At 52.5% G+C, this 70,371-nt stretch overlaps 1 protein-coding gene across 1 annotated transcript; it reads right to left on the bottom strand.

The window, feature by feature from the left end:
• Positions 1-17,418: 17,418 nt before the first annotated feature.
• LOC111152624 (Rh family C glycoprotein) lies at positions 17,419-38,847 on the bottom strand. The gene is made up of 11 exons (XM_022511159.1): positions 38,572-38,847; positions 30,107-30,293; positions 27,347-27,497; positions 24,181-24,328; positions 23,179-23,345; positions 21,653-21,790; positions 21,398-21,534; positions 20,971-21,095; positions 20,677-20,750; positions 18,695-18,787; positions 17,419-17,865 (listed from the first exon to the last, which is right to left on the bottom strand). The coding sequence occupies exons 1-10, from the start codon at positions 38,753-38,755 to the stop codon at positions 18,719-18,721; spliced, it is 1,380 nt and encodes a 459-aa protein (XP_022366867.1). The 5' UTR covers positions 38,756-38,847; the 3' UTR covers positions 17,419-17,865; positions 18,695-18,718.
• Positions 38,848-70,371: the final 31,524 nt, after the last annotated feature.

Raw genomic sequence — 70,371 nt, forward strand, 5'->3', positions numbered from 1 at the left:
GTGAGCACAGCCCCCTCCCCCATCAACCCACAGTGCTCACAGTGTTCATGGGAATAAAAATAATTGCACCACCATTTATTGAGCACCTACTAGAGGTTAGGTGCTGCGCTAAGTACTTTATATGGATTCCATGAGAGCAACCTGTTAGAGGCACTATTTCCTTTTATTTTGCACCAAGGAACTGAAACACTGAAAAGCCCAATGACTTGTCTACTGTCACATAGCTAGGACATGGAAGACTATAGATTCAACCCAACTCAGACCACACATGAGATCGCTTAGGATCATTGGCTCTAACTTCCTCCTGCCCAGGACTCACTGATCATTGATTCCCCCAGAGGTTGCTTAAGGCCCCATAGGGGACCCTCCCACATTACACCAGCCTGTCTTCTGCCAGCCAGTCCGGGAGCCCCGCCACAGAACTCGCTCTGCCCAGGACGCCACCATCCGTTCATCTCAGGGTCTCTGTCTTGCTCACTACAGCCCTGCAGATGAGGGCAGAGGAGCATTCTGGGAAAACGGGGGGTAGGGGACCTGCAGCGTCTCCCCCCACCCCATCTGTCCGCCCATCCAGGAGCCCTCCCTCTGAGATGTCACATGAACTCATCATTAACAAAAGCTCAGGGCAGAGGTGGGAGTGCAGCCACAGCTGTGGGAATGGAGCCGGGAAGGAGGGAGGCAGCCAGCCAAAGATGTCCCCAACTTCCGGCTGCCCCTTGGAGCAGAAGGAGGCCTGTCAGATGTGGGAGGACACAGGGCAACCCCCAGCTGAGGAAAGACGCTAAGCTTGGGCCTCTTGCCAGGCCTAAAGAGGGTCTGACCCTGGCTCAGCCAGTCCGGGACAGAGCAGCTGACTTGGTCAGCAATCGGGTCCTTGCCCATCCCAGCATTTGCGGGTCACAGCCCCCCTAGGTGTGGGCCATTAAGGGATCAAGAAAGCAGAGAGCCTCGGGGTGCCTGGGTGGCTCAGTGGGTTAAAGCCTCTGCTTTCGGCTCGGAGGGTCCTGGGATCGAGCCCCACATCGGGCTCTCTGCTCAGCAGGGAGACTGCTTCCCCCCTCTCTGCCTGCCTCTCTGCCTACTTGTGATCTCTGTCAAATAAATAAGTAAAATCTTTAAAAAAAGAAAGAAAGAAAGAAAGAAAGAAAGAAAGAAAGAAAGAAAGAAAGAAAGAGAGAAAGAAAGAGAGAAAGAAAGCAGAGAGCCTCTGTTGCTGGCCTGCTGAGCACCCAGACTAAATGGGTGTAAACACCAGGGACTGAAGAGGAGGAAGGAAATGGATCCATTTCACAGAGGAGGAAACTGAGGCCCAGGTGGGAGAAGGGGTTTTGTGAATTCATGCAGCAGAATGTAGGCAGTCAGGGCTTTTGGCTCTTGGAGGAGAGGATTGGGGGGGGCAAAAGGGGAGCCTCTCCTTGTCCCCCTCCTCCCCAGGTCACCAGGCCAAGAGGGATCAGAGTCTAGAGGACTATTGTAGGGAGGCTGGGGGACACTCTTTCCTGGGTCAGGGGCTCAGGTCCAGAGGGAGTGCTCATGGGAGTTCCCTGTAGCACCAGAGCTAGCCCACAGGGCACCTCACTTCCGTTTGAAATAAAAAAGAGGATGCCTGTCCTTGACCCCTACTTCTCCATGCTGGTCGCTGCCACACCCCGGGGCTGGGTGCTCCTGCTAACCTGGCCCCCTCTCGCCCGTCTCTTCCCTTGTGACCGTCCCCCTCTCTCCGTGGCACTTCTTCTCTCTCCTACCCTCCCGTTCTCCACTGTCCCCAAGCCTGCTGCCATACGTGAGCGCGCCCGCCTCCTACGTGAGTGCGCCCGCCTTGCACCTGCTCTTTCTTCTGGGGGAGTCAGAAGTCCCCCCTCTCCGTGGGGACTGCTCCTGAGCACGCACGAGGTCTTCAAAGACATTTCTTTGGGAGCCTCCGTGGCCCCGTTGGCTGGGTCAGCTGCCCCTCCGTGGCCTTCCCCTTGCATGGGCCTTGGCTCCCTGTACGTCACACAGTGGCTGTCTCTCCCTCAGTGGACACAAAGCTTCTCGAGGGGAGGAGCCTGTGTGTCTCCTCGCAGCTGTGTCCCGGGGTCCAGGCCCATAAGACAAATTGCTACAATGTAACAGTGAGCGAGTCTTGCCTGCGAACCAGCTTCTGTGCGAAAACATGTTACACGCAACTCCTTGGCGCATTTTCACAGAGACCCTTTGGATTCGATTAATACTACTAATAAATACTAATAATAATCAATGCTACTATTAATAATTAATAATAATTAATTATAAACGCCCATTCCACAGGCAAAGAAACTGAGGCCCAGGGTGGTTAGGTGCTTTCCTGCTAAGCCATGTGTCTTCAGTCTTCTGTCACACACGCTGCCTGGGGGGGAATGTGAGTGGAACAATTGGTACAGAAACGGCCAGGGTCTGCTGGGTGGGCAGGGACTCTCCAGCTCTCATCAGAGCCTGGCACCCGGTCCCAGCTCAAGAGGCCCCAGGACCCTCTGAAACGAGTGCTGGGCCCCAACTTCCGCTTCGCCAGGCAGGAGCTGGGTGAGCCCCATTCAGGGGGCATCTGTAACGAGGAGGCTGCCGTCCCGCCCAGGAGAACCCCTCATGCTAGAGTCAGGGGCTTGGGCAAGATCCTGCAAGATCCTGGTAAAACTTCACACAAACAGAAAACGATGTTTATTAAAATAAACGATGTTTATTAAAAAAGCTACCTGCCTCTCTGTGGCCCCCTCGTGAAGGGTCTGGAGCTCCCCGGACTGCTGGAGGTAGGGGCGTCTGGGCTGTTGGTGGTGGGGGGTGTCACCTGCTCTCTTTCCTAGCTGGGTCCCCATGTCCCCCGAGGCTCTGTGGGGGCAGGTTGGCAGTCTAGCAGGGTGTCTTCCTAGGAGATGTAAGACAATGGGTTTTAGACCCCTGGTAGCTCTGTGTCCTAGAACGGGGGCCTCAGTTTCCCCACATGTAAGATAACAACCCTCCTGTTTCTGGGCTTGTGAAGACCCAGAGGCCGGGGAAGGGGGAGGGGGATGAAAATCTGCACCCAATCCCCAAGCTAGGTGCCCTGCAAGGACCTCACTTATCCCCAGGAAGCACGCTTCTTTAATTTTCACACAGGCCCTTGTGGGGCCGCACCGGAATAGGGCGCAGGCCTCTGAGGCAGACAGAGAGCAGGGCCGAGCATCAGAAGCCCTCGAGGATTCCCTGAGGTCGGAGCACTTTTCCAGGCAAGGACCTTCAGCAGGTCTCTGAGGCAGGGAGGGCGGGGCCTGCGTCCCTGTGATCCCCAAGGGCCCCCTCACTCCTGGCACTTGACTGCATGGGTGGAGGTGCCCCTGGTGGGCTCCAGCCTAGAATCCACGGTCTGGCCTCTGTCTGAGCATCCCGGGCCGAGGCGGCTTCCGGTTGCTCTCCCCTCCAATTCCCTCTCTGGGGGAGAAAGAAACAGAAAATAAAGTTCTTCTTTCCATCACATGTGTCATCTCCGGGTCTAAGTAAAGAGTGTAGGGAGAGTGACAAGCTAAACACTGCTGACTACTGTGGCTTCCAGGCAGCACCACGGAAAAGAGGCCACGTCGGAAATAATGTGGTCCAGCCTGTTTGGGGGGCCTCACCCTGCAATTAATCAGCACTTGAAATGGGGGGGAGCAAGGAAAAGATGGGGGAGGGTCTGCACACTCAGCCTGGAGAGTGGGGAGGCTGCTGATTAAAGGGACAGACACCGTCCCTTCTCTTGGGGGGTGTGGTGGAGGGGGTCTAATGATGGAGGAGACAGCGTCCAGGGCAAAATCATGAATCGGTTTGCTTATTTTGAATTCAAATCCGTGTTGTGGCTCTCCTCCCGCCCTCCCTCAGAAATCCCTGGGATTATCATTCAATCCGATTTAGCCGCTGCCCTCTGGGGGCCTAAATGTTAGAACAGATGAGGCTGATGGGCACACACACACACACACACACACACACACACACACACACACACAGGCATTTAACCAGTCTGGCAGGAGGGACTGTTTATAGAAATGATTTCATTTATTTTACCTCCAGTATCAAGCGGGCTTGGCAGGGAATCAGCCTTTCCTCTGGGTAGGCTGGTAAACTTTGCAACTTGCTTGCAAGCTTGTTCTAAACACGCAGCCTCATAGGACTAAGGATGGTTTGGGGCCTGGTTCCAGCTCCCGCTTCCCGTTTTCGACTCACCTGAGTCATTAATTTTTTTTTAAAGATTTTATTTATTTATTTGACAGAGATCACAAGTAGGCAGAGAGGCAGGCAGAGAGAGAGGAGGAAGCAGGCTTCCCGCTGAGCAGAGAGCCCGATGTGGGGCTCGATCCCAGGACCCTGAGATCATGACCTGAGCTGAAGGCAGAGGCTTTAACCCACTGAGCCACCCAGGCACCCCGAGTCATTAATTTTGAAGGTGCTGGAGCGCCATGCCACAAGCGCCTGGGTTTCAGGATTGGTATTCCCGTGGCTGCTCCTGCCCATGGTGGGGGGGGGGGGGTGAGCCCCTCGTGGCTGGGACTGTCTTCTGGGATTGAGGAGCTGCCGGCCAGGGCTCCGGAGGAGACCCGGAGCCCAGATCCAGCCCCCAGGGGACAGGGCAGCTGTGCCTCCCTCAGAGGTGGGCGTGTGCCCAGGCTTCTAGGGGGCCGAGATGAGGAAGCGCGCTGAAGACTGTCCTCTGAGGCCCTGTGGCAGGGGTGGGGACTTGATCCGTTGGTCTTTCAGGCCCTGAGGATCAGTAATTAATCCACTAAAGAGGCTTGGTTGTTTTGATCTGACTCAGAGCACTGCCCCCCCCACCCCACCCAGTCCCCTTTGTATGCCCTGAGGGCTCAGAGACCAGACAAGACTAAAACCCACAGAGGGGTCAGAGGGGAGGGCCTGGCAATTAACCCCACATCCTGAGCAGGGTGGGGTCGGTGGGGGGGGTGTCGCTGGGGTGGGGGAGGGGCTGGCTGCCAGCTGCCACGCCAAGGGGGAGGCTTCCAGGGGTACCCACAGGTGGCATTCCAGCCCCCAGCCCCCCATCATTCCTGCCCCGCACCACCTCCCGGCGGCGGCACCGTGGCCCAGGCCTGAGAAGCATCATCGATCCCCCGCGGCAGACCGGCCAGTGGGATTCCTGACCAGGCCTCTTCCCGGGTGGGACCCTGCCCCCTGCCCCCAGCTTGGAGCGGCAGCTGATTCTACCCCCCTACCCCCCCACCCCCCCGCACCGCTCGTACCGCCCCCCCTCCCCCCACTCTACGTTAGGGGGAGAATAACCTGTGATAATTTCTTCTTCTTTTTTCTGGCAACTAATGGACTCCTTAAATAGCAAAAATTGCGGCCTGTAATTAAGATCTTGCTTTTTAAATGATTAATCATTGTAACCCCTTTGAGCAGTTTCCTACTTTCCTCCCTTCTCACATTGAAATGCAGATCGCTGGCGGGGGAGGGAAGTGCTCCGGAGCCACGGAGGAGCAATTCAACCTTCCCAGCTGTCTCTCTCGTCTCTCTTTCCAGGCCGCCTCCCGGTCTGTCCAGACACCGCCTGCCTCAGAGAGAGCAGCCCCACTCCGCGGCACGCCTGGGGCCTGGCTTGGGGGGCACCAGCGGGTCTGCCTCTGAGCCTGACCCTGGCATAGCAGCCCAGCCGCTGGCTCTTGGAAAATTCTAGAAAAGCAGATCACGTTTGGGGAGCACCTCTTACGTGTCCAGCCCATTAGTACTAAGATCTCATTCAATGTTCACAACAAGGAGATGTGAAGGAGCCCCGTTTCCACAGAGGGACAAATGGAGGTGCAAATTCACTGAAGCGGTGAGTGCTACCAGAATTTCAAACAAGGAAGGACAGGCTGATGCCGAAGGGAGGCTTGATTTACTCCTCCCTGGGATGGACAGGCAGGCACAGGACACCTTACTAAACACACAGGCGCGCGCGCGCGTGAGCACACACACACACACACACACACACACACACACAATTCCTCGACAGTGGGTGAAGTTCTCTCTGGGTTGATGGTCTTTAAGCCATCCTGGCAAACAAGCATTTATATATGGGCCCACAGAAGTGTTTTCCAAGGCTTTTCTCCCTTTGGGCCATACACAGACGGACAATGTGATCTGGGGATGGTACAGCGTGAGAGCTAGCAGGGGACTTGGAACCTCGTGTGTCTGTACCCCTCACCTTACTTAAGAGCACCCCAGGGCTCAGAGGTGAGGGAATTTGGCCGGGATCACAAACCGTATACACAGAGAGGGCTTAGCAGTAGGCCAGGCCCCTCGCAAGTGCGCATGGTGTTGAATGAGTCAACGGGCAGATTTCTTCCTTAAGGGCTTTGCTGATACATTTCTCAGAACCAATTTGTGTGTGCGCTGGTTACGGTTGGGGGCAGGGGGAGCAGGCTGAGAAGAGGCACGAGAGAGAGAGAGAGAGAAGAGACTCAAGGATGAACAGGTGTGCCATGTGTGTTTGGACAAGATCACTGCACAGGGCACTGGGCTGGGGAATCTGAAAGGCCCACAAACTCCTGGCAAAGCAGAGACGTGTGCATAGAAATTGCCAGCGACCCCTCCTTGTTAAGATTCTAGAAGCCATGTCTGGTGGGTAGGCGATGACACCAGCCCCACGGAAGGCGATCTGGCAAGGTATGAGGAAATGACAAGTTGCATATAAGCTTTCAACCCACAATCCCCTTCTGCGAATTTATCTCACGGACACACACACTCACACTTGTGAGAACGGACTCATGCTCTAGGTTACTCGTAGCGACATTTGCAAAAGTGAAAGGTTGAAACAGAGCAAATGGACCCTTGAGAGAGGACCTCTTACGTGATCCCATGAAGCTGAGTAAAATGCAGGAGAAAATAAGAATACAGATTTGTAGGGGCACCTGGGTGGCTCAGTGGGTTAAAGCCTCTGCCTTGGGTTCAGGTCATGATCCCAGGGTCCTGGGATCGAGCCCTGCATTGGGCTCTCTGCTCTGCGGGGAGCCTGCTTCCCTCTCTCTCTGCCTGCCTCTCTGCCTACTTGTGATCTCTGTCTGTCAAATAAACAAATAAAATCTTAAAAAAAAAAAAAAGAATACAGATTTGTATTGGCGTGTTTATGTGGCAAGAAACTCTGGGAGGATACATAAGAAATGAACAGTTCTTTTTAGGGAGCAGCGAGAATGGGGCGGACGTGGGACAAGGACCTGAAGGACACTTCTTACCTCAAAACTTTTGTATATTTGTCCTAGGTGAAAGTATTAGTTATTCAAAAATGACTAAACATGGATGTCCTTTAACACCCTCACTGGCAGGGCACGCGCTGGCTCACAGGCTCAGACACAGGTCAGCCGCCCCATCAGTGGGCCGCAGGTGTATCAGGACACATGCCCGCTGCAGCGGGTCCACAGGCTCTGAGGATGTGCCCCGCTTCAGGCATCAAGTGAAGACACCTGCTGGGGTGTCCAGGGGTGAAGGTAGGGCAGGTCCGGAGCTGCCTGTCCTTCCTGAGCGAGGCTCCAGCTTCCTTGGCCTTTTGCTCTCCTGGTCCCACGTTGGGACTCACTGCACAATCTAGGCATCACTGCATGCCCACCTTTGTCTTGCCTTTTTAGAGACTTGGCGTGGTTCAAGGCACTGCTCCAGCCACGTGCGTCCGTAGTAAATATGCATATGCAAACACGCGCATGCGCACATGTACATGGTCACACACACAGGCCTGGCCTGGGCCGATCTGCAAGTCATGGATGCTTCGGCCACTGCCAGGAATGAGAGACCGAGGAGTGCTGAGTGCGGACGTAGGGGAGAAGGAGCTGGAAGAACCAAGGGAACTGCGCCCTTCCATTCTCCGCCGGAACCTCCCAATGGCCAGCCCCTAAGCCGGGGAGGAAGGCCCGCGCCCCTTGGGCCCATGAGAAGTAGCAAGCACAAGTCAAAGTCAGACCGCCCTGGATTCAAATCCCAACCCCACCTCGGGGTCCTGGCCAGGTGCTGGACTGGAGTGTGTCATTAACACCGGCAGGTGTGTGAAGTCAGGCACGCAGGAGTCAGCTGGGCTTGCTAAGGTCTGACCGCTGGTAAGTGGCAAAGCCAGGGTCCCACGGAGCAGGCTGGTCTAGCCCCTGTGCTCTGCCCTCGCCTACACAGGGGGCCACCTCTCTCCCGTGAGCGGCTTCTGTAGGTGTAGTCTGGGTGCAGGTGCCCAACAGGTGCGAGTAAGCGGAAGGGTCGTTATCAGGGCTGTTTCTGCTCTTGACCCCTGTAAGAGGGGGCTCACTGGCTTTTGCTTGGGCAGGACACCTGGTGGCTAAAGGGTCAGTTGCCTGGTCCTGCTAGGGTCCCAGGGAACCTGGTGGTCGTCCTCGGGGAGTGCCTTTGCTGCCTGAGACCCCCTGGGAATGAGGTATCCTGCGGCAAGGGCAGCTCAGGGGCCACTGCCCTCTGGGAAGGGGCAGCCTGGCTCACTGTGCCCCAAGTCAAGGCTCTGTCCCATATCCTCTGTCCCCTACCATGGCCATGCTGTCTCCCCTTCCCCCGGCTCTGAGTAGCGCAAGCCCTTTGTCACTCTGAAAGCTCATGACCCGAGGAATATGAGCCCCGGGCTGTCCCACCAAGTCTGATCGGATTGTTTTTGGCTGCAAGGAAGCAACAGCCTGACAGACAGGACAGAGCTTCACCAGTGCAGGCTCATTCACCTCACACAGCGGGAGGGCTGCACATGGTACTTCCCGAGTCGTCCCAGGAGTTCAGCGATGTCAGGGAATGGGTTCAGCTTCTCTCGTGGCCCTGGGACTTGAAACCCAGACCCTCTTCATGCCGTCCCCTCAACAACATGTCATAGTAGCCTATCTGGAGGAAGGACCCGTGAACCCTCATCCTGGTCATCAGATGCCCGGGGCACTGGACCACCTTGGTACCCACAAAGTCTTGGGAGGGGGGCCTGGCGGATACGGGGGGAATTGTGTGGCTCCCAGACTTCCCCTATCCCCGGACACCTAGGCCTGGCCTGGAGGAGCAGGGAAGGGAGCTGAGCTGCTCCCTTCTTCCCCCACCCCAAGCCCACATTCCAGGACATCTCTCAGAGCTGGGTCAGGCCAGCCCAGCTTGTTCCCATCCTCCCTGGGCGTGATGAATGCCAGAGCCGCTCACAGAGTCACAATCGCCAAATTAGGTTGCCAAAGGCATCTTAGGCCCAGCCTGGAAACACCTCCCCAGCTGAAAGGAGGCGCGTCTGGACGGAGCAAACGTCTTTATTCAGCTCTAACTGACATTTCACAGACGTCTGTAACTCCGTCTAGAGGGACACAAAGCGCCCCCAGGCTCGGCCCAGGCAGCGTCTTTATGTCGCCCCCTTTCATCTGGCAAAGTGTACGCACTGCCTGGGCCGTCCTGAGGCCAGGACAAAGGCGGGTGCTGCACACACAGGCCGCTGGTGGGCCTTTCCCTCCCAGAGGGCGTTATGCTAATCAGGCCCTCGGGACCCCTCCTGCATATCGATGGGCTGGGGACCGGGAGAGTCCTGGCTCCCCCAGAGAAGGGGTGGCCTGGCCAGTCAGGTCTGAGAGGGTGGGTCAGCCTGGACTCAGCTGGCTGAGGCAGAGGGGGAAGGGACCCTGGCGCTCAGCAGAGGGGATCCATGGTCCCCAGGGGGAGGAGCACGTGACCCTCTCCAATCACAGGCAGATCTCTGAACAGGTCCTTTCCTCTAGGGAGAGGGTCTGTATCTTCTGCCAGATGCTCCTAAAGGCAAGTCTTACTGCTGGGCTCAGCCAACCTCCCATTTCACAGATGGAAAAGCTGAGGCCCAGAGAACAGACACTCCTTACCCAATGTCACAAGTTAAGTTAGTGGTAGCACTCAGGCCTCTGCCCCTGCCCAGAGCGTCTCTCCACTGTCAGAGGCCACGTCCTTGTGAGCTTACAGAGACAGGCAGGTGCGATAAGGAGGCATTGCAGGTTCAAGGAGGAGGGACCAGGAGGATGAGGGAGCGTGCCACAGCCCCCCAGGGCCACTGCTCCTCAGCCACAGCCCAGTGTTGCCAGGTCCTCGAGAGAAGACTCAGATAGATATTTTTTAACGTATCAAATTTGCCACTTAAAAAAAATCTAGGTTCATATTTTAAAGCCTCTGGAAGGGCGGGGAGAGGTGGCCTGCGTGGCCAGCAGGTTGCTGGGTTTGAGACCTTTGCTTTTGGCCTCACTGAGATCCCCAACCTCCATTCCCAGGGCTGCAGGCAAGGGAGGCTTGACCACGGCCACCAGCCCAGATTCTCCCTGTGCAGAAGTTCCCGCTTGTGCAGAAGTCAAGACTGGGCTGTGATCCCAGCCTGGTGTCCAGAAACCCACTCCAGCTGTCCTTGGTGCCCTGGAGCCCGCTGCAGCCCTCTGACTGGGTGGCTTCTGCTCTGGGCTGTCCGCTCAGGCGGAGATGCCGCATGTCCAGGGAGTGCCGGTCCCTTGCCTTTCCTGGGCCCTGCGGTTTTCCTGGCTGGAGGCAGAAATGACAGGTTAATGGCGGTCTGTACTGGTCCCCACAGGGTGCCCTGACCTTCCCTCTGGGCTTGGCATGATCCTACAGAGCATCCTTCAGAAGGGGTGAGTGGGGAGGGACACGAAGGAGGAGAGAGTCAGAGACAGAGAACACCAGAGGGAGAGAGATAAGAGAGAAAAATAGAGAAGATGGGAAGGAAAGAGGGGGAATCAGGCAGATATAGGAGGAGAGAAGAAGAGGGGAAATCAAAGGGAGAGGTGGAGGAGAGGCTGTGGATGGGGGTAGAGACAGAAGAAGGGAGATGGAGAGAGAGGAAGAGGAGAACAAGGCCCACACAAGCAGAGAGAGCCAGACAGACAGAAAGAGGGGAGGCTGAACCCACTGAGCCACGTGGGCAGGTGCCCCAGGAGAGGAGGCAAGAAGGGGAGGGTAGGCGGGAGGTGGGGTGTGCTCACTCCAGGCGCCCTCAGGCTCCGCAGACCCAGGCCCCCCCTCCCTCGGCAGGGCCATCTGGGCCCTTCTGGGAGGCTCTGAGCAGAGAGCATAGTGCCCTCTGTCCGAGCTGATCTGCTCTTCGCTCTGAAGCTCAGGTGGGGTCAGCGCCAGCTCTGTGCTGGGTCAGTGGCAGACTTCCAGAACTGACCCACTGGGGCTCCGGAGGGCAGGAAGATGCTTCTCACTGAGACCCCAGGGAGGCCTTCCAGATGGGGGCTTTATTCAACCCTTCAAAGGAGTTCCCATTCAGCTTGGGAAGAATGAGACCCAAATTTCCAAATTCTTTTTTTTTTCTAAGATTTTATTTATTTATTTGACAGAGAGAGAGCGAGCGTGCTCAAGCAGGCAGAGCAGCAGGCAGAGGGAGAGAAATGAGCAGACTCCCCGTGGAGCAGGGGCTCCATCCCAGGCAGGACCCCGGGATCATGACCTGAGCTGAAGGCAGATGCTTAACTGACTGAGCCACCGAGGCCCCCCATTTCCAAATTCTTAAAAATTTTCTTTTTGAAAGAGGTATTAATTTTTAAGATGATAAAGGAAAAATATGTTTGCTGTGTTGGCACAGGAGGGATCAAAAGTTAAGTTTTTCCCAGCAGCTTCCCTGAGTACACTCGGGGGGACAGGTTCTGAGTCCTCCAAGCAAAATCCACAAGGGGTTCCCTCCTCTCTCCCTCCCCTCTGCTGAAGGGACTGGCATCCGTGCCCGCTCTGCCTGCTGGACCCCACAGCGGCCTCTCTCAGGAACGTACGGGAGGGCCAGGACCTCCGTGAAGCAGCTTTTTACAAGCACCCACACGCGTGTGTAAGTGCATAAGCGTGCGTATCGTCCACTTTCCAGGGGTGGCTCCTGGTGTGTCCAAGGGTCAGCTAGGGGACCTCTCTTTCGGTCGGTGGTAGCAGCCAACCAGAGGCTAGAAGATGGCTCGGGCACTGGCGGCCACTCGCAGCTACGGCCTTTGAGACATCTGACCTGGCGGGCGGGGGGTCTTGGTGCTCAGTGTCACAAGGAGGGAAATTTCAGGGACAGGAGAGACAGCGTTAGCCCAGCGGGGGTGGTTTCAGGGGAAAGAAGAGCAGACGGGCCAGACTCATCCCTTTGTCTGCTCAGTGATCGATCCCTTCTATCAAGCATTTTCAGGGATGTTTCTCTCACGTGCATTTAATTCTGTGCATAAATGCTCCATGTTTTTAGTTTAAAAAAACCATAAAGATACATGTGAATATGTCCTCTTTCTCATAAGCAACATGGTAGTACATTCACTTCTACAGGTCTAGGACCAGTTAGAGGTGAGTACACCCAACCGCGCTTATGGGCTTGCTAGGCAGTTGCAAAAGGCTCACCAGGGGTAACTGATGTTTACCCAAAAAGCATTGACTGTAACCCCACAAAGGTCAGACTCTACCTAATCCCTCCTCTGTGCCAAGCCCTCCATTACGCCCTGGGGGAGCCAGAAACGAATGTTCTGTCCTTGTGGACGCTGTATCCTAGTGTGGTATACCGTCTAGGCACGTGCTGCGTATGCCCTCTGATGTGTGCTCGATGGGAGGTTTGCCCGTGGTGAAATGGCATTCAGGAAGGTTCTATAGAGCAGGGACACTGGAAAGAATTCTCAAAGGGGGAGTAGGAGTGGCGGCAGCAGTCACGGTTTCAGCCATGCTCCGGAGGCCTGGGGGTCAAGTGCTGACCCTGCCGTATGCTGAGTGAATGAACTCCTGTGGGCCAAGTCCCTAGAAGTGAGCTCGGCACACAGTAGGGCTTTGTGTGTTATTAGTCTTTGTGTGTTATTAGTCTTTCCTCCTATCCTGTCCTGACCAGCTACTGCGTCAGTGGTCTTGGACTTGCCTCCCTGTGGAGCCTGTGCTTATGGTGTTGGGGGCCTCCCTGCACCCCTGCCTCCCAGCATCTGGCCCGATGGAGGTCAAATGGTAACTGCACATCGAAGTATATTTGCTCTGGGAAGAATTTCTGATCATCGTCCCATATAGTGATAAACGTGGACCCTGGCCTTTTCTCCCTCTTGGGTGAGAGGTGCTCAGCTGTGGCTGCAGACCCTCCCCCAGATCTCTTTCCCTGCCACCAACTGCCAAAGCCACCCTACACCCCATCTCTCTGCCAGCTTCCCCCAGGGCAGATCCTAACAGCCCTGGATGGAAGAGTCGGGGTAGGGGTGGGGCGTGGTCAGGCAGCCGCCCTGCGAGCACAGATGGAAAGCAGGCTCCTTACATCCAGAGGGACACTGACGAGCCAGGTGGGCCCAGCAGGAAACAGCCAGCGTGGACAGGGCCCCATAATCAGAGAAACCGGTGTCGGAGTGCCATCCCCGGGGTAAATGGGAGAGTCTGGGGAAAGGAGGGGAGCCCAGAGGGAAGGGGAATGCCTCTGGGGCAGAACCCAAACAGGGTATGTTCCTAACATCCATGACGTCTCCTAAGCAACACATCCCCTGCCTGACCCTTCCACGTGCCCACAGCTCTCGGCTGAGAGTGACCGGAGCACACCCTACAGTGTGCCAGGGCTGAGGGTGCCCTCCCTGGGGCATCTTGGTCTCCTGCATCCTCCATGCCTCCTACACAACCAAGTGGACTGTTGTCTCCTTTTTGCTGCTTGAAGGAAGAACTGAACTCCCACAGTGGGGGAGAGACAGGAGGGGTAGAGGGATCAGACAGAGCTGGGTTCAAATCTCTGTTCCTCACCTATTAGCTGTGTGGCTTTGGGCAAGTCACTTAGCTCCTCTGAGCCTCAGTTTCTTGGTCTGTGAAATGGGAAGCCCAGTGCCTACCTCCCTGGTTCAATAAGCCACTGTTTGCCAAGGAGGTGCACAGTGGGCTGGTGCCTTCGTGGAGGCTCGGTGAACGGGGAGGAACTTTCTCTGAGTCTCCACACGTCTCCGTCTATGCATGCTGCGGCTCTCTCTTTCAGGACCCCATCTCTGCCCCTTCTTGGATCCCATGCAGCTCTCTAACGGCTCAAGACCCCACCTGGCCCACAACGGATCAGGCACAGGGACAGCAAGCTGCCCATCTTCATCCTAATGGAACCTGGAGGCCACCTCTTCTGTCCCCTCTGGGGTCCCTGCCTCCTTCCCCGTCCTTTGTTTTCTCAGACCCAAAAGGACATCCCAGAGCACAACTCAAGCTGGAAGCTTCTGGGGTTCATGAGAAAAGCCCCGCACTGGTGCGGAGGTGTCCCCAAGGCCTGGGTGCCTCACACCCCCAGGCCTGCCTGCTCATCGGAGAAGGGTCCGGGTACCTCCTATTTTCCCAGCCAGGAGGCCTTCGGGTTCCCACATTACCACATGAATGGGGCACAAGCCCCTGGTCCACTCGAGCAAACAATTTGGCTAGCAAATTGACATAATTATGAGAGACAGAGAGGGAAGAAAGCGGCCCCCACCCCGGAGGCCCCCCAGCGGGTGGCTCCCGCCGAGCTCCTCCCTGGCTTTGTGGGCCGGGTGCTCAGGGCTGATTAGAAACCGTGTGGCCTTTTCAAGAGCCCTAAGTGATTGGCCCCCTTAATCTGATTACAATTTGCAGAGCCCCTCCAGCCGCCTCTGAAGGGCCTTTCTCAAGCACCCCTGCTCTATGGTGCGCACACACGCACACACACGCACACACACACACTTAGCACCCACTTGGGCCTGCTGGAGGGGGCTCTGCTTCTCTTTGTCCGCGCCTCACGTCCTCAGTCGGGGACCCTCAGTGGGTCAGTGGCTGCCCTCGGGCCCCAGTCCCTCAAGGTACGCCCTCAACTTCAGACACATGTTGGGCATTGGCGACCTCCTAACACATGGGGTCCCCTATCTTGAGGGTCTCACACAGATACCCTGCCCGGGCAAGGGGCACGTGGGGACGCCCCGTCCTTCCCCATCACCATCCTTCGTCAGAGAGGCCACTCCGGGCATCCAGTTCTGGGCTGTGTGATCCCATCAAGGGCATCCCTCTCTCCACAGCAGCTATATTTCTGGGGCTCAGGCTGCAGCTCCCAGGGGATTAGGCCCAGCGGGCAGCCTGGACAGCTCCGGCACAGGCTGCCCAGTCTACCCCCCCTGGGAACTCAGCCCTCCACAGCCACTTTGTAGCTCTTAATCCCCGAGGCTAAGCCACAATGGCTCCTTTTCCCATACTTGTTCTCGCAGGCCCCAGCCTGGCTTCCCACCCCAAATGGAGGCCCCCCTCCCCCTGGGCAGCCGCTCAGGATGAGGGTGGGGTCGGGGGCAAATCTGGGGCCAAGGCGGAAGGCGACAGAAGATGGGGCTCTGGCCTTGTTAGTGAACCACACGTCCCCCGGGAGGAGCAAGTTGGGCGTGAGCCGGTAGGGAACATGCCTAGCGACCTGCTGGTTAACCACCCCCCCACCCCGAGGCTGCTGCACCCCCATACTTCAGGGCCCTCAGCCTGGAGGTCCTGAGAAGCGTCTTCTCCTCTTAGGAACCCCACTCTCTTCTCAGAGTCCCGAAGCCCTTCACGTGGCTGGGCCAGAGAGCAATCTGGAGCTCAGGTTGAGGTGTTGGAATCAGAGGGACCTGGGCCCCAGTCTCACTCTAGCACCATCTTTAATAACCCTGTGACCTCCGAAGGGTTACTTATCAGCCAGGCCTCAGTCTCCCCACCTGTGAGATGGGTGTGCTAACAAGTTTCCATCAGGGTGGCTGAGAGGTCAAAGACGGAGCCTCGTGCACTCAGCACGGCACCTCGCACACAACTGGCATCAGTCCATGGCTGCTGTCATCACATGGCAGTCAAGACCAGGAGGAAAGTGGGGGTGCAAACTCAGATGGGGGGAGCAGTCTCTGGGAATCCGTGTGGTCCTGCTGGAAACGCCAGGCTCTGCAGTGCTGGGTGTTTTTTTAGGACAAACCTCGCAGGCGCCAACAATTTTTAGATGCCGCCCCGGATCACGAGAGGAGAGGCAGAGCGAGTCTGGGCAACAGGGGTCTAGACCCAGGTGTCTCCCTCCATAGGGCCGGGAGCACGGAGGCGACAGATCGACCCCTGCCCTCGGTGACCTCCCCGCACAGCGCCCAGGATCCAGGTCGGGTAACGGGGAGCGAGGGGAAGAGGGGACCCGTCCCAGCCCCTCGGAGCCCCGTGCTGCTCCGGGTCTATCCCTGCGGGCGGACGACTGGCGGGCTCCCGGGGCAGGCTCTGGGAGGGTCACCCCCGGCGCGCCCCCGCCCCCGCGGACAGGCCCCTCCCCGGGCCTCGTGGGCGTGCCGCTGGGCGGGGCCGCCGGGCCGGGGGCGGGCGGCTGGGGCCCCAGCTCCGCGGAAATCAAAGCCGCCGCTCCCCTCCTCGCCACGCCGCACCCCTGCCGCGCCGCCGCGCACCTCCTCCTTTGTCACAATGTTTTTCAATCCGGTGAAGCAAACTGTCCAATTAGAGCCGGGGCCTCCAGCTTCCATCTTTGCCGACGTTTAATTAACATGCTCCTCTTGGCAGCTGCTGACAAGTTCCAGAAACAGGTTGTAAAGGGTTTTTGTCTTTACCCAGCATGGAAAATGAGGGGTGTTACATCGCGGGAACATGAATAGGTTGCATTTCAGCTCCCTCCTCCCCTCCTTCTCCTCCCCCTCCCCTCCTCTGGCACGGAGAATGAAGGCCTGTGTATGTATGTATGTGTGAATTGTGAGGGGGCGGGGAGGGCGGATTTGGAGGCAGGAGAGACCTTCTCCTCCCGCTCCCCTCACCCCTTCTTTCCTGGAGTCTGCTCCACAAAGGGTCTGGATTCTGCATCTTATTGGCCAGCTGGCACACTTTTGCCTCACGTCTCTTTTAGCCGTAGCAAACCTCGCCATGTTGATTCCCATCTCTGGGTCTCTGCCCCTGCTGTCCCTGTGCCTATGTTCTGGTAAACTCCTATTCAGCCTCCAAAACCCTGCTCTGGTGACCCACTCTGGGAAGCCCCCCTGGGGAACTGGATGGCTGTCAGGGTTGAGGGTGGATCCTGAGGCATCAGGTCGGTCCTCAGCTAGACTGTGAGCCCCTGAGGGTAGGAAGTGTTAGTCTGCCCAGGGTGGTGACTGGCTGGAGGAAGTGGGGAGAGCCAAACAGCTGAAGCCCTCTCCCACTGTGGAGGGAGGGAAGGCTGGCTTGGAAGGGAGGATGGAGGGAAAGGTTGGGGTCAGGGGATTGGCCTGAAGGAGGCTTCCCCCTATTCTCCCACCCTGCCCGAGTACCCCTGAACCAGAGCACAGTCACATGAAGGGCACAGTAAACATGGGTGTGTTTCTCGGATGGTTGACGTGAAGTCAACCTTGGAGAGAGGCCCTGGCCCAGAAGTGAGCCTGGAAGGGGGCCCCAAGCCGGGCAGCCTCCAGCATCCCAAATTCCTCCTCTTCAGCCTGGGATGACTCCCCTTGCATTGTGGATGGCAGGGTGGTGTGGGAGGGCAGGACTGGGGCAGGAGGCCGGGTCTCTTGGGTCCTTTTCTCCCTCAGATTGGCCCTGTTGAAGTACTCACACCCATTCTACAAAGAATACCAAGAACGTTTATTCACAGAGGCCACCATCTGCATGGCACGGAGTGGTCTGGGGGACGCAGGGAGCAAGGGAGGTGCTGGTCGAGGGGCAGGCAGAGAGTGGAGGAGCCCAGCGGTCGATGGCTGGCAGCTGAGTCGTCTCCTAGGAGGGCTCGGGTCCACGGCCAGCTCCCAGCCCCACTCCTGCCTGCTTTTCCCAGGATGTGGCCACCAAGACCGCTGGAGGCAGGTCTCCTCAGCCAGAACCTGGCTTGGATGCCCACTTTGTCTATACCTCTTCCTTCTCCATTCTCAGGCAGGCCCCCTGGGATGAAGGGGAAGGGAAGGGAGGCACCCTGGGCCAGGCCAGCAGTGGGGTGCCGCTCGCCTTGCTCTTGTGTTCCCAGCTTGGTCAGCACGGCTCCTTTGGGAGCACCGGGGCAGTCTGTGAAGCCTGTAGGGAGAGAGCCAGGAGCAGCGGGACACTGTGGGTCCTGCTCTAGCCCCTCGGGCCCCTTTACCTTTTCCGGACAGGGTGGGCATTAGAGGCAAGGGGTCATAGCCTCACTCTTCTCTATCCTTAAGACCCAACATCCTCTCCTGCCCCATCACTCAGCCTTTTGCTCCAGACACAGCTCCTTCCAAGCTCTGGCCTTGCAGGGGATCAAATAGTACTACTGGAATACAAAGGAAATGACCTGCAGGGATCCCATGCCCCCCACTTGCTCTGTGGGGCCTCAAAGAGCCTGAGCTTCTCTGAGCCTTCATTTTCTCATCTATTAGAAAGAGGGAAGCAGTTGCACCTGTCGAGTGGAGCTCTCTGGAGGGTGAGATGCAAAAGGCAGGGCTTGGTGCATTCCACAGAGGAGCAAGGAAAGGTGAGCTGATGGGAGGAAGAAAGGAGAGAAGAGAGAAGAAAGGAAGAACTAGCTTGAGCTGATCGACTGAACAGAGCCAGACCTGTCGTTTCCACTTTTAGAGATGAGGAAATGAAGGCTCTGTCTCTGGGTGAGGAGGGCCTCAAAGTCACTACTGGTAAGCAGCAAAGCCAAGTGTGTAGCCAGATCACCTAGATCTTTTTTTTTTTTTAGTGCCTTCCACATATTCTTGTGCCTGTCTGGCTTGCTAGGAGTCTTATTCTGAGGCCACCAACCTCACGTGCCCACCCCAATCCAGGCAGGAGGGGTGGATTTCTTGATGATTTCTTTTTGCCCCTTTACTGGTGGCATCCAATTCCCAGAGCGGGGGTGGGGGGGGCACGGGGAGGACCTGCCCATGCTCACCTGCTTCTCACCTGGCCTGGGAGTTTAAGGTTCTGCGGGCTTGAGGGTAGAGTCCTCAGGATACAAGACTGTGCTCTTTGGCTCCTCAGGCGTCTGCGGAGAGAGGAGGGCAGCTCCAGGGGCCTTGTCCCAGGCCAGGCGGGTGTCCCTGGTAGGACTAGAACAACCTGGCCAAGTCTGGAGGGGTGGATGGTGTGTGGCGGGCGCCACCTTGTGATCACTGTGCAGAGCGCATGCAGAGAAGCAGGGCAGTCGCACACACAGGTATCCTGCCCTCTGCATCAGGTTGGCCACTGTCCAGGGTGCTGGGGCTCTGCAAGGACGACACAGTTTCCTTGCCCCACTTAGAGCAGTGGGAAAGCGTTCAGGTGATGGGCACAGTGACAAGAGAAGCTGCAAACGCACGCGAGAGGCTGATAACCCGCCTGAGGTGGGGGGGTGGAATTACGGTGGTGCAGAATGAACCCGCTTTTGAAAGATGAGGGGAGATGTGCCAGGAAGAGACAGCATGGCAAGCTCCCTGAACACCAGGCAGGTCCAAAAGTGAGGTGGGGTGAGATGTAGGGGAGGCGGGAAATGGATGGGTAGCTGGAGTGGGGGTGGGGTGGAACAGCCTTGCGCTGGCTTCAAGGCTTCGATTTAATCTTAAAGATGGCCTCATCAGAGGTCCTGGGGAACATCTGTCTCACCACATCCTCTAGAAGGCCACCTCATCTCCCAGGTAAAGCAGCCAGAGGCCAGGGGCCAAACGGATGGCCTGATGGTGCCTTACTTCCACAGACACAGAATTAGATCTCAAAACGGAGCACTGCTGAAGGGTATGCAGCAGCTAGAATGTGTGAACTAAGAATGATAAAGATCCATACAGAACCAAGAGTGAACTCCTCTGTATGGGAATTGATAAGATTTTTTAGTTTATTTCATTAGTGGCAAATCCATGTGATTTCTCATGGTCGTGTCTAATATAGTTTAAGTTCTGACTTTAAATATGGAATGAAAATAATGCTGCTAAAAGAAGAAAGTTTATTAAGAATGCAATGACACAGAATACTTTTTACAATAGAGACAGAGAGAGAGTGAGCAGGATCCCAAATTGGGCGTAAATCTCTGCTAAGAAAAGTCTCGGCTGATTAAAAAAAAAAATACTGGAGGAACATAGACCCAAAATATTAGCAGTGCTTGAATTAGAGTGATGGGATTTCTTTCTATTTTTCTCTATTTCCCGATTTCTCTTAATGGGCTTCTATTCATTTTATAATAGACATTTTAAAGAGAATGAATTAAAAAATGTTATTAGTTGTGTACATGAAATTCGCTTATAGTGGATATCAGTGAAAATGTCCCAGAAAACTTTCTGGTGTGGTTTTAAAATTACGGAGCCAAATGAAAGGCGGTGATGGGCAGACCCGAGTCACAGGGGTCACCGACACAGGTTACGTCCTGCCCCGTGTCATGAGGGGAGATGCAGGTGGCTGTCATCCCCCCAACATCCGAATGCCAGTAAACACCTACAACAAGGATCCGTTGGGAGGGAGCCCTGCCTCAAGTCACAGAAAACCCGAATTGTGGCAAGTTTTTAAAGAAATGGAGTTCTGTGACATCTTACTACTTTCAGCTTCTAGAACAATGTTTCTCAAGTCGAGTTTCTGTACCGATACTTCTCTGGATGCTGAAAGCAATGGAATGTCGCTCAGTTTTCTGGGCCAGAATCAGCTGGGAACTTCTTCCCATGAGGAGGCCCTACTCAGTGACAGTTCTGGGCTGGCACGTGGGAAGCTGCCACACTTTGGGAATGACTGCTCTAGAATAAAGCCTTTGGCCCCCAGGAGACACACAGCCTCCGGATGGAGCAGGGTGATGCAGGCTCTGTCCCCAACACTCAGCTTCTGGTCTCTCAGGCCCCAGCTCGGCTGATGCGGGCCGGGTCTGTGGAGAAGGGATATAACTCCCTTTGTGCAGGGGAACCAGTCCCTGGAACTCACCTCCCAGTAGACCGAATCCTCAAAGCAGTTCTCATCAGCGGGTTGTCCCCAGACTGGCAGTTTCAGGATAATTCCTAAGGAAAGTTTGGGGTTACACAAGGTCGGGAACCACTTCTCTTAGCCTACCCAGGCCTTCCCCTTAGCTGAGAAGCACCCCCTCCCCACCCCACAACTCAGTCCCAAAGCCACAAGTGCACAGGATTCCTGTGGGCTCTGGGCTGACCTCTGGTACATGCTCTTGGGTCCCCCACCCACAGCAGCCCCGCCTTCTTTAGCCCAGCCACTTCCACTCACCCACAATGCCGCCGCCCACCAGGGCCATGGCCAGGGACACAAAGAGACCAGCAGCCTGAAACTTGCCCTGCATGCTTGCGTTCCAGTTAGTCTTGAAACCATCAAAGCCAAAGGCAAGGGCAAGCCTGGGGTGGAGATTGGGGGCAGATCAGGGCGGCACAGAGAGGCCAAGAAACCCCTTGCTGTGGCCCACAAATGTGAGCGGGCACCAAGGCTCTGAGCCTTCCCGTGTACACTGGACAGATCAGATGGTTTCTAAGACTCATGAGGAGGGACAGAGGTTGGGGAGAGAGGCCCATGGACAGTGGTTCAGGTTGGGGAAGGCTAGTGGTAGAGACGGTATGTTGGACCCTGGAGGAACAGCAAGAAGGAGGAATGGAGAAGGAAGGAGGGAGCTCAGGCTCCCCTGTCCCTCCTCCATACTTACCCGTTTATTCCATACACATCTGTGGTGGCGCAAGACGCGGTCACGGCACCCACGATGGCACCGATGATGCCGGGAATGCCGTGCAGGTTGTGAATGCCGCACGTGTCCTGGATCCGCAGCCTGGCCTCCAGGAATGGCTGGACAGGGGAGACGGGTGCTACTCAGGCCCTGAGCAGTGGCAGCGGTATGGGGAGGCCCCAAATGCGCGGAAACCCAGGATCCTCCTGCCCTCAGCCCCTGGCCTGGGGTCCTCACCGTCAGGTATACAAAACCCAGGGTGGAGACGATGCCGCAGATGAAGCCAACGATGAGGGAGCCGTAAGGCATGAGCATCATTTCAGCGGCCGTCCCCACGGCCACCCCTCCTGCGAGCGTGGCATTCTGGATGTGCACCTGGGTAGGGCGGACAGGGCGGGCCGGAGCTCAGTCCTGTCCCCAGAGGCCGCCTGCACCAGCACGCTGTGTCTGGGGGCGCTGGCGCTGGGAGGCAGGGATGACTCTGAGGGCATCTTGCAAACGGCAGACCGCAGAGGGCGCTGGCCTGGGCCTGCTCCTGTGCTCTCTGCACACTGGGCACCCCCACCAGCAGGCTGGCCATCGTCCATGGACACAAATCGGTGTAATCGTGTCGGGGTGGGTGAACCCTCTTGGCACGTCTACACCTCCCCTCTGGCTCTGTGTGCGCAGGTGCGCATGTCTGATGGGCTCTACACCCACGTCTGCTGACGTCAGGCGCCCGTGGGGCCCCACGCATGCGCACACGCCCCTGTCGGCGTCTGGGGGCCTGCACCAGCGCCGGCTGACCCTCTGTGGGGGCTGACCGCTCCCGGTACTGTGCTGCCCGCTGTGGGGAGGATTTCAGTCCGTCTCCACAACCAGCCCAGGAGGTAAGGACAGTAATCTTTGGATGTTTGCAGAGGAGGAAATGCAGGTGCAGGGAGACCATACAACTAGCAAGGGGCAGAAAGGTGTCTTGATCATGATCAGGGCGGAGCTGGGGGCCCCCTACTTTGACTCTGTTCCGTGTCCTTGTCGGCGCGGGGGTGTTGGGCGCACGCAGGGTTTGTCTGATTCTCTTCCCCCTGATGCGAGCATCCCTACCTCTCTGTGTGGTGAGTGTCCCACATATGCCGCGTCAAGAAGCTAGTGTCAGACTGGGAAATAGAGAGGCGGTCTTCTTTTTATAGAAAAATCGACCAACACCTATGGGGTTTGGCCCCTCCCCGCTAGAGACAGAACGGTCTGTCCCAGTGGTGGGAGAGGAAGGACACTGCGAAACCATATGCCCTCACAAACCTCCCCAGGGGAGTGGACAGACAGCAAAGGGGTCCCCTTTCTGATGGTATGGGGCAGGGCAGGTGGAGGCAGCTTTAGGAAGGCTGAGGACCAGCGTTTGGAGGATCGGAAGCCTGACAGAGGAGAAATGCCCCTGGCAACCGGACCAGGCTGGTGTGATGGAGCCCTCAGCCCAGAAGAGCTATCAGCACCCCAGGCTGGAAGGAGGAGAATGAAGAGGAGGAGACGCTCACCCAGAGCAGCCAGTGTAACAGAATCTGGGAATCTGGTTCTGGGCTCTGCAGAAAACCAGCTATGGAATCCAAACAAATCATTTCTCTCCGAGACTCCATTTTTTCATCTGTAGGATGGGTGTGATCACCCTGATGCTGCCTGCCTCACAGAGTCGTTGGCCGGACGTGGTGATCAGCCCACCGGGCGCAGGCAGTCATAGTCACACCTCCCCCCGGGGCTCCCCAGTCTCCCCCCCTGCCCCTGCCACTCACCATGTCCAGCTTGCCCTTCTTGTGCAAGGCGCTGGACAGTGCTACCGAGGTGAGCACGCAGGCTGCCAACGAGCAGTAGGTGTTGATGGCAGCTCGGTGCTGGGCGTCTCCGTGGTTGGACACAGCTGAGTTGAAGCTGGGCCAGTACATCCACAGGAAGAGGGTGCCTGGCCAGACCGGAAAGGACCGGTGGGCCCGGGGGGGAAGAGGTGTTAGATGGGCCCAACAGAGCTTAGGCAGACTTCCTGTCCTTTAGTTCCAGAGATGTCATAGGACTCATGCGCCCCAGTAGTAGTTTCCACCCCTGCAGCTTTACTCATGCTGGGGGCTTTCCCCAGAACATCCTTCCTGCCTAACTTCCACTCAGCCCTCCTCTGCTCCAGGAAGTCTACCCCAGCCCCATAACTGGGCTAAATGCCTCGCCCCTTGCTCCCATGGCATCATGAGGGAGAATCTTTTTCCCTACTGTAGTTAGATCATGTGGTAACATTGCCATCTCTTCCACCATATTGTGAGGAGCTCCTTGAAGGCAGGGCTGGGTTTTAGGAGACCAGAGTGGGTGGTTGGTATGTATTCTCTGGAATGAATGGACACAGGAAGTAGGAATTCACACCTTGCCCTAGCCCAGGGGATGGACTGACCAGTTTCTGGGTGCCGCTTCATCTGCCTCGGGGCATCCTAGGGAATACAGGATGAGTGACCAACTTCTTCCAGCCCCATAGGAAAAAGGGAAGATATCTGGGATCCTGGAGGTGTCTACAGGCAACCCCTCCTCTGCCTTTCCCCCAAGGGAACTACCTGCCACCCACCAGACCATGTGGGTATCAGGTGTGATTATGGTGGCCTGAACTCCTCCTGGAGACCCTCACCTGTTAATGGGGGTTCTTACTCCTCAAGAGGTCCTCACCCATCATGGCAGCCCTAAGACATCATGATGGCCCGTAGCCACCAGGGCCATCTTCCCCCATCCCAGTGGCCCTCATTCATTATAGCAGCTCTCACCAATCATGGCAAAGAGGTCCGAGTGGTACACAGCTTTCTGCCTCTCCTTGCTCTGATGTAGGCCGGGCCGGTAGAGGATCCAGGTCACTGTGAGCCCAAAGTAGGCACCAAATGTGTGGATGGTCATAGAGCCCCCTGCGTCCTTTACCTGGGGGGTAGGGATCTGTCAGACTCTGATACCTTCTCTCTCTCCCAACTATTAGCACTTTCCTTGCCCACCCCCGTGAAACACACACACACACACACACACACACACACACACACACACAGAGCTCCATCTGTCTGACTCCACAAGCTTCAGGATGGAGCTCAGGGCTCCCACAGACCAATCAGTTGGGAAGGGGAGAAAGTGGGAATCCCTGAGCCCAGGCTGTGAGCCTGTCAGCAAAATGCCAGGGCATCGTTCCCCAGCAGATGGGATTGTGCCCAGATGGGGAACCCCAGGCTTGGAGAGGACGTTGCTCAGTTAAGCAGCGGGAAGAGGTGAAGCAGAGCTAGAACCCAGGCCCAGCCCCTATCTAGTTTGTCACCCACTAGCTTCTACTGTATCTTAATTCCTGGGAGCCCTGCCGTTCCCTCTGGGCCTCCCCTCTCCACATTGCTTCCTCCATAGCCACTCCTGGCCCAGCCCCAGTCCGTCTAGAAGGTCATTCCTCATCTCCCCCGCATCCTGCCACCCTTGTTGCCTGACAACCTTCCTGCTGACCGCCCGCCCCCAGCCCATCCCCACCCCACCCTCCTCTCCTCTGTCCCCTGTAGTCAGAGCACACAGATCGGTTTCTTCCTCTTCTGTCCCCTTCTGCCCTACCCCACTCTGTGCCTCAAGTTCCTCCTTCACAAAGTGGGGGAGACCAGGGTGCCTTATTTAGTAGGGCTCTGCCAACGTGTCTGGCACCTGGCGAGCGCCTGGTACCCCACAGGGGCTTGGTTGACTTAGCCTTCCTCCCCATGCCCCCACCTCCTCTCTAGCCTCCTCTTCCTCCCCACTCAGAACCAATCTCAGGGGAAATTCCAATTAGAATCACAGACTTGCTCCTTCACTGTACATGGGGAAATCCCGGCAGAGAGGTTAAATGTGTTGTCCAAGGTCACAGAGCTAGTTAGTTGTTGGCAAAGCTGGGTTTCCTGGTTCCCAGCCTGACGGGTGCCTCTATTAGCTCTGGGACCTGGGCTGAGCCCCTTAACCTCCGAGCCTCAATTTTCTCTTCTGTAAAGTGGGGATAATAATTGTGCCTATCTCAGAGGGGAGGATTAATGAGGTAAGCCATGTGAGGCATTTAGAGCAGGGACCAGCCAAGGGCAAGTGCTCCTTGCATGTCAGCAGGGACTTGGCACAGAGACGGACTCAAAGGTTGTCGTGCATTCAAAGAATTTCCATAGTAGGTCGGGAGGATTTTTGAGACCCTCTTAACTTGTGCCCAAGATTCATTCTTGGCACACCCTCTTCCAGCAGGTTGGCCCACTGGAAACCTCTCACCGTGGGCCTCCCTCAAGGCCTAGCCACTCACTGTTCCCTCTGCCTCACTCCTTCGCTTGGTTGTTTCCCTCTTGACTCCTAGCTTTGATATCTCTTCCTCCAGGAAGCCTCTCTGACCTGTCCTGCTGGTTCAGACACCTGCCACCCCCCCTTTTAGGCCAGCAAGGCCCTGACCCCACTCCTCATTATACTATGTGGTTACTGTCTACTGACTTCCTAGCTCCCTCTCTAGATTGTGAGCTCCTTAGGGTCTAAAGAGGTCTGCCCACCTATGTATGAGGTGCCAGGAGCATTGTCCGACGTGTGGTCAGACTCCAAAATGCATTTACTTGATAAATATTTGTTGAGCCCTTATTAGGCATTGAACTAGGTACTGGAGATCCCGACGGCCCAGACACATCAGGTTTATCAGAAAAGGAGAAAGTTTATGAAGAAAATGAACCAAGTCAGTGTGAGAGATAGTGACTTGGGGTGGGGGGCAGTAAGATAGAGGCCAACACTGTGGGGCAGGGGGGAATCTGGGAGGGCCTCTCTGAAGAGGTAATATTCCAGCTGAGACCTCAGTAATGAAAATGACTGAGGGATGAGCATTCCAGGCAAAGGGAATAGCAAGTGCAAAGGCCCTGAGGTGGGACCAAGCATGATGCATTGAAGAGCAGACAGCAGGGTGTGGCGAAAGCACGGAGAGATGGGGAGAGAGTAGATTATAAGCTTGGAGGGAAAGGCTGGGGGCAGAACATGTGGGGCTTTACAACAAATTTGGATTTTACTCAAAGTGAAATTTTAAAAACCACTGGAGGGTTTTGATCAGGGGAATGGTCTCACACACATTATTAACAGGTCTCCATGGTTGCTGGTGGAGATTGGCCTGAGGCCGTGAGTAGAGCAAGGATGAAGATAGGGAAATGAGTTAGGAGAAAGAGATATGGTGGCTTGGACCAGTCTGGTGGCTGAAGAAAATGACAAAATGAATGACTGAATATAGTGGGATCTAAAAGAGAAAACAAAACAAAAACAAAAAAATCTCTCCCCCTTGTGGGGGGCAGAAATGTGCCAGGCAGAGTCCAAATGTAGAGGAGTTGGGGACTAAGAAATGGATGAGGTCCCTGAATGACCTTCACCCCTGCAGAGGTACCAAAGAGGTATCTGAGCTAGAGTCAGAGGTCTAAGGTCCCCTTACTTGGGCCATTGAATCGGCCGACTTCAAGGGACGTCATTCCTGCCATAGTCCACATGAATGTCATCTCTGGAGTTGTGCAGGACACAACCTATGCAGCTGTCCATGTCCACCATGGCTTTTCCCCTAGGATCCTTCCTTACAGACGTGCACCCCCAATCTACTGGGTCCTTTTCTTGGCAGAGCAAACTGGGAATGAGGTGTGTATGTGCAGGAACACCCACTCTTTCCATCTGATATGCTGGAAAGGGAAAGGAGGGAGAAAACCACCATACAAGGAACCCCTGCTCTGCCAACGTGCTGATCTGATTGGCTAGGTGGACCACCATCCCTGCCCAAATAAATGTCATTACTCTCCTTTTAGTGATAAGGAGACTGAGGTTCAGAAGGTTAAGTGACAGGCCAAGAGTGAATTGAATCCAGCCAGCATGGCTCCCTGACCCTCCTTTTCTCTCCTCCCCTGCTGTCACCCCATGTGTCCCCCTGAACCGCCATCCTTGAGCCCTGCTCACCTCTAGCAGACTGAGGAGGATGTACTCATTCACTGAAAAGAGGGTCACTTGGAAGAGAGTCATGATGAGTAGCTGGACAGGGCTGACTTTGCCCAGAATTGCCCCAAAGGCCACACAGACAGAGCCCACGCAGAAGTCCGCATTGATGAGGCTGTGGGGAGACAGGTCAGGGGAGGGTCTGAGGCAACAGCAAAAAGTGGCACTCTGAGTCCTGGGTTTGAATCTGGACGTTGGCCATCTGTGCATTTGGCTTTGTGGCTTAACCTTTCTGAGCCTCAGTTTCATGGTGTGGTCACGAGCACACAGTATCTTTTTTTTTTTTTTTTAATGTTCTGTTAGTCACCATACAGTACATCATTAGTTTTTGATATAATGTTCCATGCTTCCTTGCTTACATATAACACCCAGTGCTCCATGCAATCCGTGCCCTCCTTAAAACCCATCATTGGGTTCACCCATCACCACCACCCCTCCCAGCGCAGAGTATCTTAAAGCTAATCTAGGAATGAAAAGAAATAGCACGTGAAAGGGCCATCACAGCAATGGCACGTATCAGATGTCACACCCTTCCTCCGTGGCCCCCATCCCAGTGCCCCCTCAGGGAGCTTGTGTTCATGGCACCCAAGTCATCTGGCTGCTGTTCGAGGACATGCCCCATAAGTGGGGGCTTCTCCTGCCCTCCATCCTCTACCTGCCCTTCCAGAACAACCTCTGACTGCCTCCTTTTTCAGGAAGCCTTCCTCGATTCCTCCACGCAGATGGGGTCTCCACCTCCAGACCCTTATCTCTCACTCCACACATGCTTCTGTCTACCAGGGCCCTGCTTGGGTTGGAGCTCTCATGACCTCCTCTTCACCTTTCCTGGGAGAGAGGATCTGTGTCCCCGGAAGAAAGAGTGGCCTTCCTGCAGGAGGTAGGTAGGGACCTGGGGGCTGGGTGGAAGGGGGCAGGAAAGCCAACAGAGAGAACAGAGGCAGAGGAGCAACTCAATCCTTCTTAAGTCTGGACCCTGAAGGCCCAGCCAGCCAGCAGAAGGCCGATGGAGAGGCAGACAGCCAGGCAGATGTCGTGGGGCCAAAGGAGACCCTGGTTCCCTCCACATGCCTGCCTAACCCAGGCCTTTCTGTGCTCAACCAGCAGCAAAGTGGTCAAGGATTCCAAGGCAGACTCATGAGAGTTGTTAATGGGGTGGGGGTGGGTGCAGGGACAATAGAGGCTCCTTCCTCGAGACATTCACATCTAGAAGAAGTGCCCCTGCCCCATGCTCAGGGGTATGAGAGAATCAGGAGGTGAGAAATAAGAAGCCAGGGGCGCCTGGGTGGCTCAGTGGGTTCAGCCTCTGCCTTCAGCTCAGGTCATGATCCCAGGGTCCTGGGATCGAGCCCCGCATCAGGCTCTCTGCTCAGCGGAGAGCCTGCTTCCTCCTCTCTCTGTCTCTGCCTCTCTGCCTACGTGTGATCTCTGTCTGTCAAATAAATAAATAAAATCTTAAAAAAAAAAAGTAAGAAGCCAGCTAATTGTAGGGCCAGGGTGTGGAATGCGGCCGGCTGTCAGGGTCCCTCCCAAGATGAGGATGTTCCTTGGAACCTGGCTTCCCTGTGAGCCTTGTTTGCTGCTGTGTCCCCAGGGCCTCACACAGGGCCTGATTGAAGGAATCATGGCAGTTACTAAGTGCCAGGCAGGGAAACACCCGCTAGGTACTGCATAGGCCCACCTGTACCACACCCAAACCTGAGGGGACAGGTACTATTACTAGCCACATCATAGGGATGGAACAGGGGGGCTTAGAGAGGCTGTGTTATTTGCTCACTTTCCCATAACTGACCCATCGGACAGACGTGACCATTGGCAAGAAGGGAGAGGGAGAGCAGAAAAGCCCACATCTTGGCCCATCAGCTCCCTGGAGACGGAGGTTTGCATGTCCCCATCTCAGGAGGGCCCATGGAGGCTGGGGCAGAGCCTGAGGGCATCGCCCTACAGCGACAGGTGGGACCTGGAGGACTCTTTAGCGGGGACAGGACAGAAGCCAGGAGGAGGGTCTGGGGACAACATGGTCATCCAGCCCTGAGCACCAGGACTGGCTCCAGCTCGGTTGCTGGAAATCAACTCCCTGAAAACCAGTTTGCCAAAATCTCAATTTGTCGAGTGACCAACTTGCCCCATAACTGGTTCACCACACACTTCCAACTCACAAAGTATATGATGATTCCCTTTGAAGATTTCTAAAACGTTGTATGCTTCTGTTTTTTCAACTAGCCATAGCTCTCTTGCTGGGGTGGCCATCTAAATATATTACAGGTGTTTTTATTCTCTGGGTCTACAGTTTTGGGAGTGAGACTTTTCTTGTGTATTTCGAACTGCTTGGTGAGATGCATGTCAACGGTTTTATATACAAAAGACTGACTTACTGATTACAACACATTTTCTATCTTGTCAACTGTTTTTCCAGTTTCTCTTAAGTCACTTAAGAAGACTTAAGTCCCTGACCAGCTTGCGTGAACGAGTATCTTGCAAGTATTTGGCAGGTTTTAAATTTCAGACACCTGGCATATGATCCCCCGTTGGTGCCCTGGATGTGACGTGGTGTTATGGCAATTTGCCTCTAAACCCTTTCTGTGGACTTGGTCTTCCAAGCAGGCTAATGAGTGTTCCTTCGCACACCCGCCCCCTCGCCCTCTGGGCTCCGCCCCCGGGCACGCCCTCTCTCCGGGCCCCGCCCCGGGCCCGCCCCCACTCGCGCCGGGCCCGCCCCGCGCTCACTTTTCCACGCCCACGTGAATGTAGCCTTCGTGGTAGGAGTGGAACCAGCCCTGCATGAGCAGCGCCCATTGGATGCCGAAGGCCGCCAGCAGGAAGTTGAAGCCCACAGAGCTGTAACCGTAGCGCTGCAGGAAGGTCATGAGGAAGCCGAAGCCCACGAAGATCATCACGTGCACGTCCTGGAAGCCTGCGGGGAGAGCGCAGCCGGGGGTCTCGGTGGTCTGGGCCAGCGCCGCCTGGCGCAGCGCTGTCTTCCTGGACGCCTGGCCCCGAGGTAGCCTCCCGAACCCCCTCCTCCCATCTCTGCATCTGGATCCTGGGGCCAGGCGCAGTTGCTGCAGGTAGAACCGCCACTGCCTGCATCTTGTCCTAAGAACCCCTGGAGGGGTCTGGGCTTGGGGGGGGCGGGGGCCGAGGTGAGCCTCCCACTATAGAACGCTCGTTCTAATGCCAAGACATGCCCTGCCGTGCTAGAGCGCAAAATTGGCGCCAGGCTGTGGCTCACACCTAGAATCTAGGGTCTAGAACCCAGACTTCCTGCGGCCTTGCCCCTTCAACTCCGTTTTTTTAGTACAGAGAAGTTGGTCTCCACTGGGTCTGCGTCTCTGGAGGGGCCAAGCACACGAATTGATCATCCCCCACCCCCACCCCATGAATGTCACATCCCACCTCCACCCCCAGCAAGTACACTTTCTTGCATCACGGAGACCCGAATCTGGACCCCAGTTCCTCCGTCTGCTGCGTGGATGACTCTGGAAAGTCAGGTAGCACCCTTGGCTTTCCGTGCCCTCTGTAATGCTTACAAAGCCTGCAGAGATTAAATGCGGGTGTGTAGGTACACCACCTAGCAGTGTCCGTCCCATAACAGGAGCTCAAACTGGACAAGTGTCATTGTTGCTTTATTATTTATTATTTGTTATTACTTAGGCATAGGTTCATTCTGAGTTTTGAGCCAACTCTTCTGCCAACTCTTGGGGTCTAGCCTTGACAACCTACTTCCCCTCTCACAGACAGTTTTCTCCATAAAACCAAAGGATGGATTAGAGTGATCGTAACTGTCCTCCCAGTGCTAATGTTACCTGATTCTGGAGTCCCAGAAAATTAAAATAGAGGGCAAGGACCTTTAGGAAGCAAAGACAGTTACAAAAATATAAGGCACTATGTGGGTCTATAGGACACAGGAGCTAGATTGAAGGGTTCCCAGTGGCCAAATCTGGGATGGTTTGAGCACCAAAATAATTACGTACTGTAATAAATTAAAACCATTACAAAGTAACAACTTGGAGTAGGAAATAAGTGAGAATGTGGGGAAGGCTCTTGATGGTAACAGAATGCTGAGAGCCAGACAGTTAAATGTGGAATGAGCGATGAAGTTGGAAAATCGTGATTTTCACAGTAAAGACTCTATCAGTGGATGCTGAATCCAGGAGGAAATTTTGATGAGGAGGAGAACATTTGCATTGTCTTCAAGAGTCTCCCCAGAGACTGTGAATTGCAAGGGACTGAAAAAACAACAACAACAACAACCCAGTAATTATGAAGTGGAGAAACAGGACGACTTCTCAGCGGGGTGATCAAAATTAACCTTACTCACGAGGGACAGGTGGGTTACCACGGGCCTTCAGATGTGATCATCTGAAGGCAACTTATCATCTGTATGGCATTCTAGCCCAGCAGGCATTATCCCAGTCTACTTACAAGGAAGATCAAACAGAGAACGAGTAATGTGCCATTAGAGGCTGTGTGAGTGTGTGTGTGTGTGTGTGTGTGTGTGTGCGCACGCACACTGAGGCTGTAATCTTGAAAAATGTCAGTGTCGTAAAAGACAAAGGCGGCAGAAATATTCCAGGTTAAAAGAGACTAAGGAGACATGCCAGCTACATTCACTACCTAACTTCGGACTGGATTCTGGATGTGACAGGGGGAATGGGAGGAGAGCTGCGAAGGTCGTTGTCAACAAAAGTAGAAAATAACTAGAAAACTCGGTTGAGGAAATGAGATCGGAACCATTTATTAAGCTATCACACAACGTAGATGGATGAAATTGATTAGCATGGTGTTGGAAGAGAATCCCTCCATGCTCAGGACATCCTGGGGTCATGAAGGTGACAACAGGGCCATGGCATGTGTAACTGACCCGCAGGTGGTTCAGAGGAAACAAGTGTGTATGTGGAGAAAGAGAAGGAACAGGTCGCTGATTCGGAGTTACAGAGTATATAGTGCTCTTTATGCTACTTCTGTTTTAGCAACTTCTTGCAAATTTGAAATTCTTCCCAAGTAAAGGAAAAAAAAAAAAGGTGGGTGGGACCTGCAGGGTCTTTCTTCATTCCTGGCTCCCCCTCCCCCCATGCACCAGCAGCACAGGTCTGGCGTGTTCCTCAGCCCTGCTCCAGGGTCTCTGGCTGTGGCCTCCCCCTGCCCAGGATGCTGTTCCCGCAAAATGGAGGCCAACAACTTCTTTTCCTGCAGATCTCATCCAAACATGGCCTCATCACAGAGGCCCTCCTGACCCTCCCGTTTAAAGGTGGTTCGCCCCCTCCCGGCCCCCCTTCCTTCCTTTCTAGTTCTTACGACTGTGTGCAGTTGGAGTGTTTGTCCCGCCCACCAGACTGGAAACTCCCAGAAGGCGAGGCCATGCCTGTTTCCTTTGAGCCGCTGTTGCCCAGCACCTGGGAGAGTGGCTGGGGAGACTCTCCGTCACTGTCTGTGACGGAATGAATGATGACGGCTGTCACCCCAGCAGCACCGAGGGTGTCCACTGAGCAGCCAGTCACAGGAGGCTGTGGTCCCTCTCCAGTCGGACACCTCTTGCACCCCGGGGTGGAGAGCCTGGCCGAGGTGGCGGTAACGGTGCTGATGCTACAGCAGCCCTAACCTTGCCTGCCCCCGCCTGCCCCCCCACAGGTCTCCCTGGGGCCCAGGCCACAGCCACAGCCCCCTTGGCTAGCGGGCACCTGGAGGCGGCTTAGGGAGGAGGTGCTGGCACAGTGCCGGGTGGGGGCGGAGGCATGCCAGCTGGTGCCAGGGAGCCGTGGGTCTCACCCCGGTGGGGTGCTGTGAGCGGCTGTCTGGAGACCTGTGCGGGTCTGCATGAACCAACAGCAGCTCAGTGGAGGTTTCACAATGTGTGCGGCTGATTTCGTGTATTACCGCGTTTCATGGTTTATCACGTTTCCAACTGTTGTGGGGGGATCTGAGCTAATGCGTGTGAGGCACCATACGTGGCATCATGGTTATTCTTGGGAAGAACGGATGGGTGGCAGACTGGAGGAGAGGTGTGAAAGAGGGAGATGACACTTTCAGACTCCAGTTCCAGCAGCAGGGAGGGGAGCTGGTAGGAGGGCAGGGCTGCCGATAGACCCCGGGATCTGGGAGCTGATTGTGGAGTGGGAGGGAGGGGCTGGGTCAAGTGCTGGCCTTGGAGGACCACAGCGGGGTGGGCATGGCAGGTGAGAGGGACAGAGCCTGGCTGTGTGGGGTGAAGTGGGATCTGAGACCGGGGTGTGGGGGGCAGGCCCGCAGATGGAGCTGTGAGTCAGAATGTGGGCCCAGTGAGGGGGAGACAGCAGCTGAGAGCTGGCCGCCTTGGAAGCTAGCAGGTTGGACAGGGAAGGCGCTGGCAGGGGGTGGGAGGAATCCCCGGGAAGAGGCAGCATCACAGAGGGTGGGGGCCTTTCAGCCGTTTGGTGGCAGAGAGGAACCATGTGGGCAGGGGCGGAGGGTGGGTGTGGAGGGGGGGCCCTCCTGGGGAATAGCTTCAATTTCAGGGCTGTCTGAGCCCTCCCCTTCTTAGCACACCATCTCTGCCGGCCCCCTCTGGCCAGTTCTCTGTCCTCCGTGACTCCCCTTACTCCCCGGCTATCCTGACTTCTCTCTCTTTGCCCCTTTCTGGGGGTGTCTCTTTTTTCCTGCCCCACTTGGAGCACGCAGACACCAGCTTCCTCTCCTTGGGCACCTCCCCGTTCATTCTCTTGTTCCCTTTCTGTTTCTCTCCCACAGTGGTCCTAATTTAGAACCCCAACCTACCAGTTGAATAATTTATGTTTCCTAAGGTTGGGTGCTTCCTAAAATGCTTTTACCAGTAATGGTTCGAAGGTCCCAACTGTGTGACCTTCAGGAAGGACATCATCTCTTGGATCTGCAGTTTCTTATTCTGTAAAGTGGGGTTAGTCCATGTGTTTGGGAAGTGCTCACCCCAGAGTTCTGGGGTGCACATGTAATGACTTCATCCAGCCCTGGGTAGAGGCCTGGCTCTTTTGCAAATTGATCAATCATATTAGCTACTATTTCTCTTTTCTCCTTCAAGGCTGTCTTGTGTTTCGCAGAGTTGGCGCCTTTCTGTAGATCAGTGGAAGGTGGTGAGACACCTCCCTTTACCCCCCTCTTTCCCCAGCCTGGGGTGACACAGCAGTCCTTTGCCGCCCAGAATCTGTCCTCTCTACCCAGAGATCTTCCCCCAAAACCAACCGGGCGGGACAGGCATGCTGGCTTGCAGCCACGAAGGCTGCCACAAGGGGGCACCAGTACACAGCCGCTCTCACTCCCGTTCTCCACCCCACCCCTCTAGGTCTAGAGGGGCCCCTTTTCCCCCACCTCCAGAATGTGTCCCCAGCGAAGCCGGCAGTGGCTCTGAAATAGGAGTTTCCCGTGCCACTGGACCACAGCAGCTTCCTCCCCTCTGCTGCCCCGGCACAGAGAGCGTGGAGCCCTGCCTGGTGCCGGTGGGTGCTGCTCCCTTCCCACTCTCTGCGGGCCAGCCAGGCCCAGACTTTCCCTTGGAGTCCTCCTGGCCAGTCCAGCACTTCCCCAAGGCTCTGTGTCCACCTCCCCCACACCTCAGATCAGACCCAGTCACCGCACAATCTCCTGGCAATGGCACAGAGGCCCCGGGAAAGCAGGTGGGCTGTGGGGAGGGAGGGCTCAGCCAGTCCCTGTCCCTGCCACTGGCGCTCAGAGTGCTGGGCACATCTCTAAGGTCCACTTTGGGCACCACAAAATGGAAAGAAATGCTCTGCCTGACAGAGCCTGCTAAAAGCACTTGTAAGTGGGGAAAGCACAGAGGAATTTAAATGCTCACGTTTAGGGACAAACTAATATTCAGGGACACACTCCTTGGCCATATCTCTAAAGAGATGCTGAGCCTCCATTCGTGTCCCTTCAGCGCCAGAGCACTCACTCCCCTCTGAGGACACCTGATACCAGCATTCACTGTCCCCTCACTTCCTGCCCCCAGATGGGCCCTACCGGTCCCCTGCCCTCTTCAGTTTTCCTGGAGAGCCAGTGCATTAAATAACAGTCCCACTTCACAGACGAGCATACTGAGGCTCACTCCATTTAGTGAGGGACGCAGATCTGTTGAATTCCACAGTCCAGGTTGTGCTGCCCTCTGAGACTTGTGGGCAAGCTTGTCCTTTACTAAATGGAGCTGAGTCTGAGGGGGCAGGTCCCAGAATTGCAGAGCGAGCCTGGCTGCCGTGCTTCATGAAACAGTCTTTCTGGGGTTGAAATTACGGCAGCCTCTTCCCTCGGTCATGTCCTAGAAATGTGTCCACTCCTCCTGCAGTCTTTGCAGGAAGTTTCAGGAGCACAGACTCTGAGGGCTCTTCCTCAAGCCAGCTTCCCCCTGACCCTTCCAACAGTCACGGAGGCCCCAGAGCCCTAGCCCGGGAGGAGCACGGACCTCAGAGGGCACTGTCAGGGCAGGTCCCCAGCTGGCTTGGTGCCTGCTGCCTGCTGAGGGGCCCATGCCCGGGGAGCAGTCCCGAGGCCTTCCTGAGCCCCAGCCCGAGCCAGCTGGAGCTGGACTCTTCTGGAAACCTGAGATGCCCAACAGGCTCCACTAATCCCCCGGGGAAGGAATGAGGCCCACACAGGTGTTGTGTGGACAGCCTAGTGCCAAGAACCCAGAAGGTACCTTCGGGACGGGGGGGGGGGGGGGGGGGAGGGGGCAGGGGGGGGGGGGGGGGGGGGGGGGGGGGGGGAGGGGCCGGGGGCCCCAGGGGGGAGGCAGGGTCTGGGTGGGGGGGGGGGGAGTGGGAAAGGTGCCAGGAGGAAGGAGAGCGAAGGGAGAGGAACCCAGGGCTCCTACGTGGGCTCTCTGGTTTCCTAGTCACTCTCCTTCCCTGGCCTTGGTCTCCTTGTGTATAAAATGGGAACCCAGACCCTGCCTTCCTCCTGGGGCGGTGGGGGCATCCGAGGAGAGAACGCACACCTGCTAGCTTGCCTTGTTGCCACTACTTGCCAAGGAGTCCCGAGGCCAAGGGTCTCTCCCTGTACTGCTCTCCTCTCTGTCACTTCCTGCGTGGTGACCAAAAGCTTTTCAGCACCCACGGGGAAACGGCAGGGGAAACTCAAGCCCGCCTTGATGGCTGCCTCATTCCCTCTTAGGAACCTCCCTCCTATCCCTTCCACAAACCCTACCCTTGGGCCACTCTGCACCACTCATGTGCTCCCCGCATGCCTGCCCTGCTTCCCCACGCCCCCACTGTCCCACTACCTTCCAAGAAGTGGAAGAGAAGTGCCCAGAAAACCTGACCCCATTGAGGACAGGGTGTTGGGGTGCTCTCAATGAGTCTGGGAGCCCTTTGGGGTCAGAGACCCAGGATATGCAACTCCAGAGCAGCCGTTAAGTCTTGGTCTCTTGGAGGAGTCGTGGTTTACGTGTGTGTCCTGGCAAATGACTGCTAGCACAACTCCCTCACCTCCTCACTCTCCAGAGTGCCATTGGTTGATAAATGATATGGCCACCCCATAGGTAAGTGATTGATAAATGAAGGTGGATGTGGATGGGGTGGGGATAGAAGCTGGGGAGATGCGAGGGCCACACCTCTTGTTGGGAATGTTCTGTAGCTTCCATTTGAGGGCTTTGAGACTTTCCACTGCCTGGACCCATCGAGGATCCATGAACGCCCGTGGGAGACCTTGCCTCCTGTGCTTTGCTGGGAGGCTGGCTTTTTGGCTAAGAGATAAGTAAGAGCCAGCGCGAAGGAGTGGAACAGGCAAAGGAGGGTCTCCAGCTGGCCTGCCTCTCCATTTGCGGGGTCAGTTCAAGGAGAGTCAAGGTGGGCAGTGAAGGGCAGATTTAGAGTCCAAATTCTAAGGCCACAGCTGTCAAGATCTCTTAAAACACGACCCTGAGTAGAGCCCAGCAGAGGCTGTGGTCTCAACCAGCACAGGGTACAACCCCCTTCCATCACCTCCTTTCTTCTAGGCACCATATTTCTATTAATGTAGCCTGTGGATAGCTTTTTGGCAGCCATTTAATACGGCTGGCTCCCACTGAGTTGGCCGACCCCCACTCTTGTCTTTGTTCATGCAGGCCATCATCCTGAACGTATGCTGTTATTTATCTGGATCTAAGTGACATGTTACTTCTGGAGGTAAAAGCCTCCATCACTGCGGGTTTTCAAGCCATGGAGGGAACGTCAGTTGGGAGAGGTGGCTGTTGCTGACAAGCTTTAGGGTCCCTGCCGAGACTAACAGTCCGTGACCACGTGAGCACCAACAAGTTGGAATGACTCTCATTGGCTGCTGGTGGCTGGTGTGGGCAGTCGGAAAGCACACGGGTATGGAAAGAGCCCTGGGCTGGGAGTTTGGAGGTTGGGCTGACCTGAGTGACCTTGAGCCATTTTTTCCAACTCCTGAGTCCCAGGGCATCTGTGCTCAGTGCTCCTCCACTAAGTGCTCCCTTAGGAAGTGAGGGCTCCATGGCCAGCCCCATGCCAGAGCTCGACGGGCACTATCTCACGCCAGCCTCTCCCCAGCCCAGTAAGGCAGAGGTGGAAATGGAGTCTCAGTGAGGTTGACCCGTGCCTAAGGCTGCCCACCTGGTCAATGGCGGAATCGTGACAAAAGTGAGGTCTGGTGATTCCAATCCCATGCTCTTAAGCACAGTAGCACAGACACCAGAGAATTCAGGATGCCCCTTCTTCCTCTCCAAGCCAGAAGAGGGCAGGTGGGGTGGTCCCGCATGCCTCTCCCTGCACACCTCTCCCCACAGCCATCCTGCAGCCCTTGACTTGGGACCAAGACCAGCCCAAGATTTGGGATCTTGACTTGATGGGCACACCTGGACAAGGGAGCTGGTGTCACCCCCTGGCTGGTGACTGAGATGGGACTTGGGTCTTTGCAGGACAAGTAGGGCCCTCTGACGGGAGGCTGGAGGACTCTGATGGCCCCCCCGGAGGGAGCTCCCCCTGGGGAGTTTTCCCTCTTTGTTTAACGCAGGGAGAAGGAGTTAGCGCGCACGTGGCCCTTTCTCAAGCGAGCTCTCCAGGGGCTGGCGGGGGCGCGGTTGGGAAGGCTGAGTGGGGAGGACCACGGGGCTCCAAGGGAGGGAGCAGGGAGGACCAGCAGCTTCCCGAGCAGCCAACTGTGCAGGTGCCTCGAGGCAGGACTCTCGGCGGGAGGCGCCGCGGGGACCTGCGGGGATGCCTCTGGGGGGCCTGCGGGGTGTCCGGACTTACTCGGGTAGCGGTAGTAGAATTCGTTCTCCAGGTCGCTGGTGTTGTGTTGCGCCTTATTGTCGGCCCAGTGGGCGTCGGCATCGGCCTCGTAGCGCACAAACACGCCGAAGAGGACCACCATGGCCACCTGCAGGAGCAGGCAGGTGACCGGCAGCCGCCAGCGGAGGTTGGTGTTCCAGACCATGCTGCGGGGAGGGCGGGGCGCCTGGCCGGGCAGGGCAGCGGGCAGTTCGGACCCACACTCGCAGGCGGGAGAGGCTTATAAGACCCGGGAAGGGGCGGGGCGGCCGCGGACGGTGGCGGAACAGCTGACCCGGGTGCCGCCCGCGCGCTCGCCCAACCGGCGAGGGGACCCGCGGGCTCGGGGCTCGCCTCCCCCCGGTGGCCTTCCCGAAGCTCCCGGGCCAGGGGCCGAGTGGGCAAGTGGGCGGGGATCGAGGCGCCCCAGGCTCCGCGGGTCCCCTCGATACCTGGGCCGCTGGTCTGTCCCCTTTTGTTCCGGACCCGAGTCGGGAAAAGGCGGATTGTCAGCCTCCCACGGAGAGAGGAACTGGAGGAATTCCTAGACGGCGCTCTTCATCACCAACATCACCACCCTCAGCCCTTTCTTTTTATGATCACAGGATTTACAGAGAGTACGTGGAAAACCAGGGAAGGCTAAGAACTGTCGCGGACCGAGAAGCCCGGAGAGGCGTGACTGCTGGTACAGTCCGTACCATGGAACAGAGAGGATGTTGGGGGGGGAAACTGGTGAAATCCACACGAAGTGTGAAGTTTAGTTCATAACGTTGTGCCCACGTGGGTTTCACGGTTGTGGCAAATGTACCAGGCTTAGGTGAGATGTTAGCAGGGGACACTGGGGGCCAGGTAGTGTCCGGCACTAGGGGAGCACAGTACTATCTTTGCAACTTTTCTGTAAGTCTAAAATTATCCCTGAAAATAGGGTATTAAGAAAAATTTTGTATATGTGTGTGTGTATATGTATATATGAATGATCAGAACAGTTGATTTTTTCACAGTTCATTGATCTTGATCAGGAATTATCTGTTGGTCAATATGTGGGATATTGATGTGAGGAAACCATAGAATTTAAGTTAAATCTTTTGCTTAGCCTATATTTTATCGACATAAATTCAATTTTCTAAGTTTTCTTTAAAGAAATTGAATACAGAGTGCCTGGGTGGCTCAGTGGGTTAAGCCTCTGCCTTTGGCTCAGGTCATGATCTCAGGGTCCTGGGATCGGGCCCTGCATCGGGCTCTCTGCTCAGCGGTGAGCCTGCTTCCTCCTCTCTCTCTGCCTGCCTCTCCGCCTACTTGTGATCTCTGTCTGTCAAATAAATAAATAAAATCTTTTAAAAAAAATTGAGTGTAACTATATTGTAGAGATTTTGGAAAATATAGAAAGCACAAAGAGGAAACCAGAAAACCACCTGTAATTCCTCCACCTAGAGGCAACAATAACATGAGAAAGAGAAAGAGGAAGAGATTCATCCTGTAATACTGTTTTATAGCTGCTTTATCCACTTAATAGTTTGTAAACAATAGTTTGTAAACGTTACAAACTTAGTAGTTTGTAAAAAAAAAAGTTTGTAAACATACTCTTGTTTACTACAGCATTTTTTTTTAAATTTATTTATTTATTTATTTTTTTAAGAAGCACTTGGAACCGCTTTACCTATCTGGGAAACCTCTATGCTCACGAACAAGAAAACAGTGAGGGAGTCTGGGTCTTAGGAGGTAAATGCACTGAAAGTCTCCCTCCCCACATCTACCTCGTGCTCCGTCACCTAGGGCTGTCCTAGTCTAGAACCCCTGAACATAAAGAAAGCCTTGCAACTTTTCCTGTGCCTGCATTTCCAGTGACCAGGACACAGGTAGCCTGTAATCCTTTCAAACACGGGCAGAAAGCAACACGTGGCTGCGGAAGTTAGAGACCAGAGTCAGAAGACCACAGCAGTGGTTCCCACAACCTACTCAGACATGCACTGAGGCAGGACCCACGCTCGTGCTCCCTTGATAAAACCTCACAGAAACGGAAACCATCCTGAGCCAGGCACAGAGAGCACGCCATAAGACACCATAAGACACGTCATAAGCAGGTGCCCAGGGGCACCTAAAAGGTGGGGAGGAGGAGGAAGTGTGGGATAGCTCCAGAGTTTGGAAGGGACAGGAAGGGACGCTCCAAACACGGGGAAGCGCTTTCAGCAACTCCTCTCCCTGCACTATCAATGACCAGGACACAGACAGACCATGATCACTTTCGAATGCAGGTTTACTACAGCATTTTAAATGGCAGGACATACCCTGCCTTATCTAGCCAAACCCCTAGTGTTAGGTGATGGGGCTGCTTTGGGTTTGTCTGGTGTAGTAAATAGCACTGTTGTGAACATCCGGGTAATAGGTCTTTGTATGGGTTTCGCTGAGTTCCCAGAGGCTGAATCACTTTGATACACGTTGCAAAAAGTCCCCCAAAGTGTGTTCCTCCTGAGTTGTGTGGTACAAATGCACCCTCACCGGTGCTGGATTACAGAAAACCATTGCCAGTTTGAATCCCAGATATGTAAAAGGCAGGAATGAGCCCCTGAACAGGGTGCTGGGAACTCAAATGTAGCCCTGCCGTATTCACGTGGGCACCATTCCCTTAGCAGGAAAAGCAGCAGCCGGCTTCAAGACCCAGCCAGACATGCAGAAGCGATACCAGCAAGAGGGGCCATTTATTACATATTTGCCGTGGCCAAACCTTTTAGACATGTTCTGCTTCTCCGTGGAACCCTTGCAGCGTGGACAATGGATCTCCATCCTACAGATGAAACTGAGTTGAGATTCCAACTCGGGGCTGTCCTATCTCATTGCACCGTGCTGCTGGCCCCCTCTGGGCAGGGCAGAAGGAAGGTTTGGTTTCAGGTAGGTGTACCCACCGTTGCAGAGAGAGACCTCTACATGCACAGCCAAGGGAGAGTGGAGGGCGGGAGGCAAGGGCTGGGATTGAAGTCTGGTGATGATGTGTTCCGTGGGAACCCAAGGGCTTCTGGAGTCATCCATTCCCCAGGGGGCCATGAGCCCCTTTCAGAGAAGAATGTGTCTTATGTCTAACTCTATCCCCTGCCCACAGCACGGCATGCATGCAGAGTGAGAAGGAGGAAGTGGAGAATAATATTCTTTGAGCACCTGTGTCCCAGGCACTGTTCTAGGTGCTGGGAGGTAAATCTCTGTCCCCATGGAAATTGTTGCGGGGTGGGGGGTGACAAAAGGAAGCAGGATAGAGAACTATACGGTCTGTGTGAGGGTGATGAGTGCCATGCAGGAAAAGGACATGGAAAGTGGACAAGAGGGGGCTGGGAGTGGGAAGGTCACTTCGGGAGGGGGGGGCGGGGGGTGTGGAGAGATGGAGGGACGGAGGGAGGCAGGAAGGGAGAAAGGGAGGCAGGAAGATAGAAAAAGAAAGAGAAGATGTGGGACACCTGGGGAGTTCAGTTGGTTACGGATCTGCCTTCAGCTCAGGTCATGATCCTGGGGTCCTGGATTGGAGCCCCACATTGGGCTCCCTGCTCAGTGGAGAATCTGCTTCTCCCTCTGCCTCTGCCCCTCCCTGTGCTCATGTGTGCGCGTGCTCTCTCTCTGTCTTTTTCAAATAGATAATTAATATCTTTTTTAAAAAAAGATTCTTCTGCTGGCTCTAGTCCCACCTCACCCCTGACTTTGGGGCCTGGCACCCTCAGCAGCACTTAGATGCTTCCGTACTTTCCTGAATGTCCCAGAGCAGCTGTTCCCTTCATCAGCTGCCCTTGGTCTTTGTGGTGGACTGAGCTCCCAGTCCCCCTGTCCCCCCCTGTTTTATTTCTGGTGCTTCTGGGGGAAAAAATGACCCCTGCTCCCAGCAACCTAGAAGAAAATGTCTCCTCCCAGAATATTTTCTCTCAGCTACCAAAGCAAGGCCAGACCAGCAGGTCGCCCCACTTCCGAAGAGGCTGGTTCTCTGCAGAGTGTCTGTGCTCCCATCGTGATTCATGATGCAGGGCTGGAGCTGGGGCGGGAAGATGGGAGCTCTCTCCCCTGGACCCTCTGCCCACTTTCTCCTGTCCCCGGTCTCCATGCATGCATTCATGCGTTCAGCTCTCTTCCCAGCCCTGGCCTCATGTGATCTGCTCCTTTGTCTGTCTGTGCGCTCTCGCCTTCTACCAGAATGCCAGCCCCCAGGCCAAGCCTCTAGAAGAGAGCCTAACTCAAGATGGTTGCTCTTAATGACTTTTTGAATGAATGAACGAACTCTTTCAGTTTCTAGTAATCAAAGTGGGTCCAGAGCACCTGTCACATGCGCAGCTCAGTGTTCAGCCCACAGAGCCTCACAGAGATGTCCCCTTAGTTCATACTACACAGGAGGAGGCCCAAGTGACTGGCCCTGGTGGTTAAAGCAGAAGAGAAGACTTCCCCAGGTAGTCGGGGAGTGCTTGGTGGGCACTGGGGTGATCAGGGTGGGCTTCGTGGAGTAGAACCAATCTAGGATTTGTAGAGCAGGTAGGAGGTAGACCTTTCCTTCTCTGCCCTCTGGCTTTTCTTGTCTCATCTGCCACCCCCCCCCCCCAAAACTGATGATTCCAGGTCACCTCCCCATCCTGGCCTGGTACTTCCTCTGTCCACCCGCAGCCTGGAATTCTGGGCTTGTCCTCTGAGACCAGGGTTCAGAAACTGGCTGCTCAGGTCTGTCAGGCCGGGCCGGGATTTGCCAGAGGAGCTAGCCAGTTCCTCCTAAAATGTGGGTGACTTGACAAATGGGAATGACAGGTAGGGGTGACGAGTTGGAATGGTTCCTTCCCCAGCTGGAGAGGCAGGGTGTGGCAGTGACGGTGGCTGGTAGGGCTAGAGGTGGGAGCGGCAGTGGCCACGTGGTTTGGGCCAGGGGTGATTCAGATTGTCCTGCTTTGCGGCAGGGTCTCCCTGGTCCAGGCATGGTGACCGTGCCGAGGGAGCTGTGCAGGGACAGTCACTGCCATTGCTCTTCTCCGCGCCTGTCCCTCAGGACAGATCACCATCAGTGCCCTTGGCATCTGTGGCCTGGCTCCCACAAGCAGCCTGAGGTTGTGGCAAGGGCGCTAGGCCAGGACTCACAAGTTCTTGAGTCGGTCCCGGTGCCGTCAAGTTGCCGGTACGCACAACCTCTCTGGGCCTTATTTCCTCCATCTGCAAATGGGTAGGTGCTGCCTGCTCACCACTTCAGTCTGCGCTGATGCTCAAAGGAGAACAGCAGCCTGATGCTTAACACCTTGGCCGAGGTTCAAAGGGGCCAGGGCTTGTGTGCCCTGAGTCTGGTCACCTCCGAGCTGGGTGAACTTGGGCAAGCCACTTAACTGCTTTGTGACTCCATCCTCACATCCACATCATGGTGCAACAGTATCATCCGCCTCTCAGGGCGGTTAGGAGGGCTGGATGGCGATTGCTGGAGGAAACAGTAGCTCTCGTTTGCAACTGGAAATGAATGGGAAAGTCCCTCGTAAATGACGCAATGTCATAAATACAATTAAGGGAGGCTTCTATGATGCTGGGTGATGGCATTCTCCTCCAGTGCTCTTTGAAAAGTCTGCAGAAGGTAAGGGCCCTGGAGAGGGATCCCCACACCCTCCCCAGAACTGCAGGGCTGGGAGCAGGGTTTGGGGCCCTGGGAAGCAGTCCTGGACACACACCGTCCCCTCCATTCCCTCAGAGCCACACCCACGGGGAGCTCTCCAGTACAGCCAGGCCAGCCTGGTGGGGTGGGGAGAGGATGCGGGGCTCTCCACAAAGTTCCCTCCTCTGTGACAACCTGTGGGATCCAAAGTAAGGTGACCGTAGTGGGGAACGCGCCATCTTATTTGCTCTGCCTGGTTGGTGGGTTGCTCTGAAAAGGACATAGCTTCCTGTCCATGCTCTTCCTGCCAAAATCACTTGCCCTGAATTCAGTCATGCAGAAGCAGTGGGAAACCCAAACTCAGGGACAGCCTGTAAGATAACTGGCCTGGAGGCTTTAAAAAAAAAAAAAAGAAGTACATGTCTCAGATGCCACAGAAGGGGAGCTGGGTTAGAAAGACATGACAAGTGCCCGCAGTGCTTTGATTGATCTGCGATTGGCTCCTGGATCAAAACAAAAAGCTCTGTATAAGAAAGAACACTCTTGGAGCAACTGGGGAAAGCTAAAAAAGAACCATATGCTAGCTAGGGGACTCAGCAGTGCTGAGGTTTGTGAGGATGATCGTGGCAAGGTGGTTGTCTAGGAGAAGGTTCTAGTTCTTAGACCGTGCCTGGGGAAGCGTTTTAGAGGTGGAATGTCCTGTCTACAACTCTCAAGTGTGTGTGTGTGTGTGTGTGTGTGTGTGTGAGAGAGAGAGAGAGAGAGATACAGAGAAAGAAAAAGCAAGCGTGACAAATCCAAGTGAAGGGTGTATGCACATGTGTTGTACTATTCTTTTTTTTTAATTTTATTTATTTATTTGACAGAGACAGTGAGAGAGGGAACACAAGCAGGAGGACTGGGAGAGGGAGAAGCAGGCTTTCTGCTAAGCAGGGAACCTGATGCAGGGCTCATTCCCAGGACCCCAGGACCATGACCTGAGCCGAAGGCAGACGCCCAATGACTGAGCCCCCCAGGTGCACATGTACTATACTTTTTTTAAAAAAAAAGATTTTATTATTTACTTTTGTGAGAGAGAGACCAAGCGCACAAGCACAAGTAGGAGAAGGGGCAGAAGGAGAGGGAGAAGCTGACTCCGTGCTGAGCAGAGAGCCCAACACGGGACTCGATCCCAGGACTCTGGGATCATGACTCCAGTCGAAGCAGACCCTTAACCAACTGAGCCACTCAGGTGCCTGCATGATACTATCCTTGTAACTTTTCTGTAGGCCTTGAAGATTTGTAAACAAGAAGTTTGGAGATAAGTCCTGTGGGGCCATCATGGGAAGTCTCTGATGTCTGTAGGACAAATTTGCCTCTCCAACGTGTAGGGCGAAGCCACAGAGTCCTAGGGTCAAGGGGAATCCCACACCCACCCTTTGCCTGATTACAGCTCAAACTCTGCCTAATCCTTCCCCCCCCTCCCCCCCCCCCCCCGGCTCTCTGTGTTCCTTATGGCCTAGGGACCAGCACCCGCCCCCTCCATAGCCCTGGACAAGCCACTGAGCCATGAAGATGTGGCCTCTGCTTGGTCAGGGCCCACAGTTCACAGGGGTCAGCCCGAATCACTGCAGAGTATGTCATGGGTACGGGAGTCCAAAGACTCACAAATAACTCACAGTGGTCCAGGGGAAGGCGGAAGCAGAAAATATAATGGCAGCTGCTCTGGGAACTGGGAGCACCTAGAAGCCAAGCACAGAGCTAGACTTTCCCTGGGCATCCCTGTGTCTCCTCCTCACCGTGCTGACTATGCAGGAGGCACCTTTTTTTTTTTTTTTTTAACAAGGTGGAGATTCTGACTCAAAGAATTCAAACCACTTGCCTAATGTCACACAGCTAGAGGATGGCAGCCAGTCTCGGCCATGAAGGGGTTTCAGAAGCTGACGGGGGAGAGCCAGGCACGCCAGGCAGAGAGTGGGACAACTGAAGGGAAGATGTGGAGGGAGGAGGGCCCGGGGCGGGGTTCTCAGCCTGGGCACTGGTGACGTCGTGAGCCCAAGAAATCTCTGTTGCAGAGGCTGTCCTGTGCCTTGCGGGATGTTAGGTGGTATCCCAGCCTCCTGGATGCCGGTAGCCCATAGCGCCCTCCACTCCTACCTGAAACAACTACAGACGTCTGCAAACGTTGCCGGACAGCGGGGCTGAACACCTTCCTCCTGCCTGGAGCCAGAAGGCCACTCTTGGTGTAGCCCTGCTCCTGGCTGGCAGTGGGCGGGCAGACAAGCCCCAGTGGGAGTTCTGGTCTACCTCTGCAGTTTCCTCCCACAGAGCGGGGAAGGGAAGGCTGGACCTGGTTTACCCCACACGCTGCTCTTCCCTCCATCGCTGCCCTGTGGCTCTCCCTGGGGATCCAGCAAGTGACAGCCCCAATGGGACCCATGAAAGTGACCAGAGACAGGCCAAGCCCTGTTCATCACCCTCAGGCCTGGGGAAGTTCTCCCCTGCCAGCACCCCAGTGTTCCATCCTGCAGTGTACTTCAAGGGGTCCCGGTGGCCTCAGGGTGCCTGGCCAGGCCTGGCATTCCAGACAGTCAGAAACAAAGGGAGGGATCTTGCGCATGAGCTGACCCCTACCTCCATCCCTACCCAGGGCGGCTGGAGTTCTCTCTGCAGCCGAGGGTGCTGCTCTCCAATTTTATTTTATTTCATTTCATTCATTTTATGGTTATTTATTTTTATTTATTTATTTGACGGAGAGAGAGAGAGAACATAAGCAGGGGGAGCAGCAGGCAGAGGGAGGGGGGAGCAGGCTCCCTGTTGAGCAGGAAGCCCAATGAGAGGCTTGATCTCAGGACCCCGGGATCGTGACCTGAGCAAAAGGCAGACGCTTAATTGACTGAGCCACCCAGGCGCCCCCCTCCAGACAATTTTAAAAACTCTCCAAGCCAGGTGTCTGGGAATTTGCCATCAGCACTAAAGTGCAGCCAGTAGGGGCGCCTGGGTGGCTCAGTGGGTTAAAGCCTCTGCCTTCGGCTCGGGTCATGATCTCAGGGTCCTGGGATGGAGCCCCACATTGGGCTCTCTGCTCAGCAGGGAGCCTGCCTCCCCCTCCCTCTCTGCCTGCCTCTCTGCCTATTTGTGATCTCTGTCTGTCAAAAAAAAAAAAAATCTTAAAAAAAAATAAAGTGCAGCCAGTACTCGGTGGTATGGCCAAACCAGCGTCCTTCTCCACCCCAGCCGACCTGGACCCCTGGCTTCCCCGAAACCAGCCTCTGGAGCCTCAACATTCTTCTAATGGGGACCCTTCAGAACCTTCTCCCCACCCCCACCCTTCCCGGTCCCACCCCCACCCCACTGCCCTACTGATTGTTAGGTATTTTGACCAGCTCTTTATCAGCCAGCCGACTTTTATTGCAGACCTATCAGGAGCCAGATCCTATGATAGGAGCCGCTCTCCGCATGTTACTGAGCCTCTAGGGAAGAGAGCCCTACGATCGCCTTAACATAGCACAGCAGGTGTCAAGGCACTGGCCTGTAGAGAGTGCTCTGGGGGTCCCCACGGAAGTGGGAGCATTTGCAGGGGAGTCTCAGGTATGCAGACTGGCTCTGGAAGACTAAATGGAAGTGAAAGTCAAGGGAGGGGAATTCCAGGACAAGGGACCAACATGAACAAAAAACACAGGTAATCCATAGGCTACGGAGAGAAAATATTAGAGCTCGTATTTATACTCATTTTTAGTCTCATACTTATTTTCTGTTTTATAGACAATGATGCACATGACATATTAACATAGTTATATATAGAACATTTATATAGACATATATAACGTTGATATATGTGTATACAATATGTATGTAAAATATATGCATGTATAATATGCATATATGTATATATAAATACATATTATATATAAATTTATATAGAAGTATAAGTACTTAACATGTATATAATATGTGATTTATATGTATATATATAACATTTATGTAGATATGGTTTATTTTGAATATATGTATTTTGAGGTGCACACCCCCACATTTTTCCTGATATATAATCCAAATTTTGCCGAGCCTGGTTCAGGACGTGCTGTATTTGAAGGGCACGTAAATGCCCAGGAGGTGATGTTTAGCGTCCCATGGAGCTAGCCATGGGCGAGCCAGCCTCGGGCGCTGGGTGGGAAGGAAGGGAGCAGTGTTTAGAGTGAGTGGAACAGAACAGGGTGGAGGAGGAAGCAAGTGAAGCAAGTGTTTCTCAGCCTGGCTGCCCTTTGAATCACCTAAGGAGCTTCTAAAAAAGTCCTCACTCCTAGCTCCTTTGATTTTATTGGCCTGGAGTGAAGCCCAGACATCATCTTCTTTTAAACTCCCCAAATAATTCCGGTTGTACCCAGAATTGAGAACCACTCCCCCAGATCAGATTTCTTCAGACTTTTCGTGCTTGTGTGCTCCCTAAAAGGATTTTGGAAAACAACATACCCCTTTTCATATTTGTAAGTTAATGTCCAGATTTTTAATCATAATTCTGTTTTATTTTAAAAAAAATATTTGAGAGAGAAAAAGCACAAGCAGAGAGGCAGGGAGAAGGAGAGAGACTCTCAAGCAGACTCTGTACTGAGGGTAGAGCTGGGCTTGGGGCTCATTCTCATGATCCTGAGATCACAACTTGTGTCAGAACCAAGAGTCTGATTCTCAACCAACTGCACTACCCAGGGCACCCCCATCATAATTTTAATAGCTGCAAATATATCATTTCCAGAATCATTTCTCCAGAATCTCAGAGTAGCAAATTCGGTTTATTTAATTTATGGAAAAGGTCTGCCATAGAAGCTTATTAGCAACATCAGAATCCATTGCCAAACCAGTCGGCCTAATTAGACTCTTTGTCAAAAGAAAATCTGGATACATTTTTCAATTCAGATAAATATATTAATACATAGCCTTGTGACAACCATCTCACTTCCATATTCTACTTCTAAGCTAAATAGTATGCAGAGTCTTGTCACCTAGAATTGGTCCCTTCAGAAAATACTTTGTCATCAATATTTATAGCTGATGGTGTGCTTTTCTGAAGGGTCCCTCCCTCAGGAGGTTCGGTCCCCAGTGGTTGGCACACATCTAGATGATGCACCATGGTCAGAGTGGGGTTGGGTGAAAAGTAAACCTTCCTTGGAAAGCTAAGTGAGACTAGAAGGGAAAACTGGCTTGATGTTTGACTGCAGAGGCAAACAGATTCATTTTAGAAAGAAGGACCTGGAGAAGTTGAGGATCTGGAAATTGGTATCTTTAAAATTGTTCATGGTAGATCGATACATGTATGGTAACTTGTTACAAGAAAGATGCCTATGCAATTCTGTGGGGGCCAGTGTTTTTTTCTATGCATGCTCATGGGGCAGGGTGGGGGGGGGGAAGAGCTCTGATCCCTTCCTCACACCATACACATTAATTCAAGATGGGTCAGAGACCTAAATGTGCAAACCAAACAGTAAACCTTCTGGAAGAAAACACGGGAGGGAATCTTTACAAACAGGCAAAGATCTTTTGTGCAGGACATAAAAGGCTCTTCTATAATTGTTTTTAATTTAAATTTTAGTTAACATACAGAGCAATATTGATTATAATTTTTAATTGGTAAATTGGACTTCATTAAAGTAAAAACCTCTGTTTATCAAAAGATGTCATTAAGAGAGTGAAAGGGCAAGAGAAATGGCACCTGGGTGGCTCAGGAGGTTAAGCCTCTGCCTTCGGCTCAGGTCTTGATCTCAGAGCCCCGCATCAGGCTCTCTGCTCAGCGGGGAACCTGCTTCCTCCTCTCTCTCTGCCTGCCTCTCTGCCTGCTTGTGATCTCTGTCTGTCAAATAAATAAATAAAATCTTAAAAGAAAAAAAAAAGGGCAAGCGAAGACTTTCACAATGCGTATATCAGACAAGGGACTCGTGTCCTGAATATATAAAGATCTCTTTCAAATCAATGAGAAAAGCACAACCAACCCAACCAGAATTTGGGCAAAGACTTGAAAGAGAGGCTATTTAAAGGGCTAGTAAGCATATGAAAAGGCTCTCAACACTATTAGTCATCAAGAAAATGCAAAACAAAACCTCAGTGAGATTCTGTGATACTCATCAGAATGATTAAAATTGAAGTGATCAACAGTAAGAAATGTTGTCAAGGATATAGAGCAGCTGGAGCATTTCTACGTTGCCGGAGGGAGAATAAATCAGTAAAAACCAGACCTACCCCTGCTCTGGTCTCAGAAATTCCACTCTTAGGCATATATCCAAAGCAAAGTGGTAGCTGCAGTTCAATTAGTGTGCAGGCAATAAGGAGGTACTTGTAGAGAATTTAGGACAGTGATAAAAACTAAAGTCATTCTGCTTTGGGGGCTCCTGGCTGGCTCAGTTGGTAGTGTTGGACTCTTGACCTCCCGGGGTTGTGAGTTTGAGTCCCATGCTGGGGCAGAGTTTACTTAAAAAAAAAAAGATGGGGGGGGACTGGGTGGCTCAACGGGTTAAAGCCTCTGCCTTCGGCTCAGGTCATGGTCTCAGGGTCCTGGGATCAAGCCCCGCATCTCAGCAGGGATTCTGCTTCCCCCTCTCTCTCTGGCTGCTTGTGATTTCTGTCTGTCAAATAAATACATAAAGTCTTAAAAAAAAAAAGATAACGTGCTCGCTTCGGCAGCACATATACTAAAAAAAAAAGATAATCTGCTTTTTATTATCACTGTGCACCAGGATCAGCCATTCTGAACAATGATAAAATACCCGCTACCCCAGAACATCTTTTTTGGCCTAAGATCTAAACAATGGCTGCAATTAGCACTGAGTTTTAAAAATGCATGTATAAGCTTCAGTGAGCATAGTTACAGTACATAACCTTTCAGAAGCATTGCATTCTACATGGACGTGAATTTGGAGGACGTCCAGGTATGCCCTTGGCCCCCAGCACACATGGGTTCTGTGCATTCGTGTATCTTGTTAGTGAGGGGTTGTTTTAAATGGTGGTAGAATATATGTAATCTGCAATCTGCCATTTTACCCATGTTTGAATGTACAACTCAGCAACGTCAATTACGTTCATATTGTTGCGCAAACATCACCACCACCCATCTCCAGACCTTCTCGTCTTCCCAAAGGGAAGCTCTGCCCATTAAACACTCACTCTCCACCCTTTGTCCTCCTGTCTCTTGATAACAACCTGTAATATACTTTCCGTCTCTATGAATTTGTCTACCCTAGGCACCTGCTGTATGTGGAATCCTACAGGATTTGTCCTCTTAGGCCTGGCTTATTTGACTTAGCCTAAAGATCTCAAGTTTCATCCATGTTGTCACATGTATATGATTATATCTCCCCCTCGATTGATTGATTGATTGATTTTATTTATTTGACAGAGAAAGACACGCGAGAGAGGGAACACAAGCAGGGGGAGTAGGAGAGGGAGAAGCAGGCTTCCTCCTGAGAGCCCAGTGCGGGGGTCGATCCCAGGACCCAGGGATCATGACCTGAGCGGAAGGCAGATGCCCAATGACTGAGCCACCCAGGTACGCCATATTTAAAGATTTTATTTATTTATTTGGGAAAGAGAGTGGGAACAAGTTGGGGGAATAGCAGACAGAAGGAGAGGGAAAAGCAACCCCCCACTGAGCAGGGAACCCTCTGTGGGACTCGATCCCAGGACCCTGAGATCATGACCTGAGCCGAAGGCAGCAGCTTAACCCGCTGAGCCACTCAGGTGCCCCATGATTACTTCATTCCTTTTTATGTCTGAATCATATTCCATCATACCTGCATTTATTTTATTTTTTTAAAGATTTATTTATTTATTTATTTGACAGACAGAGATCACAAGTAAGCAGAGAGGCAGGCAGAGAGAGAGAGAGAAAGAGAGAGAGAGAGGAGGAGGAGGAAACAGGCTCCCTGCAGAGAGCCCAGTGTAGGGCTGGATCCCAGGACCCTGGGATCATGACCCAAGCTGAAGGCAGAGCCTTAACCCACTGAGCCACCCAGGTGCCCCACCTGCATTTATTTTGAGAATAATTTCCTGAAGGTTCAGGACCATGCAACACTTATAGGCACCTTATATAGAAATTTTTTTTTAAAGGTAACTATTGGTAGGTGCAGCCACTTAGATGGCTCTCCCAGACAGAAAGGAAGGAAGCCAGCCACCAAAGACTATGCGCCTGACAACTCCATTGACAACAATTTTAAAGACATGGGGCGCCTGGGTGGCTCGGTGGGTTAAGCATCTGCCTTTGGCTCAGGTCATGATCCCGGGTCCCTGGGATCGAGGCCCGCGTCCGGTTCCCTGCTTGGCGGGGAGTCTGCTTCCCCCTCCCTCTGCCGCTCCCCCTGCTTGTGCATGCTCTCTCTCTTTCTCTCTCTCTCTGACAAATAAATAAAACTAAAAGAAAAAAAGTAAAGATAGACAAGTTTTACCTCAATATTATCAAAGCCATCTATGAAAAACCCACCGCAAATATCATTCTCAATGGAGAAAAACTGAAAGCTTTTCCGCTAAGGTCAGGAACACGGCAGGGATGTCCGTTATCACCACTGCTATTCAACATAGTACTAGAAGTCCTAGCTTCAGCAATCAGACAACAAAAGGAAATGAAAGGCATCCAAATTGGCAAAGAAGAAGTCAAACTATCACTCTTCGCAGATGATATGATACTATATGTGGAAAACCCAAAAGACTCCACTCCAAAACTGCTAGAACTTGTACAGGAATTCAGTAAAGTGTCAGGATATAAAATCAATGCACAGAAATCAGTTGCATTTCTCTACACCAACAACAAGACAGAAGAAAGAGAAATTAAGGAGTCAATCCCATTTACAATTGCACCCAAAACTATAAGATACCTAGGAATAAACCTAACCAAAGAGACTAAGAATCTATACACAGAAAACTATAAAGTACTCATGAAAGAAATTGAGGAAGACACAAAGAAATGGAAAAATGTTCCATGCTCCTGGATTGGAAGAATAAATATTGTGAAAATGTCTGTGCTACCTAAAGCAATCTACACATTTAATGCAATTCCTATCAAAGTACCATCCATTTTTTTCAAAGAAATGGAACAAATAATCCTAAAATTTATATGGAACCAGAAAAGACCTCGAATAGCCAAAGCAATATTGAAAAAGAAAGCCAAAGTTGGTGGCATCACAATTCCAGACTTCAAGCTCTATTACAAAGCTGTCATCATCAAGACAGCATGGTACTGGCACAAAAACAGACACATAGATCAATGGAACAGAATAGAGAGCCCAGAAATAGACCCTCAACTCTATGGTCAACTAATCTTCGACAAAGCAGGAAAGAATATCCAAGGGAAAAAAGACAGCCTCTTCAACAAATGGTGTTGGGAAAATTGGACAGCCACATGCAGAAAAATGAAATTGGATCATTTCCTTACACCACACACGAAAACAGACTCAAAATGGATGAAGGACCTCAATGTGAGAAAGGAATCCATCAAAATCCTTGAGGAGAACACAGGCAGCAACCTCTTCGACCTCAGCCGCAGCAACATCTTCCTAGGAACATCGCCAAAGGCAAGGGAAGCAAGGGCAAAAATGAACTATTGGGATTTCATCAAGATCAAAAGCTTTTGCACAGCAAAGGAAACAGTTAACAAAACCAAAAGACAACTGACAGAATGGGAGAAGATATTTGCAAATGACATATCAGATAAAGGGCTAGTGTCCAAAATTTATAAAGAACTTAGCAAACTCAACACCCAAAGAACAAATAATCCAATCAAGAAATGGGCAGAGGACATGAACAGACATTTCTGCAAAGAAGACATCCAGATGGCCAACAGACACATGAAAAAGTGCTCCATATCACTCGGCATCAGGGAAATACAAATCAAAACCACAATGAGATACCACCTCACACCAGTCAGAATGGCTAAAATTAACAAGTCAGGAAATGACAGATGCTGGCGAGGATGCGGAGAAAGGGGAACCCTCCTACACTGTTGGTGGGAATGCAAGCTGGTGCAACCACTCTGGAAAACAGTATGGAGGTTCCTCAAAATGTTGAAAATAGAACTCCCCTATGACCCAGCAATTGCACTGCTGGGTATTTACCCTAAAGATACAAACGTAGTGATCCGAAGGGGCACGTGCACCTGAATGTTTATAGCAGCAATGTCTACAATAGCCAAACTATGGAAAGAACCTAGATGTCCATCAACAGACGAATGGATAAAGAAGATGTGGTATATATACACAATGGAATACTATGCAGCCATCAAAAGAAATGAAATCTTGCCATTTGCGACGACGTGGATGGAACTAGAGGGTATCATGCTTAGCGAAATAAGTCAATCGGAGAAAGACAACTATCATATGATCTCCCTGATATGAGGGAGAGGAGATGCAACATGGGGGGTTAAGGGTGTAGGAGAAGAATAAATGAAACAAGATGGGATTGGGAGGGAGACAAACCATAAGTGACTCTTAATCTCACAAAACAAACTGAGGGTTAATGGGGGGAGGGGGTTGGGGGGGTGGGATTATGGACATTGGGGAGGGTATGTGCTATGGTGAGTGCTGTGAAGTATGTAAACCTGGCGATTCACAGACCTGTACCCCTGGGGATAAAAAGATATTATATGTTTAAAAAAAATAAAATTAAAAAAAAAAAAGATAGACAAGTTTTTCTAAAGCTTTTTTTTTTAATTCCAGCTAGTTCACATACAGTGTAATGTTAATATCTGGTGTACAGTATAGTGATTTTTCACGTCCATGCATCACCCGGGGCTCATTGTGACATGTGCCCTGCTTCATCCCCATCTCCTATCCCCACCACCCCCAACAGGCTGTCTGGTAACCACCAGTTTGTTCTCCATAGTTAAGAGTCTATTTCTAGGTTTGTCTCTTTCTCTCTCTCCTTTTTCTGTTTGCTCATTTGTTTTGTTTCTTAAATTCTACATAGGAGTGAAATCAAATAGTATTTGTCTTTCTCTAACTGACATTTCACTTAGCGTGATACACTCCAGCTTTATCCGTGTCATTGCAAATCGCAAGATTTCATTCTTTTCATGGCAGGATAATATCCCATAATATTTTACGGAGTAATAGTCCATATTCCATATGTATCTCTCACATCTTCTTTGTCTCTTCTATTGATGGACACTTGGGCTGTTTCCGTAATTTGACTACTGTAAATAACGCTGCTATAAACTTTGGGGTGTATGCAACCCTTTAAATTAGTGTTTTGTATTTTAGGGTAAATTCCCAGTAGTGTGATGATGGATCATAGGGCAATTCTACTTTTAAGGTTTCAAGGACCCTCCATACTGTCTTCCATAGGGGCTGCCCTAACCTGCGTTCCCACCAACAAACAGTGCACGCGGGCTGCCCTTTCTCCACATCCTCACCCACACCTATTGTTTCCTTTGCTGTTGATTTTAGCTGTTCTGACAGGTGCGAGATGACATTTCATTGTGGTTTTGATTTGCATTTCCCTGAGGATGAGTGATACTGAGCATTTTTTCATGTCTGTTGGCCCTCTGTCTGTTTTCTTTGGAAAAATGTCTAGTCATGTCTTCTGCCCGTTCTTTTTTTAAAGATTTTATTTATTTATTTGACAGACACAGATCACAAGTAGGCAGAGAGGCAGGCGGAGAGAGAGGAGGAAGCAGGCTCCCCGCTGAGCAGAGAGCCCGATGCGGGGCTCGATCCCAGGACCCTGAGATCATGACCCGAGCCGAAGGCAGAGGCTTTAACCCACTGAGCCACCCAGGAGCCCCTCTTCTGCCCATTTTTAATCAGATTATCCATTTTGGGGGTGTTGAGTTTCATAAGCTCTTTATATATTTTGGATACTAACCCTTTCTCAGGTATGTCATCTGCGAATATCTTCTCCCATCCTGTAGGTCGCCCTTTGTCTCGTTTTGTTGATTGTTGTGAGGACAGGCAAACGTGACAGTGGTGAAAGAAGTCGGGACAGTGGTTACCAGGGTGGGGGGGGACAGTTATTGACTGAGGGTGGTGGATACTCAGATGTATACGTTTATAAAAATGTATCAAGCTTTATACTTTGGATTAATATATTTTACTATATATAAATTATTCCTCAATACAAAAGAAAAAAAATGCAAGCTCCAAAGGGGCAGAGATTTTTGTCTGTTGGGCTCAGCTCTGTATCCTCAGAGGCTAGAGCAGGGCCTGCACGGGGTAGCATGCGGAAGCCCTGAACGAATGAATGAGCTTCAGACGGCTCTCGGCACTGTGACAGCATTGCTCTTAGCATGTAAGTCCTGCAAGGCTACGTGTATGGATCTGTCTCCCCCGTCAGTTTCTGGCCTTGGGGATCAGGGACCTGGTGGAGGGGCAGTGAGCGGTGAGGCTGGTCTGTGCCTGGATCAGGACAGTTTGAAGACTTCGGTACATTCCCCCCACCCCCTTTAGGGGAATCATGATGGGCTGGTCTCTGGAACCACAGAGCATTTAGGATGCATTTTCAGGACTTTGAGATGGACCAGCAGTGTTAATAGAATGAAGGAAGGAGAGAAATAAGGACCCTGTGGCCATGCCGACCCCAAAGCCCTTCTCATTCCCCAACCTTAGACCATACTGTAGGCTCCACTCCTTCAGCCCAGGGTCCCTCTGTGGCTGCTGGCTCAGCTGGGAGGTCTGCCCCCGACCCCCCGCAGCTCTTCCAGGTTCTCGTCTGTCCCTCTCTATGGTGGACGCTCCCTTCTGATTGCCTCCAGCAGCTTCCCTGCCAATCCCTCCCTTTCTCTCTCCTTTTTGGAATAGAATTTATGGAAATGTTATTTCACAACCATGCATGTTTATTTCTTCTCCTCTCTTTAAAAGAGTTCAGTGGGTCTCTTTCCTCTCCCTTGTTACAAACCTCTCTTGCTGGTCTCCAGCTCCCATGTCTGACCTTCCAGCATGACTCATCCTGAACCTGACCTCCCCAAAGCCTATGTTCACATGGAACGCCTTTTAAAACCAAGAGAAATTTGGAGAGGGCAGTGGCTTTATTCACAAGCACTAATAATCCCTGATTAGGTCTTTCGTCAAATTACAATCCAGATGTGGCAGGTGGATCAGGACACCCAGGAGGGGCCCTTGGCAGAAGTGACAGCAGTGAGAAAGCTCCCTGAAAAGTGGCTCTAAGGGCCAAGCGGTGACAGAGACACACCTAGTCACGCCTGTCTAGCACCGGAGAGCTGTTCTCCAGCAGAGGGAGGCAACCAGTTTCTTGTTTTCAGTTTTTAAATCCTTGGGGATAAAGCAAAGGACACTGGATTAAAAGCAGCAGGAAGGATTGGGGCTCCAAATCAGGAAGAATTGCCAAACTGATGGTGAGAACACGGAACCTGGGCGTGACCTGTCAGGAGCAGTGGGGCAGGCCCCTTCTAGAAAGCCCTGAGCACAAAGATGATTCCTGATTCAGCTGAATTTATGGGCCGAGCTGGAGCCAAGCCTGGTCGTCATGACCTATCATCGTTGCAGGACCAGTGAGCTAGGTCGATGGGTAGGCAGGGCCACCAGATGGCCAGGGAGTCTGTCCCAGCCAAGGAGGGCTTCTGGGTGGGGCTGGTTCTGTAAATGCCTGTCAGGAGCCCAGAGCAACAACAGATTTACCTGTGAGGGTTAGCTCTTGTCCATTTTCCTTCCTGACTAGCTCCTCCGCATCTGTCAGGATTCAACACAGGTACTGCCTCCTCCAGGAAGCCCTCCCTCAGGGTTCTGAGCACACAACAGCGCACTGTGGACTCAGTTGCTTCCATCTCCAGACTACAGATCCCTGGGGGTGGGGCAGTGGGGGGTCACCATTGTGTCCCTTGTGCTTGACATGCTTGGAAATTAGAAGGGAGTGAAGGAAGGAAAGAGGAAGGGATGGAGGGAAAGACAAAGGGAGAAGGGAGAGAGGAAGGATGAAAGAGAGAGGGAAAGAGTAAGATAGGAGGATGGAAGGGATTGGGGGAAAGGAGGAAGGGAGGAAGGAGGGGAGGACGCAGGGACTCCCTGCCCAGAGCTGACACAGATGCCCGAACTCACCCCTGTTCCATAGACAGAGATTTGCCCATAGCAACAGTACCCCAGGCTTTCTGGCAGCTGGGACTTGGACTGCTCCACATCCTACCCCCATGGCCCCCGCTGCAGGCCCAGCCCAGGAACAGGGGCAGCCCAGGCTGGCGGTCCCTGAGCATCTGAGCTGGGGGTTACAGGGGCGGTGATGGGCACAGGCTGGTGGGTGAGGGCGGACAGCTCCGGGGGACCAAGGAAGAGCTCCGTGGAGAATTGCTATTAGATCTGGTTCTTGTTCGTTTCCACTTGATTCACAATTCCCGAGCTGCGTTCTTACGGGGAAATGTGCTTTCATTTAATTTAATGTTTTCCACAAAATGATGATAACCTTCTTGTTCTTCCTGAATATACAGGAAAGAAAGCGCATTATAGCAAATAGAAACAAAGAATACAAGAATGGCCTGAAATCCCAGGTAAGTGTTGTCAACATGTTGTTGCTATCATTCTAGAATTTATATATCCATGTATGTACATTAACATATTTAAATATAGAAAGGATTTTTGAAAGCAGATGCGATGGGAATCGTACTGTACATCGGGCACTGCAACCTTCTTGTTTCCGTTCAGTGATGCCTTGTGAACGCTCTTCCATATCAGCAAATCCACTTTTGCATCATGATAGCCGCAGCCGATATTTTGAGTGCATGAAGGTCTCGTCATTTATTTATTTAACCTCTTTGAACATTTAGGATTTCCCCCCGGGTTTTACTGTTAAAAATGACCTTGGGGAAGATGCAGCCCTTGTGGCGTCATTTTTAGGACACACAGACACAAGTGCACTACAGAACGTGGTGGAGTTTGAATCACAAATTTTAGAAAGAACTTGCTTGTAAATCAGCGACGGCGTCATTCGTTAATGTCAAAAATTGCGGTAAAAAATCAAGAATTGGGCAATATCTGCAATTGAGATGACTGTGAGTGAGATGAGAAAGGGAGTGGTTTTGTCCTGAAAGGAACACTGCGGAGATCGATCTATCGATCATCAATCTCCCGTCCTTCCTTCCTTTTCTTCTTTCCTGTCTTTCTCTCTTTCTTTCCCTCCTTCCCTCCCTCCCTTCCCTTTCCTTCCTTTCCTTCCTCCCTCTCTCCCTCCCTCGCTCTCTCTCCCTTCCTTCTTCTTTCTGTCTTTCTCTCTTCTTTCTTTCCTTCCTTCCTTCCAAAAATAGACTTCTCCACATACCTTTGTTTTGAATAGACTGTCGCCTGTAATCATTCCGTCTACCAGTTAACTGACAGCAGAGTATACAAAGATATTTGTACACCCATGTTCACAGCAGCGTTGTGCATAATGGCCAAAAGTTGGAAGCAACCCAAGTGTTCGTTGATGGATGAAGGGATAAACGAAATGTGGTATATGTGTATAATGGAATATGAATCAGCCTTTAAAAGGAAGAAGATTCCGACACATGTTACAATGTGGATGAACCTTGAGGACCTTTTGTGAACTGAAATTAGCCGGTCATGAATAGACAACTACTGTACGATTGCATTTACATGAGGGACCTAGAATAGGCAAATTCGTAGACAGAAAGAAGGATGGTGGTTGCCAGGGGCCAGAGGGAGGGGAGAACTAGGAGTTCATGTGTAATGGGATGGGAACAGAATTTCAGTTTGGGAGGATGAAAAAAAGTATGAAAAATGTCGTGATGTTTGCAGTGTGAGTGGACTTCGTGTTACAGAGTTGTACACTTAAAAACAGTTAAAATGGTAACTTTTAGGCTATGTATATTTTACCACAACTTAAAGTTAAATTTTATTTTATTTTTAAAAGATTTTATTTTATGTATGTATTTTGAGAGAGAGAGTGTGTGTGCACACATGAGTGGGGGGGGAGGGCAGAAGGAAATAGAGAATCTTCAGCGGACCCCACGCTGAGCACAGAGCCCCATATGTGGGCTCAGTCCTACAGCCCTGAGATCATGACCTGAGCCTAAACCAAGAGTTGGAGGCTTAACCAACTGAGCCACCCAGGCGCCCCTAAATGTTAAATTTTAAAAACTCAAAAGGAGGGGCGTCTGGCTGACTTGGTTGGAAGAGCATGTGACTTGATCTGAGGGTCAGGAGTTTGAGCCCCATGCTGGGTAGTAGAGATTACTTAGATAAACAAAACGTAAGGGAAAAAAGCGCAAAAGGCAACAAACCCTCATGGGAGCATATACAAGTCACTACTAAGATGAGTGTCTGGAGTGGGCGGGGGTGGGGACTGGAGTGTGAAGCAGGTGGAGAAGGGAGGTAGACTTTCACTATGTGCCTTTAATACTTCTCTAACGAACGTATTGCCTGTTCAAACATTAAACATGTCATAACTTGTTTAAAGAGAAAGAAACTTCTTTCTGATACGGAGCCAAAGATCTGTCCTACAATCATGTTGAACAAGACAGAGCCTCCTCTAAGTGACAGCCTTTAAGTCCTTAAGAAGATAATTTGCTGACAATGAGCATCTTCTTCAGCTCATTCTGTTCCTCCTTCTCAGTACCGGGGGACTGATCACTGCAGAGGGGTGTCTGAGTCTGTGGACTCTCTGGCAGACACCTGTGGTTTGGGAATATCCAGCATCTACTTCCCCCCTGTCCCATAGCACCCTGCCTCTCTTTTGGAGAATCTCCTACTGTGTACAGTCTCCAAAACAGATGTCCCAGCATCCCAATATGAAAACAAAATGTAGCGGTGGGTCCTCCCTCTGTCTACCCTGGCCCAATTAGAAGGAAAGCATGTGACTCAACCCATGAACTCACTTTTCCTGGGCTTTGGTCTTCAGAATCCTTCAAGGAAGCTGGGCACCTAAAGGTCCTATGTATTCTAGCAGCGATGGGTTAAACTGTTTGGATGGGACAATCTCTATGCTCCTCTTTTGTGGGGATACCTGCTGCCCAGGCCTCCAGATCCCCTTGGTTCTGGCCTATTTGCCAATCCTGGCCCTCCAGCCTCCATCGATTGTGAGCCCTAAAGGCCTTACAAAATTTTTTGCTTAATTTAACCAAAACCAACTTCTATAGTTTATGAGCAAGAATCCTGTCTGAGAAAAAGCCCCAACTGACAAATGAATTGAGAGGATGTGACATTGAGTTTTCCCAGGATGGCCTCAGCAATTTCTCCCACCCCACATGCTTGTTGACAGTATAACCTCACCACTCCTTCCATGGAGATGTGGAGTCTAGGTCCCCTCCTCTTGAGTCTGAGCAGGCTTCCACAGGTAAAATATGACAGAATTGAATGCCCTGTGACTTCTAAAACTAGGTCATAAGAAGCCATGTCTTTTTTTTGCCTGTCCCCTTAAGAGGCTTGCTCTGGTGGGGAAGCCAGCCCCCATATAAGAAATCCAACTACTAAGTGACACCTGGGTGGCTCCATCTGTTAAGCGTCTGCCTTCAGCTCAGGTCATGATCCCATCATCCTGAGATCAAGTCCTGCACTGGGCTCCTTGCTCAGTGGGAAGTTTGCTTCTCCTTCTCCCTCTGCCTCCTGCTTACCCCGCTTGTTCTCTCTCTCTCTCTCTCTCTCTCTCTGAGAAATAAATAAATAAAAACTTAAAAAAAAAAAAAAGAAATCCAACTACCAAGATACTGGGCAGTCCCAGATGGAGCTCCCAACCAGCAGCCATCATCAACTGCGTCGAAGTGAGTGTCATGGTGGACATCCAGCCCAGTCGAGCCTTCAGATGATGACAGCCCCGTTCCACAACTGCCTGGGGGAACCTCAGCAAGAACATCCCAGGTGAGTCTTCTCCATTTCCTAACCTATAAAATTATGAGCAAAAAAGAAAATTAAGTAGGCTCCACCTCCAGGGTAGAGTCCAGTGTAGGGCTTGAACTCATGTCCTTGAGATCAAGACCTAAGCTAGATCAAGAGTCAGGTGCTTAACCCACTGAGTCACTCAGATGTTCCCCCAAAAAGATTTTTTTTAAGCTGCTATGTTTGGGGATGATTTGCTAAACAGCAATAAAAACTAGACATTCTGGCTGACTTGGTTGCTTACTTTGCCCCACAAAAAATTGTATATTGTCAACCAAAAGAAAGATAATGTGTTAAAAGCAATAAAACCTACATTTATTGGGGTACCTGGGTGGCTCAGTGGTTAAGCCTCTGCCTTCGGCTCAGTCATGGTCTCAGGGTCCTGGGATCGAGCCTTGTATCGGACTCTCTGCTCAGCAGGGAGCCTGCTTCCCCCTCTCTCTCTGCCTGTCTCTCTGTCTGCTTGTGATTGCTCTTTCTGTCAAATAAATAAATAAAATCTAAAAAAAAAATTAAAGAAAAAACCCTGCATATATTGAGTCCTGCCACAGGACAGATTGTTTTCATACATTACCTCATATAAGCCTCACGAGTCTGTGAGCTGGAGACAACTTTTCACTGGTCGAAACGAGGCTGAGACAAGACTGCAGCTCGATGAGTGTCAAGCTCAGAGCTGGTGTTCTTCCTGCTGGAACAAAGCACCCAAAAGCAAGAGTAACGGAGCAAGTCGGGAAAGAGAGTTTAATTTAACCACATGACCTTGCAAGATTACAGATGACTACAGCTCTGTGATCGTGGTAAAGGGATTAACGTGCCTCTGTTCCTTGGGCCCATGCGTTGGTCAGATGAGTGGCTGAACATTTTATCCATGAGGAGAGCCTGGTGGTAAGAATTTCTGCAGAACCTTCTGGTGCTTTCATGCTTGTAAATCACCTCCAGTAATTCTCCAGTAAGCCTGTTAAGATCTGGGAGGAGGCCCCCAGCAGGCAGTGAAGACGAAGAAACAATATATTAACATTAAGATGGGACACAGTAGGTGTAGTAATCCCTGGGTGAGTTCCTACGATGAGCGGGGCACCTCCTGAACATTATCCCATCCCTAATGCCTACGCAGTGAGATCAGTATTCCCCGTGGAGGGAGACACAGTTGCAGTTGATTAAATTATTTGTCCCCGACATCACAGGATGAAGAAGTACAGGCCAGAGAAGGGTCTCATTGGGCTGGAGTGTAGGGACCCAGAAGGCAGCTGATGGCCAGCGAGGCCCTGGGCTGAGACACAAGCCTAGGAGCCACCGTGAGCTGTGGGCGCAGAGCGCAGGACCTGGAGGAAGAACTAGCAGGATGTGGGGTCCCCAGCAGGCCATGAGGTCAACAACACTAGAGAAGGGGCGATGTCCCCATGGACCTACGGAAGTCCCTCCTCTGACCGTCTCTCAGCAGCGGCTCACTGCCTTCAGAGCAGTCATAACATGGCATGGGTCTAGGTGTTTGTTACTGATCGCTGGAGACTGTCACAGGCGGTCCGCAATTCACTGGGTCTCTCCAGCCATGTGCTTCCGCGAAGCCCCTCCTCTTAATGTCGGGATCCGACCACGTGACCAGCGTGCGCCAATGACGAGGCAGCTGGCATCAGCGGCGCGGATGACGCAATCACGGCGTGAGAAGCACCCGGGCGTGGGGCTTGCCCTCTGGGGACACTACTGTCAAGGGCAGAAGCCGGGACTACCCTGCCTAGGGGTCCCTACGTAAGAAAAAAATCTCAGACCCCTGCGTGTATTTCCAACCCGCACTAGCTGTGCAAGTAAAAATAAAGGCGGGGGAACGGGGCGCGGCTCTAGCCGATTTGAACTGCACAACCTAGAGCTTTGGTTCAGTGGGTGTCACCCAGAGGGAAGCACCCGAAACCGGAGCTCTGCTGCACATGGCGGGGCACTTGCCCTCTCCCAGGCAGGGGCGGTCGAGTGGGGCCTCTGTTTATGTGTACACAGCTCTGGGGGTGTAGGGAGGCCATCCAGAGAGCAGCCAGGTGTAGGGCGCCCTGAAAATCTCTGGGAAGGCCAGACCTGCAAGGCTGTTTGGTCCTCCAGCCCCTCACTGGGTGCAGAGGGAGATAAGTTCTCGGGTCCCTTTAGTCATAAGGCTACGAAGAAGCTTTCCTGGTGGGCAAGTGGGTGGCGTTCAGCTGTCCTGCTAGAGTGATCATGTGTCCCATGGCCCAGGGCAGGCCTGTTTACACCTAGTGTAATTATTAATACTACCCCCTCTCACTCTGGTTTTGGTGATAACTAGGGTCACCCTAGTTGTGGTCCCACTTGATCCCCAGAACTAAAGGAAGAGGATTTTTTTTTTTTTAATTTTTTTTTGTAAGAGAAGGAGCTGGGGAAGGGGCAGAGGAGAAGGAGAGGGAGAGAATTTTAAGCAGGCTCCCCACCCAGTTCAGAGCACAACATGGGGCTTGATCTCACGACCCTGAGATCATGACCTGAGCCGAAATCAAGAGTCAGATGCTTAACCGACTGAGCCAGCTGGATGCCCCCAGGAAGATGTTTTTAAAAGAGAACGTGTCCAGGAGTGAGAGATACAAACGCTTGTCTTGCCCCATTGCTGACAAACGGGGCAGGGGTAGGGGGCTACGAACCTTGGAATGTTTTCTCTGACTGAATCGAAGAGGTTGGATCAGACAGGCCTCCTCTAGCTGGGAAGTTAATGTGAGATGTGAGTCAGTGGGGGAATCTGTTTTAAGACCTTTCTGAACCCAAACCGAATACAAATAAGTACAAAACAGACAAACAGTAAGGAAATGGGTGCTCTTTTCAGTGGTCAGGGAAAATGTTGAGCATCTGGCAAATGTGGTGAAACACTGAAGGGAAATCTGTGAAGTGGTCCAGAAGGCAGTCTTTCCTGGAGGTTGGACAGGACCTGGTAGGAGGGGAAGGGAAGGGAAAGAGGAAGAGACTTAGGGACCAAGAGGTTACAGTGCTGTAGAGTCGGGAGAGGGGAGGGGAACGCTCTAGGCAGTAGGGCCAAAAGGCATCAGTCCGCAGGGACATGAACATTTTTGGCATCACCTGGACCTTTGGAATTTTCATCATACGTGGCTCTGTCCTGTGGGCGGCCATCTGCAGCATCGCAGGCATGGGAAGAAAGATTTCCTAATCCTCTGTCCCACTTAGGACTTAAATTGGCTGAGCCTACTTGCTCTCACTCTGGAGTGGGTCTCCGTATGGTCACATGCAAAGGAAACACCGATTTTACTTCGAATGTCTTGTTTTTGCATTTCCCGGAGGCTTTCCTGGACTTGGGGTCAGGGCAGAAAAGTGAAATCATCTCCCCCAATGTCAGGCAAAATCCTCCCCTAGACACCCACTTCTCAGTGCGGCTTCGACTCATTTGATTCCCCTTCTCTGTAAACTGTAAAGCGGTGGTTCTCAAAGCAGGGTCCCCATGGGGCACCTGGGTGGCTCAGTGAATTAAAGCCCCTGCCTTTGGCTCAGGTCATGATCTCAGGGTCCTGGGATCAAGCCCCACATCTGGCTCTCTGCTCAGCAGGGAGCCTGCTTCCCCTCTTTCTCTGCCTGCCTCTCTGCCTACTTGTGATCTCTCTCTCTGTCAAATAAATAAATAAAATCTTTTAAAAAAACAAAAACAAAAACAAACAGGGTTCCCCAGACCAACAGCATGTAACCTCACCTGAACACCTGTTAGAAATGTAAATTCTTGGGACCTGTGGTATGCAGAATACTGCCCCCCTCCCAATTCTTAATTCCCAGAACCTGTGAAAATGTTACTTGGCAAAAGGACCGTCAGATTGATTAAATTAAGGGTCTTGACCTGGGGAGATTATCCTGGGTTATCTGAGCGGGCCCAGTAAGTCAAGAGGTTCCTTACAAGTGAAAGGGGGGAGGCAGGTGTGTTGGGGGAGGAGAGGGAGATGTGGACAAAGGGGAAGCAGGAGGATACCACTGTGGGCTCTGAATGAGGAAGGAGCCTCAAGCCAATCGAGGCAGAGGGGCTCCAGAAGCTGGGACAGACAAAGGAACCGGCCTCCTCCAGTACTTCCAGAGGGAACGCAGAACTGCCAGCACCTTGACGTCAGCCGGCGGAGGCTTGCTTCGTTTGAACTTCTGACCTCCAGCATGTAAGGTAATAGATTTGTGTTGTGTAAGCCGTTAAGTTTGTGGCGATCTGCTAAACCAAGCAATGGCGTGGACCTAGAGGGCATTACGCTAAGAAAAAGAAGTCCGACAGAGAAAGACACATACCATATGGTTTTGCTTATAGGTAGAATCTAAAAAACAAAGCAAAACAAATAAAAAATCAGAAACAGACCCATAAATACAGAGAGCAAACTGATGGTTGCCGGAGGGGAGGAGGGGAGGAGAGATGGACAAAATGGGTGAAGGGGAGTGGGAGATACAGGCTTCCAGTTATGGGACGAATAAGCCACGGAAATAATAGGCACAGCAGAGGGAATATAGTCAGTGATGCTGTGACAGTGCTGCGTGGTGACAGGTGATAGCCACACTTGCGGTGCTCACCACGTCAGCATAGAGTGAATCATTAGGTTGTACGCCTGAAACCAGTGTAACCCTGTGTGTCAACTCTGCTTCAATTAAAGAAAAATGCAACAGTAGGAAACTAACATGGGCTCCAACCCCCACCGGCTGAGTCAGAAACAGCCCTGGGGCCCGGCACCCTCCCTGTGTGTCCCAAGCCTTTCCTGGGGTGCAGAGATGAGCTCAACTTTGAGAACCAGTGCTCCCAAACAGTGTGGGGACTTTCACTGTGCCGCGGACTCATCTGGGGAGTTTCTAAAACACATGAACACCCAAGCCCCCCGCCCCCGCCAAGGTCTGAATTACTTGGTCTGTAGGAGGGCTTGGCACCCCGCTTTCAAAAGCTCCATCTCTGATTCTGGTGCCCTGCCAAATTTGAATGCTGGGATTCCCTTCCCCTTCCTGCTTCAGCCTCTGCTCCCCACCCTGGGGTTTCCGGTTTTCGGTTTTCCTCTCAGCCTTCTCTTCCCTCTCTGGGCTGAACAGTCGGTGAGACTTCATCCTGGATGGTAGGGACAAGTTTGCCAGTAGTACTACTAATTGAAGAAAAAAACCCATATATATATACACACACTCATATATACATATGCCTGTCACAGTCTTAACAGTGAAGGGTAGAGACTGAGTCACACATTCTCCTAGAAGGAAAAGATCTTGGAGAAGCCGCTGGTCCAGCCACATTCTTCCCAGATGAGAAAACTGGATCCCGGAAAGAGGAAAGAGGACGTGACTAGTTCAAGGTTATACAATGAGTGAGGCTCAGAGCCTGGGACAAAATCCTAGTTTGTAGCCCACTGTCCTTTCCCCTGCACGGGTTACTCTGAGCCAGTTCTTGGCGTGGAAAGCTGAGGGTTCAGGGAAGGGGGCTGGCGCTTTAAAAACACCCCCCAAGTCCAGGCAGAAGGGGGCCTGTGCAGTGAGCAGGCGCCAAGCCCTTTGGAGGTGACCTTGGGCTGGGGGGGGGGGGTAAGGCAGGAGAGATTCTGATGGCCCAAGATAAGCGAGAGTTGCTGGAGTTGCGGGGGAGGAGAGGCACTCAGCTGAGACTATCGCCAGCAAGCGAAACAGCTAGCCGGTTCCCAGCCACCAGCACGGGGCCCTGGGCTGGGGCGATGAAGGAAGAGGAGAGGGCGGACAGAGGAGGGAGCAGGGGGCAAGGACCTGCAAATAGTCTCCCTCTCTCCCCCACTCCTGCAGGGGCCTCCTGCTAACAGAGGCGGGACATCGTGGTGATGGTCCGCTGGTTTGGCCTCTGGTGTCCCCTTGTTAACCTCCCTTCAACAAGGAGGGGACTCGGCCTGGTTACAAAGTGGCAAGTTCAGGATGGGTGGCGGCTTGGGGTCTTTAAAAGCACAGGCAGTGTCTGGAATCACACAAATGCGGATTCAAATCCCGCATCTGCCAGCACCATCAGCCGGGTGACCTGGGGTTCTCTGAGCCAGTTTGCCTTCCTGTGAAATGGGGTTAAGGATCCCTGGCCCTTGTGAGGGTTTTGAGGAAATTCACATCCGTGTACGTACAAGGGTGGCTCGGAACAGAGAAGGAAGCTCGAAGAAAGGTTCAGAGTGCGTGGGTAAAAGTCCCAGCTCTGGTTCCTCCTGGCGCAGGAATGCCTACTTCCTCTACCCGAAAGTGGGGATGGATGGGGGGGTGGGAGCAGTAGCACCGGCCTGATTGTGCCTGATTGGAGTAAGTGAACTCACAGATACCAGAGGGTTCTGGCGGGGCTGGGCTCAGTGGTCGTGGCAAAGTGGCAGCCTTTTTTTCTTGCCTCCCTCCCCGTTTTGTGGTGACCCCAGAAACTCTAGTTGCAGGATAGGGCCTGAGAGGTTTTCCAATCTGCAGAAACGTCCATAAGACCTAGAGAAAAATGACTGGCTTCGAACTATGAAAGGAAACTTGTAAAGTCAAAATTAGTGAATGCTTTGTTAAATGCACTATCACTTTAACATTATGAACTGCGTTCCTAAACATTTAATGACATTAGAAATTCCTTTTAGGCTAGGTTTTCTTATCCTGCAAGAATTGCAGGGATGATAAGAAATCAGAACCAATCATAATTTAAGTAATTTGTAACCAAATACCTGAAAGGCAAAAATTGTAAAAATCATTTAAGTTGATCACTGGGATGGAGTTGAAAAATACAAAAAATGTAAATCTGTTTAAAATGTATAGATATGTAAATATTTATATATAAAAAGTTTAAAGAGGGGCACCTGTGTGGCTCAGATGGTTAAGTGTCTGCCTTTGGCTCAGGTCCTGATCCCCGGGTCCTGGCATCCAGCCCCTCATTGGTTCCCTGCTGAGTGGAGAGCCTGCTTCTCCCTCTCCCTCTCCCTCTGCTGCTCCCCCTGCTTGTGCTCTCTAGCTCTGTCAAATAAATAAATAAAATCTTAAACCAAAAAAATCCTTAAAGTTTAAAGAAATGGAGACACTCCAAATTCATGATGGTCCTTTCCTTGGCAGCGAGGGGAGAGGGGAATACAAAATGTTTCAACTATCTTGGTAACTTTTTATTTCTAAGGGGGGATGGTGACTGCCATACCACTTTATTATTTATAATAATAAAACTAATTCTGTATTTCTTTTTTTTTAACATGAAAAATGCAATGAAAGTTTAAAATATATTTTGGCAACAAAAAGAGAAAGAAATGTCCCCCATCATTTCAAACAATTTTATGTCAAATTTATTCTTAATGTGAAATGTGTGTGGAAGGGGAATCCTTTAAAATGTTGTTTTCTATAATGTAAGGCAGGGCTTCCAAAAGCCCTGGGCTCCTCCAGGCCCCAGAACCTTTCCCTGGGATGAAGGATCAGCTGCCACCGTGGACCCTGCGGAACCCAGTGGATGTTTGTTTTCTTTATGAAGCGTATGTCTGTCTCAGAGTGGATTTGTCTGTCTCTCCCTGTGTCCTGAGTAGGGCGGTATAGCTACATGCTGTAGGTACATGGAGTAGTGAGAAAGCCAGACAGTTCTAGGAATGGCGGTCTGAGCAGACATGGGGGCCGCTCCCCAAACCAAGGCTAGAAGTGGTCCTGCCGAGTGTGACAAGGTGCTGGCTTGGCCAGAGTGCTGGAGAGGTGCCTCCTTCACCTCTGGGGACTGGAAGTGGCTGCCTGAGGCCAGCCGATTAAAAAGAGATGTTGATAGGGCACATGGATAAGAGAGATTAGGGAGTTTTCTAGGGGGGCCTTGCTGGGTAGGGAGGCGGAGAGGGGAACAGTGTGTGGAGTCTCAGAGATGAAAGACAGGGAGACGGAGAAGGGGGGCTGTTTGGTAGTAGAAGCCAGACTGCCCAGAGCATCCCCGGGCCCCACCCAGGGCCCTGGCTCATTGGAGCGCCCCAGAAAAGGGAAAGGTCCTAAATAAGAATCTGGGGGATGCATGGGTGGCTCAATTATTTGAGCGTCAGACTCTTGATCTCAGCTCAGGTCTTGATTTCAGGGTTGTGAGTTTGAACCCTGTGCTACTTTAAAAAAAAAAAAAAAGGTAGAATCTGGAGAAAGCCTTTCTGCCTCTAGGGAAGATGGCAAGGGACCTCTGGGCCAGTCCTCTGCTGGATCTGACTTGGGGCCTTGTTTGGCTTGAGATTAGAAGCCAGAGTCCAGGGGTGCCTGGGTGGCTTAATTGGTTAAGGGCTCCACCTGACTTCAGCTTAGCTCATGATCTCCGGGTTGTGAGATCGAGCCCCTTCTCCCTCTTCTCTCCTCACCCCACACCACCACCTGCTGCTCTCTCTGTCTTATAAAAAAAAGAGAGAGAGAGAGAACCAGAGTCTGAGGAAGTAAACCAGCACCTGATCCGCAGGGCTGGGCAGTGACCCCTTTGTCATCTACTCCTGGGTGTGAAAGCAAGATAAAGATGTGACATAATCA

The sequence above is a fragment of the Enhydra lutris genome, unplaced genomic scaffold, assembly GCF_002288905.1.
Source record: "Enhydra lutris kenyoni isolate GAN:26980312 unplaced genomic scaffold, ASM228890v2 scaffoldscaffold29, whole genome shotgun sequence".
NCBI lineage: Eukaryota > Metazoa > Chordata > Mammalia > Carnivora > Mustelidae > Enhydra > Enhydra lutris.

What these genes read in the sequence shown, in the direction of transcription:
- LOC111152624 (XM_022511159.1), bottom strand. Translation starts at nt 38,755, where the DNA reads ATGGTCTGGAACACCAACCTCCGCTGGCGGCTGCCGGTCACCTGCCTG. An exon ending in TGGGTTTTGTATACCTGACG is followed by an intron (nt 21,535 to 21,652) that starts GTGAGGACCCCA and finishes TCCCCTGTCCAG; the next exon opens with CCATTCCTGGAGGCCAGGCT. An exon ending in GGTGGGCGGCGGCATTGTGG is followed by an intron (nt 20,751 to 20,970) that starts GTGAGTGGAAGT and finishes AACTTTCCTTAG; the next exon opens with GAATTATCCTGAAACTGCCA.